At 39.8% G+C, this 72,089-nt stretch overlaps 3 protein-coding genes across 3 annotated transcripts in view; all 3 read right to left on the bottom strand.

Annotated features, from left to right (window-relative positions):
• Positions 1–153, bottom strand: part of LOC100712810 (olfactory receptor 6C75-like) — a 945-nt gene extending 792 nt beyond the window's left edge. The window contains exon 1 of the mRNA XM_013148542.2: positions 1–153. This exon is cut by the window's left edge and continues 792 nt beyond it. Within this exon, the coding sequence (XP_013003996.1) occupies positions 1–141 (141 nt within the window). The 5' untranslated portion in view covers positions 142–153.
• A 21,660-nt stretch (positions 154–21,813) lies between these two features.
• LOC100736187 (olfactory receptor 6C75-like) lies at positions 21,814–22,755 on the bottom strand. Its single transcript, XM_003466112.2, has one exon. It carries the CDS (start codon positions 22,753–22,755, stop codon positions 21,814–21,816), a length of 942 nt encoding a protein of 313 aa, XP_003466160.2.
• A 21,323-nt stretch (positions 22,756–44,078) lies between these two features.
• On the bottom strand, positions 44,079–45,628 carry LOC100735901 (olfactory receptor 6C75-like). The gene is made up of 2 exons (XM_013148541.2): positions 44,694–45,628; positions 44,079–44,364 (listed from the first exon to the last, which is right to left on the bottom strand). The coding sequence occupies exons 1-2, from the start codon at positions 45,614–45,616 to the stop codon at positions 44,079–44,081; spliced, it is 1,209 nt and encodes a 402-aa protein (XP_013003995.1). The 5' UTR covers positions 45,617–45,628.
• Positions 45,629–72,089: the final 26,461 nt, after the last annotated feature.

A 72,089-nucleotide genomic window follows, 5' to 3' on the forward strand; every position in this document is an offset into this window, starting at 1 on the left:
GGTGATGGTGATGATGAGAGCATTCCCTGCCATGGAGGCCAGGTAAGCCAGCAGGTGCACTGCAAAGAGGACCTTCCCCAGGTGCTGGACTGCAGGGAAGCCCTCCAGGGTGAACTCCTGGACAGCTGTGCTATTCTCCATTCACACAGGAATCTCCTTCCCACCCATCTCAACCTATAGGAAAGAGAGCAGAGACAGCGTGCCATTTGGGGCAGCAGATATCAAGTCATCTGGTGAACCTTGGAAGAAGGCTGTGCAGAACAACCATGCGGACAGGGCTGGGGTCAGAAGAAGTGAACACCACACCTGCCCACTCTCAATAGCAGGGCTCTCTCTGAAAAAGTGGTGACAAACCTGACTGCCTGGATTCAGGGAGAATTAAATAAGAGAAATCCTGGTGACCTATGTCAGGTAGTGTTACCTGTGCGCTCTTCAAAGTCTCTGTAAGAGCATAATTAGGACATTGTTTGTTTTGTAGTCTGTTCTGCACGTAGGCTTATTGGTACGGACCTGATTATGAAACATTTTGTTGTATTCTACAAAGTCATGCATTAATAGATGAAGCATAATGTTAAGATTAGGAGAATTTGATTGCACCAAGTTCTTTGGTCCAAATCATAATCACATCATCATTATCATTGTCACACAGTTAAGACTTTCATCACACTCAGCAATCCCTTTAATCCCCACTTTTGTACTTCTCCTGCACACTTAGTTTCGCCCCACTCCTTCTTTTACAGAAAGAGAAATAGAGGCCAAGAGAGACCAGGCCATTTTGGCCACAGAGAAAGAACATGAGGAGCTGTGATTTGAGACATGCTTCCACTGAATCTAATGTCCTACTATTTACAAATGCTGTGGGAAAGTATTTCCCATTGTGGGGACAATGTCACACTTACATGGGAGTAATCCTACACGCACCTGACTTTTGGCAGCCTTCATCATGCAGTTGATGTGAACCTCAGAGACACCTTGGGTCTTCCTGAGGATCTGTTTTAGCACAATTCTGTTCTAAGGTGGCGGGAAACTGTGTTACTCTTTGACATGACATACGATGTAGCTGTGGGATCTAGTTGGCATTCCCAAGTAAGGCCCGGTCAGGGTTGGGGAGTGACAGTTTGCACAGGCTCAGTCACCACTGCAGGAAACTGGCACCTTGACCACTTCTCACGGCATGGTCACTGAACATCTCTGCTCTCTGTCCTCTCCTTAGACTCTACCCTTAGGATGATGTGTCCCTGTCTCATTTCAGCACTGTGCCAATGGCTGGCAACATGGGTGGAGAGTCTCTCGCTAAGCTTTCCTGGGTAGGATGCTCCAACTGTGCTCCTTACTTCTGAGCTGCCGGGCCTGGTGAGGCCTGGGGGACACTTACTTTCACTTGGTGAAAGCAGAAGCGCCACTGGATTGTCAGGGTCCCAAGGGCAACATCACGTGTGTTCCATTCTCTGCAGCTGTACTGCTCTTAGGAATGATGCGCACATTTCAGCTAGGAAGAAAAGGAGAGAAATAAACTTGCATTCAGGGTCCACTGTCCCATAGCAGGTGACTTGCACATCTGTGATGGGCGCCCAGGGTCTGTCTAAAGGTTCCTATGCCCATAATGCCATTTGATCCCAAGGAATATAAGGGAATTGTCACTCACCTCCCTGACTGCAAAAGTCATGTCAGAATGTTGGCTAGCTGGCATCCCTGTCTATGAACCCCCAGAAGAGAGCCAGGGGGAAACAGCTGCTTTCCACCACCCCAACTCTGGGTTGTAGCATAACCTGGCACCATGTAGGTCTGAAAAGAGGCTGACACCATCGCCAACTCCATAAAAGCCAGAGTGACACCCCACACTGCTGTTCTTCTCTCCAGGTGACCCTAGGTCACAGCCTGGCAGGTGTGATCAATGGTCCCTTGCAGATATCCTTGCTTATCCCGGAACATCTGCTCCAGGTGTCTACTGTCAAACCAGCTCCTGCATCATGCCCTTCCCTATGGTTGGGCAGAAGTATTCCTGTCCTGTTTCATTGGCAATGAATCTCCCACTATGTGAGGCTAAGACCTCTGTGAGTTAACTACAAGTATTTGGTCTTGAGGAATATGTCCCCAGCTGGGAGCCCAGCTCCCAAAGCTCATTAAGATGGAAGGAGCTAGGGCAGAAACAAGAAGAGGACTGGGCTCTCAGGGCAGCTAATTGGGCACTGGTGGACCAGAAGAGCGGCACTGTCTTGTGTTTGTCTTTCTATCCTCGGCAGTGACATTGGCTCCCTGATGTCCATGTTGTTCTATGCCAAAATTTATCAATGTCATCATATCATTTACATTCCCAAAGGAGTTTCTAAACTCTTAATGTGAACATTGCTGCTTTGACATGAAAATCCAGGCTGAAATTTCCTGGTTCAGAAAATTCTGTGAGATCAGGGCACAGAAAGAGCTCTGTGTGTGAGGTCTCAGTCTGGAGATGTAAAGCCTGTATTTTATTTGGAGAAGGAGCCAGGTGTAGTCCTTGGCCTTCATCAAGTTTACAAGAAAACATAGGAGAACCAACCTTTCTCTTTCAACTATCACAATGACCATTTTTATTTGAACCATATTTAATTTCCATCAACATGCATTCATTGTACAGATTCACAGAGTTGAATGGGATAACTGAATCTGCACACAGAGTGTGTGCACATCCCTGGATGTTATTGGCACAATATTTTTTGCTACCTGCCCCCATCTCCTTGTAAAAAGGACACACATATTTCCTCCCTACTGGGTAAACAAAGGGAGACCCTAGTTGCTTCTGTAACTTCTCCTGCTTGCTTGGATCCTTTGTTTCTAATGTTTAATTGACATGTAAAAATTGTGTCTCTTTAAAGGGCACAGTGTGATTTTTTTTAATTTTATTTAAAAGGAAAAAGAGAAAAAACAAAACAATGCAAGTGTACAAGTAATACAGAACTACAAAAAACAGTAAGTAATCACCAGTTAATAGATTACACATTATCATCTTAGAGATAGTTGATCAAGTCACAGTATCAAAGCATACAAAGTGGACATTCAAACAGTGAGACTGCAAACAGTTGTGTTCAATGATCCAACCAAAAACTTTAATATGGTCAACTATTTAACACCCCTAAACACACTTGTAGTTGTATCCTTTAGAGCTCTTTTTTTTTCCTCTCTTTTTTTACAACAAAATTACACATTTTGAGTTGTGTTACTCCATAGTTCTTATTACTTTTTTTGGAAGAGAATAAAGTCAAATATGGCAAAACAAAGCTATCAGTCAAAACCAAGGAGAGACGTAGCACATGATGTAAAAACAGAATACAATTATCAACAATTGTTACCATATTGCCTCTTGCTTCCTTAAAAAGAATTGTCTATGACATTAGTTATAATAAAGTTGAACAAAACAGTAGACAACAAGACCAAATAAACCTAAACCTTGTAAACATTACAGGGCTTTCCAAAGAAGATAATAGTCAAACAAGAATGGGCATCATAGTGAATCTTATTGCCTTCAAAGTAGTTGCCTATACCCTCAAACTTGATACTATCATACAGAATGGAACAGAGTCTAATCAGTCAAAACAAGAGAGTGGGAGTACTACAGGAATTCAAATCAAATTAATAAGGAAATAAAAAAGTTACTGTAATATATCCTGCTAAGTTTTTTTGATGTTTTCCCCTTAATTAAAAAAAATCATAAAAATAACTAAATAATTTTTTGATGAATAAGGGAGAGATTGCGATAAAAGAGGACATAACAACATAACAATGCAGGTCAAAGCAAGACAGTCTCAGCAGCCTAGTGCTTCACCACCAAATAACCCGACTTAATATTAGTTACCATAGTGTCTTTTTCCTTGAAATATTTGAATACAACTTCACATACAATAGCATCAAACATATCAAGTCAGTGTAAAACCATTCAAATTGATGAAAGCATTGTAGGGTATTTAGAATCAGTTAACAGAAAACAAACAATGGTTTCTATATTATCTCTTTGCCTATAACAATTTTTGTTTATACTATCACATATAATAAAGTCCAGCAAGATACATCATGATAAAATCAGTGGAGACAGAAGAGCCATAGTTTGGTGGGGCTTCAAGACAAGATGATAGTAAATCAGCACTATCTATTATGATGATTTGTTTTCTTCAAAATAGTTGTTCATTTCATCACAGGCAATTATATCAAGAAGCTCAGAATAAAGCCATTCCAATTAATAAGTGAAAACTTTATAAGGCTTCAAGGTCACATAATGGGGAATCATGATTACCGCATACTTTTATATATTTGAGTCATTTCTTACATTAGGAAAATTATTCGGCATTCACACATGCGACATTGATTTATTTCACTTATGAGTATGGTCTCAAACTGCGCCCATTTATTGATAAATACCTCAATGTGATCATTCTCTATAGCTGAGTAGTACTCCGTTGTATAGAAATACCAAAACTTTTTTATCCATTCCTCAGTAGAAGAACACTTGGGTTGCTTTCCAAGATCTGGCGATTACAAATCATGCTGCTATAAACATAGGTACACATATGTCACTGTGGTATGATGCTTTCAGTTCTTCTGGGAATATGTCTAGAAGTGGAATAGCTACACCAAATGGGACTTCCAATCCCACCTTTGGGAGAAATCTCCAGAGTGACCTCCACAAAGGTTGTACCAGTCTACACTCCCACCAACAGTGTAGGAGAGTTCATTTTCCCCCACAGCCTCTCCACCATTTGTTTTTGGTTTTCTTGATCCTTGCCATTCTATCAGGAGTGAGATGGAATCTCAGTGTGGCTTTAATTTGAATTTCTGTAATGACCAATGATGATTAACATTTTTTCATGTATTTATTTGCCATTTATATTTCTTCACCTATGAAGTGCATATTCATCTCATATGCCCATTTTTGGATTGGATCTTTGAGTTTGGGAGGTCTGAATTTTTTTAATTCTTTATATGTTTTGCAAAAATCCCTTGTCTGAGGGGGAGTTCAGTAAGATCTTTTCCCAGTTTGTGGGTTTTCTTTGCACTATGCTGGAGATTTCTTTTGACATGCAGAAACTTTTTAATAAGAGGTGGTCCCAGTTATTGATTCTGGGAAGTATTTCCCCTGTGCTTTGAGTACTGTTCATGAATTCTCTACCTACCCCTATGTCTTCAAGGTTTCTACCCAATTTGTCTTCCAATAGATTTAGTGTTTCTGTTTTAATATTCAGATCTTTGACCCATTTAGATTTTAATTTAGTACATGGTGATAAGCATGGTCTAGCTTTAGTTTTCGGCAAATGGAGTGCCAGTTTATCCAACACCATTTATTAAAGAGACTGTCGTTCTTCCAGTGAACCTGCTTGGCTCCTTTATCAAAGATAAGGTGGTTGAGTGTGTTTGTAGTTGTGGTTGTATCCTCTAATGTATTCCATTGATCTTTTGCTCTGTTTTGATTCCAGTACCTTGTTGATTTTACTAAAGTTACTTTGTAGTATAACTTGAAGTCAGGCATTGTGATGCCTCCTGCCTTGCCTTTGCTGCTTAGAATTTCCTTTGGAATTCTAGTTCTCTTCTGGTTCCAGATGAATTTTAGGAGTGATTTCTCTAGATCTATAAGGTATGTTGATAGTATTTTTATTAGGATTGCATTGAATCTGTATAACAGTTTTGGGAGAATGGCCATTTTCACAATGTTTGTTCTTCCTGTCCATGAGCAAGAGATGTCTTTTCATTTTCTGAGATTATCTTCAGTTTCTTTATTCACTGCATAATAATTGTCCCTATATAGGTCTTTCACCCCTTTCATAAGAGTAATTCCTAAATATTTCATTTTTTTGCTTACTAATGTGAAGAGTGTGGCTTGTCTTATTTCTCTCTCTGTGATTTTGTTGTTAGTATATAAGAATGCTATTGATTTCTGAGTATTGATTTTGTATCCAGTTACATTACTGAATTTATTTATTATATCTAAGAGTCTTTCAATGGCATTTAGGTTGTCTTCTATGTAGAGTATTATGTCATCTGCAAACCATGATAATTTAACTTCCTATTTTCCTATCTTTACCCCTTTTATTTCTGTCTCTTGTCTAGTTGCTCTGGCTACTACTTTCAGTACTATATAAAACAGGAGTGGTGATAAGGGATATCCTTGTCTTGTGCCTGATTTTAAAGAAAAGGCTTTCAATTTTTGGCCATTTAGTATGATACTGGATGTTGGTTTGTCATAGGTGGCCTTCATTATATTGAGGTAAAGACTATCTATTCCAATTTTCTGTAAAGTTCTTATCATGAATGAATGTTGGACCTTATCGAAGGCTTTTTCTGCATCTATAGAACAGTGTGATATTTCAATACATGTATACAACTTGTCATGATTGGATATGTGGGACACACCTCACCTCAAACATTTATCATTTCCCTGTGCCAGGAATATGCAAATTCCTATGAGCTAGCTTGAAACATACAGTTGTGGGGCTGGGCATTTAGTTCAGTAGTTTAAGTGCCTGCCTGGCAAGCATGAAGTTGTGAGTTCAATCTCTGGTGGGTGAAAATAAAAGAAATACACAGTTGATTGTCCACCACAGTCGCCCTACTGATCTATGGATCTTTGGACATTATTCCTTGTGTCCGACTGCACCTGTGTACATATTAACCTTCCCTTTTGCATCTGCTTCCCTCCTACACACCTCGCCTGGGTAGCACTGTTCTACCTGTACTTCTTGAAGAGCCACATTGGTAACTTCCACAAATATGTGACAACACATAGCATTTGTGCTTGCCTTACTTCACTTGGTGTCCGGTTGTTCATGCTGCTTCAAATGACCAGATTTCATTATTAACAGCCCACTGAGTATGTATCACAGGGCAGCTATGGGCAGGGCATCTCCATATTCCTTCTAGATGTCATGGTGCAAGGGAGAGATGTGAGTGGTTAGGTGGTGACCTGTCGCACCAGAGGCTGCTTCTTCCTGGGCTGTCTAGGTAGGCTGCTGTGGTGTGAGTGGCCTATCTACCCGTGCAAAAGGGCTGCCTGTAGCTTGCCTTTGAAAGACAGGGAAAGGATCAAAGTTCCAAAGTGCAATTACTGGGGACCCAGGCATGTGGTACCTCCCTTGAGATCTGTTTTGCTTGAGTGTGCCCTCACCAAATCTGATCCTACAAGGTAAGGGGTCCTACAGAGTTGAAGAGAATTTCTCGACTATGAATGTGGTCCTCACTTTCTTACAAAGGGGCAATGCTGTGTACACCTGTGTCTTCTTCTTCTAACTGAGGCCACCTGGATTGTTGAGCACAGTCTCAATGGAAATTGGAAAAGAAGACAGAGATTTATTACAGGTCTGGAACCATGTGAGATTATAGTTAATATCCCTATAAAGGTCTTAATGTCATGGTGAAGTCTCAACCATATGGAGTGTTAAACATTTGTAACATCATTTGATGCTAGTTTCTAAGTGTGCAATACAACATACAACATGTGTGCAAGTTCCAGGATGCTGGTGAAAAGCTGAGTGGAGCATGGCTAGCATGCAGTACTTGAAGCATGAGACATTTACTTAGGATTGTGTTTACCGAGGGCTCAATTTATGGCTGGTTGATTCTAAAGCAGGAAGGTCATGGCAGCTATGGGCAGGGCATCTCATGTCGTGGGGGTTGGGAAATAGTAGCATAACAGTGCCAAAGTGGGCTGGGACTGACATAATCCTCAGGTTCACACACCTATGTCCCGAGGGTACATATGTAGAAGTGTACTTTACTAATCCATCAGTGGCTTAGAGCCATAGGTCTCCTCCTCATAGATATAATAACAGAAGAAAGCACAGAAAATACATATTTTTTCAGTTACAAAGAATACAATGATGGCCAAAGCCAATGAGTAGGTTAAGACCATGAGGTATGGCACTTTTTGGTTATTAACTAGTTTTGACTAAACTACAGTGTTCTGAGACTTGAAACTTTTTGAAATCCTTCAGCAAATGTTGATGAATTTGTTTTATCAAGAAATCTACCTCGTCAAGTTCAACCATCAGATGTATTCCGCCATCTACAGTGAGTAGCTTCAACATATGTTCAGTTATCAAAACCTTGGCATGCTTCTCACGTTTGAGGTACATTTCATCACATACAGGGGTCTGAGTTTTGGGCAAAACCCTGTTAACTCAGTTTTGAAAGTCTTTAATACACTGATTTGTATGAGCTCTAATCACAAACCTAGGGCAATTTGACTACCTCATGTGGTTTAACTACTAACATGGTGTGCGAATATCTTATCACAACCTTCCCTGCACATTTCATTTCCTGGTGTTTCCTTTTTAGGTTTTGTAGAAAGAGACATGGGGATCTTGGTTATTCTCTGCGGTGACTTCCCCTGTAAATGGCGAGAACTAGAGGACAAAATTCCCAGTTAATTACCACTGATTTGGTAACATTTCAGATGCTGGTCTTTTTTAAATGTTTGCTTCATGGCTTCTGTTTCATTGCTGCATTCAAGAGTAGATTCAGGGTGGAATTTTTTAGCCTTATCTGAGCTGATTCCAATAATGATTCATTTACCCTCTCTTTTCCACATATTAATTTGGCCTCCTTTATGCTCTTTCTCGCGTTTATTAGACTTCCTTCCTTGCCTAGGCAAGGCCTGTGCTATGCTCTGTGCTGTGCTCAACACACTATGTTCTACATCACTGATGTTATATCGCTAAATGATTGTGTGCTGAAACTGCCCCGGGTAGCTATTCTGAGTTCAAGGTTTAGGACACGCCTCCTCACCACTTTTCTGCATCAGTTCCTAACACACCAGCAAGATGATGAGGCAAGAAATTTAAATTCCCCAAGGCATTTTCACTTCACAGAAAACATTTCTAAGTTGGTCTAAACACTGGAGAAACCACTCCAAGAAAGACTAATTATCTGCTAATTTATCTTGACTGGAGTGACCTGGAAGCCAGAAGACGAACTTTCTGTGCTGAGCCCGTGTGTGCTGAGACTTGGCAGCTCTTTACAGTGTTCAGGGATGGCTGGGATTTGGGGCTCCCCTAGAGAATGCTGGCATGGCCCTAAAATTGTCTTGCCACAATTAGCTCTAATTAGCTCAGAAGCCAGTTCTGCTCGTGGCTTTCAGCAGCAGTTAGCACAAAAATAAATTAACTCTTACTTTCTTCTTTCTGCTGTCTCCAATTTTCCTACCAGCATCTCTAGCCTAATAGGCAACCCACGTCAGCCTGTCAGCCTATTACTTTCTCTATTGATTCGCTGGGGATCTACGTTATTCCTGGGTGTAAACCACTTAGTATTTACTCTACTTCATCTCCTTTACTGCTAAGCTTCAACGATGACTAACTTACATTTCAGAGACAAGAACTGAAATGAATGGCAAAGCAATAACAAATGTGGCATTACTTCTCAAAGTGTGGTCCCTGGACCAGCAGCACTCTGTCACCGGGGAACTTGCCATATATGGAAATTTCCGGGTCCCACATATAGCCTGAGAAACTCTCAGGGGCTGGGTAGCAATTTTAAGTTAAACGTCACATTGGGTGATTAGGTGCACACCCATATTGAGGACTGCTGCAAATAAGAAGTCAATAATTGCCTGAGAGTTGTTAGGCAAAGCATGGTTAGATAAGGATTGCTTGTCAAATTCTTATACTGCACTGCTTTTATTTTTCCTCTGTGCTTGGAAAAAAATTTGTCTCTCATCAGCCCCAATCAAGAAGTTAGAATGGAGTAGGCATAGAGCACATCTGCATGTGATGAGCTGACAGTACCACAGCCTGTACCCATCCTTACTGACCAAGTCCATTGGCTTGAATCTGAACCATAGATCCTGCTGGTACAAGTTTGACAGCTATTCCCAGTGATTTTTTTCTAATAGAATTATGCTTCCCTTTCCCCCTGGCGCATCCTTTTCAGGAGTGCTAAAAGCAACTGGAAAATACATATTTTAAAGACTAGATTTTGTGAAGAAGGTATCATTGTGCTCCCTGTGTGTTAGTTCTGTAATCTTCTGAGTTTTTGAATGGTCTTTAGCAATTCTTAATGCTGTAAACATTTGGGTTGAAACCAGTATGGCTTTCATTAATATAGTATATTAAAAATGAGCAGGATCACTTTGGCTTGTGATAGAAACAGTTATAAACTGCATTGTCATTTGTGATTGGACGCAGTCTGTCCTTGTTTCCTTTGTTTGCACAGTGCAGTGGTCTGGACATGGCCTGAGTGAGTCTCCCAAGGACTCCTGTGCCAGAAGCATGATATCCAGTGGGGCAGTGTTGTTCTCTAAAGGAATCTGTTTCTCCTCTTTGCCTCATTATCTCATCAATTTCTGCTCTTCCTCATCTCCAGCTACTTGATGGCTTCAGTGTAATAGGGGTCTGTATAACTCCAGCAGAGGAATAGGAATTAATCGATGCTATAGACTAAAAAGTTTCAGTTAACAGCGTGTAACGGTAATCCCTAACAAAATTGGACTTAGACCATGTAAACAAAACTACCTGCAAATGTGTTAACAGATTCTGAAAATCTCACAGTCTCATTCATGCATTAAATATATTTCCACACTTCTAAAGATGTCCTACTGCCTACACAGGCACCCTCTCAACTCCCATAAAAACAAATGCTTTATTCCAGCTAAAAGTTATTCCAAGAGTCCAACCTCCTGTCCATTATTTAACCTACTGATATTTCTCTAACAATTCTCTCTTCTCGCTGACATATTTCCTTATCTTACCCTTCCCTCCATCTGTCTCTTCCCACCCTCAACATTACAGATCCACCACAAATAGCTGTGTAATCTAGTCTGTAAGTGGTATTGAAAAAAGCATGACACTCTGAAAACAAATTTTCATATCTATGGCTGATGTATACTTGGATCTGTTAATACAGTTGTAGCCTATAAAAATTCATTTCTTATAGCTCAGTTACAGGATCCAATGTAATTACATCGAGTAGTCTTAAGTGGTAAACAAAACCTCTTTACAAATAAATCCAATAACATGCCACTGCAAAACAAAGGCTAAGCAAGTATGTCTTCATATTTTTTTAATATTTTCTTAAAGAGGCTTAATTATTTATTTATTTTTGTCTTCTTGATACAGGATTTTGCTGTACAATTCAGATTGTCATTGAACTCAGTATCTCAGATTGGACTTGATCATACAGGGATCCTACTGCCTCAGACCCCTATGTGTGGGGGTTAAAGCATATGCCATCCCACGGGCCAAAGTTTTGATTTTTTAAAATAAGGAAGACTACAGATACATAGATCAAGTGTTTACCAGCAATATACTAAAAAACAGAATGAATACACTTTAGGATAGGAGATCTTCATATTAACAACAAACTCTCTTCATTCTATTGTACCACAATCCTCAACACAGATGTACACACACACACACAAACACACACACACACACACACAAATAGGAACATGAAAAACTAAAGCAATATAATGCCTCTCAACTCTCCTACAGAAGATTCAAGGGACATCAAGGGAGAGGAAAGCAAGCACCAGGTAACTGAACTGTACAAAATTATTAAAAAGGAAAGAAACACTGCAAGTTCAAAGAGGATATAACCCAAATTATAGCAGGCTTCCAGAGAAACTCCCCAATATGATTCCAGGAAAAACACATACAAAATTGGAAGAGCTGGCCAAAATGATTCTAAATGTGAGAGACAAAATTTGTTAAACATACAGACTGAAAAGGCACCAAACAGAAAACCTGAACATTAAGGTTAATGTATAATTCATGAACAGCAGAAATGGCCAATGTGAGGACAGGTTTTCAGCAAATGAGGACAAAACAAAAATTCTTGAGTGTTTACTCAGAAATCTTAACATATAGAATAATAAAATTCATCTAACACCTATTAGATTCCACTAAAAATAATAACATAAGGCTAATTGAAGTTCAAGAGAATATAAAAAACACCATACATGAAATAAAAATCTGTATATAGAAATTATAGTAGAAAAATTTCCAAGTATGAGAAAAGAACTCAAAACTAGAGAATTTCAGGTAAATATGAAAATATGATGCTAAAAGAAGTTCCCAAAATGTATTGTACTAAAAATCTGAGATGTCTAACAAAACACAGAATCTTTAAAATTGTCAGGAACAAGAATAATATAACCTCCAGATATTAAATCCAGTAGACCTGGGCCTCTCTTGTGAGTCCCACTGTCTCTGAAGATGACATCCTAGGACCCAGGAATGCCAGCCAGCGGTACTCACTGTGCCAGGCTAGACGGGAGCCCCTGCAGCACCTCCTGCCTTCCCTACTGACCACCTGGAGGCACACAAGGACTCCAGCCTGCTGTACACACAGGCACAGGCTAGACCTGGGCTCCTCCTGTGACTCTTGCTATGTGCACCTGTGACCTCATGGGATCTGGGAACTCCAGCCAGCATTGCACATGGGGCCTGGGCTAGAACTGGGGCCCTGTCATATCCCACAGTCTTGAACACCCATCTCAGGACCTAGGAACTGCAACCTGTGACATGTTCCATCCTTGTCCCACCACTGCCACTGGAGACCCCCACCTCCTGGACCTAGTATTGATGTGGATCTTCAGGTCCCACATGTCCCCTTAGAACCTTAGACTTAGTAATTAGCCATGCAGTATTGAGGCAAGACTCAGTACGAAGTACTCAGCAGGCTTTCATCAGTGAGCTTAGTTTGCTCCTAAAATATGAATAGTTTGCAATCTTCGGTGGATAAACAGGAGCAATAAAGAAGCCCCCTCCAGAAGGAGGACATTCGTGAATTAGCAGGTGGGTTGGTGACTCCTTTCTCAACACAGAGAATATCAGGTAAGTTGACAATGGTGCCATCGAGGCCTCCCTCAACCTAGAGAAAATTAAGGGGCCCTGTGGGACACCCAGAGACACAGTAGGCTCCCAGCTGAGAAAAGCAGCTGAGATAAGGAAATCTGATGAAGCTAAACAACCTGAAGACATAATAACATCAGCAAATGGGGGTTGATTTCTATCAATACTCCTAGACCTAAAAAAACATGGAACTCATTCAACAGGCCCTGCAGGGGGAATTCAGATGACTGGCCCACCTCTTCATTGTGGGACCCAGAAATTGGACAACTATCAACCTTACAGTAAGACCTCAAGATACACACTAGTAACTGTTGAATTAGTCAGATCCAAGGATGAAATATTAACCAGAAAGGGGAAAATGGCAAAAGGAAAAAAAACAAAACGTAACCTAAAACATCTGTTGTACTAGGAGTGAGTAGAGGAGACATTGAAACAGAGAACTTCAAAAGTAACACACCAAAAATTTCTGAAAAGTTAGCAAGTGAAATAATAAAACAATTCCATGAGGTTATAGGGGTAATCAAATTAGAAGTAGTCTCTCATGTAAAGATAGTAATAATAACCTTAGTAAAGTATTGTTCAGTGTAGCTAGAGAAGAAATAGATTTAAAAAGTACAGGAGCATGGGAAACTGATTGAAACCTTGAATGAAAACTATAGAAAACAAGCAGAATTCATGAAACAAATTCAAAGACACATCAAAGAAACAAAAGATTCTATTGAAAGCTGTCAATATGGTTTAAATGAAGGTGAGGATACGATTTCAGACCTTGAAGTCAGGATCGCAATTAGAGATCATGAAAGGATAGAATTTTTAAAAATAACAAAGCATCATGAAATCACAATCCAGCAGCTTCAAGATGATGCCTAGAGAAACAGTATAACATTAACAGGCATTAGTGAAGATGCAAGAGACAATGCAAATAACATAACTAAAATATACACAGAATTAATAGCAGAAAATTTCTAAAACATGGTGGAAAATGTGATGTGCAGATAAGTGATGCATATAGAATGCCAAACAATCAAAACCAACGTAATTCTACACCCAGCCAAATAATAATGAAGATCCCAGACATACAACTGTGGGGAGTAAAGGACTGGAGGTCTGGTTGATGGCTCTGGCAGAGGAGAGGGTCTGAGCAGACTTGGACCCTGGAATGTCTTTGGGCAGACCAAGTGAGTCGCCCTTCCAAACACTGCCCTGCTCCAGCGCCACTTTCAGGACCCACTCTCAAACTTCCAGGATGCCATCGAGGCTCTGCGTCCATTCTGGTTTCCGCCCTGCCTATATAAGAGGGCAGGAGACATATTAAAAGTTGGATCAGTGCCACCAGCCTGGTGTATGGTGTGAATTATTCCTACCATAACTCCGCGCAACTTCCCACAGGCCCAGGTCCCACTCAGTGACATACAACATAAAAACAGAATATGAAAAGCTATTAGAGAAAAGACAATTCGACTTTCAAGAAAGCCCAGTTCACTCTAGACAGACTTTTCAGCACAAACGCTCAAGCCAACATGAGCTTGGACTGACGTATTTCAAGCTCTGAAAAAAAACCATGTTCAACCCAGACTGAGGTACCTAGCGAAACATTCATTTAAATTTTACAGAGGAACAAGATACTTCCGTGAGAAACAATAACTGAAAAAATTCATGTAAACCAAACCAACCCTAGAAAGAGTATTGAAAGACATACTAGATAAAATTAAAAATGACCGCAATTCCCAGAACAAAAACAGAAAAAAACCGCCAGATCGAACAGGCAATCAAACAAAGGGAAAAAGCAGAGTGTAAACAACGGGAACATAACAGGGAAAAGTAGACTCAGTACATGTCAGTTATATCCACAAGCGTAAATGGCCTCAATTCAACTGTCATAAGAAATAGGTTGGCAGAACGGATCAAGAAACATAATCCCACAATGTAAGGACTACAAGAAACACATCTGACCCAAAAGGAAACTCATGGCTTAAGAGTCAAAGGAGGAAAACAGTATTTCATGCAGCAGAAAACCAGAAAACAAAACAGGGGTAACTATTCCATCTGCAGACAATGTGCCAATCATTTTTAAAAATTTATTGTTTTTTATTTTTAAAAGACTAAGATAAAGGGGAACATAATGAAACAGGTTAGAATAGCACAATTTAAGCAACATAATGTTTCACCAAAAGACACCCCGACATAACAGTAGCTACCAAAGTGTCTCTCTCCTTGAAATATTTGAGTATACCTTCATACACTATAGTATCAAACATAACAAAATACTATAAAACCATTGAAGAGAATGAACATATTATAGGGCATTCAGAATTAACTAACAGAAAAGGAATAATGGTTACTCTATTATCTCCTTATCCATAAAAATATTTGTTTATACTATCACATGTAATAAAATCCAATAAGATATAACATGATAAAACTGATGGAGACAGAAGAACAAAAGCATGGTAGGACGTCAAAATAAGATGATATTAAATCAACTCTAGGTTTTACAATGTATTGTTTTCTTCAAAATAGGCATTCATATCATCACAGACAATAAAATCAAACAGCCCACATGAAGCCATTTCAACTAATGAATCAAAACATTATAACACTTCAAAGCAATATAATGGTGAATTATGATTACCACATACTTTTATGTATTCTTACCATTTCTTACACTAGAGAGAGTATACAGTACTTATATATGTGAGTTTCATTTATATTGCTTATGAGTATGGTCTCAAGCTGCATCCACTTATTTATAAATATCTCAATGTGATCATTCTTTATAGCTGAGTAGTACTCCATTGTATAAAAATACCACAGCTTTTATCCATTCCTCACTTGATGGACACTTATGTTGTTTCCAAGGCTAATACAAGTTGTGCTGCCATAAACATGTGTGCACATACATCACTGTGGTATGATGTTTTCAGTTCTTCTGGGAATATGCCTAGAATTGGAATAGCTGGATCAAATGGGACTTCCAAACTTAGCTTTTTGAAAAACCTCCAGACTGACCTCCACAATGGTTGCACCAGTCTACACTCCCACCAACAGTGCAGGAGAGTTCCTTTTTCCCCACAACCTCTCCAGGATCTGTTGTTGATAGTTTTCTTGATACTAGCCATTCTTTGTGGAGTGAGATGGAGTCTCAGAGTCGTTTTAATTTTCATTTCTCTAATGAGTAATAACAATGTGAACTTCAAACGCAAAATATTTAAGACATATAAAAAAGTCCCTACATACTCGTTCGTGAAAAAATTCAAGACAATGAACTAACAACTATAAATATATATGTGCCAAATACAAGGAGCACCCAACTATATAAGAGAAACACAAATGGACATGAAAAACCAAATACAGAAGAACACAAGTATAAGATAGATCAATGAGACAAAAAGTCAGTAAAGAACTGATAGAACTGAATCATACTGTGAGCAATTGGGATAAGTGGTTCTTTACGGAGTGTTCCATACAACCATATCAGAATAACATGCTTCTAAGCTGCACATGGACATTCTCCGAAATAGACCATATATTATCCCATAAAACATTCTTAAGTCAATGCAAAGGTACTGAAATATCCCACATGTACTATCTGAACATAGAGCACTGAAATTGGAAATTAATAGCAAAAGAAATTGCAAAACCTGCATAAATACATGGAAATAAACAAGTGGCTTTAAAGAACAAGTGGCTACAAATGAAACTAAACAAGAAATAAAATAAATAAAGCAATACCTACAATTCAATGAAAATGTGGAAAAAACACTGCAATCTGTGGGATGCAATGAACGCAGTCTTAAGAGATAAACATATAGTAATAAATTGTCATGTCAAGGAAGCAAAATGAGCACAAATAAACAACCTAATGCTTCACCTCAAGCTTCTAGAAAAAGAAGAGCAAGTTTAGCCCAAAGCTCATAGAAGAAAAGAAATCCTAAAGATGAGAGTAGAAATCAATACAAATGAAAGCAAAAAAAAATACAAAAAATTAATGAATCAAAAATCTGTGTTTTGGAGGAGATAAACAACATTGACAAACCTCTAGCTAACCTCTAGCTAAGAAATCTCTAGCTAAGAAACCTCTAGCTAAGAAAATGAAAGAAAAAACCCAAATTGATGCAATAAGGCCTGAAAAGAGGGAATTTAATACAGATGCCATTGGAGTTCAAAAGATCATGAATACTTACTTTGAAAATCTCCACATACATAGAGTGGAAAATGCAGAGGAAATGCACAGATTGCAAGAAACATCTGAACCATCAAAGCTCAAGCAAGATGTAGCAATTTTGAATAATCCAATATCAGCTATTGCAACTGTAAATGTAATTAAATCTTACAAACAAAAGAAGCCCACATCCAGATGGACTCACAGCAGACTTCTGCAGGAAATTGAGAGAAGATTTGATGCCAATAATCCTTTTTTTTTTTTGGTCTTTTTTCAATCCTTAAACTCCTTAATAAAACTGAAAAGGAAGACATCCTCCCTGAATCATTCCTGGAGGCAAGTATCACTCTCTTACCAAAACCAGAGAAAAACCCAAACAAAAAGGAGAACTGTAGGCCAATCTCACTAATGAACATTGATGCAAAGTTTCTCAATAAAATACTGGCAAAGAGAATGCAGAAAATAATCAAGAATAATATACATCATGACTAAGTGGAATTCATTCCAGGAATGTATGGATGGTTTAACATACACAAATCAATAAATGTAATACACCACATCAACAGAGACAAAACTGGAGACCACATGGTCATCTCAATATATGCATAAAAAACATTCAATGAAGTCCAACACATATTTAGGATAAAAAAAATTCAGAACCTCAGAATACATGCTGTCTACCTTAATCTTATAAAAGCCATCTATGAAAAACCAAAGGCAACATTATACTAAATTCACAAAAACTGAAAGCTTTCACTATAAAGTGAGGAACGAGACAAGGATGTCCACTAGTACCACTCCTATTCAATATAGTTCTGGAAACACGAGCCAGGGCAATCAGACAAGAGAGAGAAATAAAAGCAATAAACATAGGAAATGAAGTTAATTTATTACTATTTGAAGATGACATGATACTCTATATAGAAGAATAAAAACTCCATTAAAAGACTACTAGAGGTAAAAACAGATTGATCAGTGTAGCTGGGTATAAAGTCAGTGCTCAAAAATCAAAAGCATTCCTGTACACAAACAGAAAACTCCAAGACAGAGAACTTATGGACATATCGCCCTTCACAATAGCATGTAAAAAATGAAATACTTAAAAATCAACCTAACCAATAATGTGAAAGACCCATGTGCTGAAATTCATACTATGCTAAAAAAGGCAATTGCAGAGGGTAATAGAAAATGGAAGGATATTCCTTACTCTTGGTTAGTAAGAGTCAACGTTGTGAAAATGGCCATACTTCCAAAACTGTTATACAGACTTAAGGCAATCCCAACCAAAATACAACAACATACCTCATAGATCTAGAGAAAACACTCCTAAAATTCACTTGGAAACTGAAAAACCTAGACTAGCAAAGGCAATGCTGGGCAACAAAGGCAAGGCAAGAGGCATCACAATTCCTGACTTGAAACTATACTACAAAGCCACAGTGATAAAATCAGCATTGTACTGCCAAAGAAATAGACCTAGGATCAATGGAACTCATTAGAAGATATAAGCACAATGACAAAGACGCTCAGCCACTTGATATTTGACAAAGCGGCTAGACATGTTCACTGGAACGATAGCCTCTTTAATAAACGGTGGTGGAAAAATTGGCTCCCACATGGTGAAGAGTGAAACTAGATCCATGCCAATCACCATGCAAGACTAAAGTCTAAATGGATCAAAGACGTAAATATTAAAACAGAAACACTGAATCTGTGGGAACACACAGTAGGTAGATGTCTTGGAGACATAAGGGTAGGCAGAGAATTCATGAACAAAACACAACCTGCACATCATGGATCAACAACTAGGATCTCATTTTATTGAAAAGTATTTGCACTGCAAAGGAATCACCAACAAAGAGAATAGAAAACCCACAGAATGGGAAAGAATGTTAGCCAGCAACCCCTCAGACATAGGACTGATATCCAGAACATATAAACAATTGAAAAGCATCAAGCCCACCGAATTCAAAGATCCTCTCCAAAATGGGCATCTGAGGTGAACACACATTTCTAAAATGAAGATATTCACATGACAAATAAATACATGAAGAAATGTTCACCATCACTGGTCATTCGAGAAATGAAAATTAAAATAGCACTGAAATTTCATGTCACTCTGGAAAGAATAGCTGCCATCAAGAAACAACTGATAGCAAATATTGGCGAGGCTGCAGGGGAAAAAGGAACACTGCTCCACTGTTGGTGGGAGTGTAGGCTGGTGCAGCCACTGTGAAATCACTATGGAGATTCCTCAGAAGACAAGGAGTGGAAGTTGCATTCAATCCAACTGTTCCCCTCCTGAGTATTTTCCCAGAAAATCTGAAAAGGTTCATGTCAGCATTATACATGTGCAATCATGTTCATAGCAGTACAGTTTGTGATAGCTTGAAAACAACCAGAACTCCATCAAATACAGAATGGATGAAAAATATGTGGTATTTTGAAACAATGGAATGTTACTCAACCATAAAAGGATGATCTTGAGGTATTCATAGGTAAATGGAGGCAAATTGAGTCTATCTTCATAATTGAAATAAATAAGAATCATATGTAGAAATATCACATTGTGTTTGTAGTGTAAAAAATAATAAGAACTGTAGGAGTAATAAAACCCAACATGTGTAATTGCTATTGTAAAAAAGAGAGGAAAAGAAAGTGCTCTAAAGGATATAATTGCATGTAAGTTTAATTGTGTAAGATTGATAACCATATTTGTAAGTTTTTGTGGATCATTGAACAGAATTGTTTTCAGTCTCACGGTTTGAATGTCCACTTTGTATGCTTTAATTTTGTAACTTCAACAACTATTTCTAAGAATACGACATGTAATTTATCAACAGGTGTTTTTTAAATATTTTTGAAATTCTGTACTATTTCTTCCCATTTTCTGTTGTGTTTTTTTCTCATTAAATGTAATTTTAAAAAAGAAATTAAAGAATTCAGGTTAAAAATATATAGAACTGTCACCTCTATCTAGTTCCAAAGCATTTTTATCACATGAAATGAATTCACTTAACCTTCAGTCAAGTGCTGCCAGTCCCTCCATCACAGTTGCTGTCCTAGTTTATAAAAGAAGGAAAACTATTTTAGCTATTAATACATTAAAACCAATGCTCAAGGAGACACAGTCACACAGATGTTCACAGAAATAAAATTCCCAATAGTCAAAAATGGACGCTACTCAAAGGTGACCGCATAGGAAGCCTCTTGCCCCTTGAGTCTACCCACTTGCCCATCAAAATCACTTTCGCAGCCCAAAAGAAATAAACATAAAAAAGAAATCAACATAAGTACTCAAGCAAATACATGAACACCACAGTACTGTTCACAATATCAAAAGATGGAAGCTGCTCAAACCCCACGAAAGATTCTTGGATAAATAAAATGTAGTATATCTGAGGTAGATCATATTTGGCAAAAGTTGTTGTTAATAACATAGAAACAGTTAATTTTAAATCATGCATTTATTTCAAATTGTATAATTTATCCATTTACTCCCAGGCAGGTTTCCAATAATAGTCATAAAATTTAATTTAAGGAACTCCAGAAAACAGTAATGAAGCAGTTCACTGCTCAATCTGGAAAAAATCACTATCAGAGAAATTATGCTAGAAAACATCTACTTCAATGTAGAGAATAGGAAAAAAAATTCATGCAATGTATTAGGGATCTCCTTAAACACACTCAGCATATAGAAAAATATACATTCTGTTAGTTGACTGATCTATTCTTCAAATTCTGTCCCCAGAATCTCCCCAACACAGCCCTTCATGATTCCCACCTCACAGAACAATGTTGTAAAATCAAACGATCTAGATGCCTTCAACCGGCCATGTCAAACAAGCTCCTGTGCCAGGTTTCTGTCTCCAGGCCCTCATTTCCTATGCAAATCTTTAATAGTGAAATGACAGTTGCAAGAGTAACAAACTCTTCCTTTAGACAGATTACTACTTTATATTGAGCAGGTACACATTTTGTTTCTGTCAGTTATTATGCAGACCACCAGTTCATGTCAGCCTGAAAACGACCCCTGGAAGGGATCACACCCAAGCCTCTCACTCCTGTGATGTAAGAGACTCGCTCCCAGATCCATTTGGAGAGACTTTACAGGCACAGTTAGCTTTCTTTTCATTTCTGAATTGATTTAGCTCAATTTCTTTAAAATTTTCTGTGGCAAGGAAATAATGATAAATATTCAATTCCTTCTTATGAGTCTCCTTACTTTCCTATGGTCCTTCACCTTCATCTCTCAGGTTCTGTCCAGGATGGCAGACCAATGAAGTAACAGAGACTTTCATTTTCACCTGGAGACAACATATGCTTCCAAAAATATGAAGTAGAATAGTGAAAATTGTATTCGTATATCAAATATGCTACATTGAGAACAATTGTATTTAATCACTTTAAGGAATGCATTGACACCTTCTAGAATTCAACACACTGACACATTTCATCTGTGTTTGGAGCACTCTGCTATTTTCAGTTGGCATGAGCATCTTTCCCCACTACATGCTCTTACCACAAGTAATAGCATGAACTATAGACTTTTGGCATTGGAAATCAACAATGCACAGAAATCTGTGTATATAAAGCTCTTCATTGCATATGCTGAACTTTATTACTTTTCAATTGCTGAAATGTTTCAGGAAGATATTTCCATCACAATGTGAAGAAAACTATTGGAGCTTTCAGTTTGGGTTACTTTAGTGTTAGTTACTTTAGTCATTATTCTAACAGAACCTTAAAAAATGACATCATTTCAAAGTTATGCAGATGAACCTAGAAATTGAAAACAGTTGAACTCAGCAGAATGGAAGGTTCACTCCTCAATCTGTGATTCTATTTGTGAAGCTTCACCCTGGACAAAGCATCTCTCAGTGCCTGGTGTACCTGCTTGTTGCGCAGGGTGTAGATAACAGGGTTCAGTAGTGGGGTCACCACCGTGTTTACCAGAGCAGCCTCTCGGTTAGTGTCCAGCCTGCTCCTTCTCTTTGGCTTTACATAGATGAAGATGCAGCTGCCATACATCAGAGACAGGACAACAAGGTGAGAGGAGCAGGTGGAGAATGCTCTCTGCCGCTCATAGGCTGATGGGAGGCGCAAGATTGTGACCACTATGTTGCTGTAGGCGATGACCGTCATGAGGAAGGATATGAAGAGGAGACTAGAGGCAATATTGTATGCCAACCTTTCAGTAGTTGGGTTTTCGGGACAGGAGAGCCTTGCCAAGGGTCCCACATCACAGAAGAAGTGAGGGATGACATTGGGGCCACAGAAGGACAGCTGGGACAGCTTTAGGACCGGAATCACTGTAAGGAGAAATCCCAAAGAGAAACACGTAGTGACCAGCAGGACACACATCCTTATGTTCATGATGGTGGGGTAGTGCAGAGGTTTGCAGATGGCCAGGTAGCGATCCAGGGACATCACACCCATCAGGAAAACACCACTTGCACCCAAGAAAATGAAAGCAAATGCTTGTGTGAAGCAGGCAGCAAAGGAAATTGTTTGTCTTCCAGACAGAAAGATGGTCAGGAGTTTTGGGATAACCGTGGTGATGAAACCACATTCACCGAAGGAGAAAATGCTGAGGAAGAAGTACATAGGGGTGTGGAGGCGGCGGTCAGCCCAGATGATGGTGATGATGAGCGAGTTCCCCGTGACAGAGGCCAGGTAGGCCAGCAGGTGCAGCAGGAAGAGGACCTTCCCCAGGTGCTGGACTGCAGGGAAGCCTTCCAGGGTGAACTCCTGGACAGCTGTGCTGTTCCCCTCCCCCACCATCATTGCCTTTTCCATTTCTTCTGTTCTTTATCATTGATCTATATGCGAAGTATTGCTGAAAAAATACAGAATGTTATTTATTAAATGTGTAAAATATCCACAGTTTTGTTCTTTGGTTTGCCTACTATGTTTAAAAATTTTGTGTCATAAATAAGAAGGCTGCATGTAGTTACTATAATACCAACATTATTTTCATTTCCATAAAAGCATATTTCCAAATAAATAAAGATCTTCAGTTATCAAGAAAGAAAGTATTAACTGCAATAAACAAACTGTAACATGGGGTACAGCTGAGTAGTTGAGTGCTTATCTAGCATGCATTTCTGCATGATTCAATCCTAACACCACCCACACACATGCACACATAGAAACATGAGTACACATGCATGCACACACATATGAACACACACACTATGGTATGGGATTCTGTTGTGTCTCCAAAAATTATTTTATTATATCCTAAGTATTGTTTTGCATGGTTTAGACTAAAAATTTATAGCTAGAACTATTTTCTATACTGCTCATCCCGCCACAATGATTTGTAGCAGGCACAAATCAACTCTAATAAGCTTGTTAGGGAATCAGCCCAGGGCATTTTCGCATATAACCTGATGCAGGTCAGTGTGAGAGATGTGTTTTCCCATGTTAAGTGGTCAGTCCAGAGAGGTATTCTGTCTTCAAAACCTTCAGTGCATTAATTGCACGATGCCTGGCATTCAGCAGTAAGATGGACTATATTTCTTCCTCCAACAACGGTTTTCTGATATATTCTGACTCCCTAAATTGCTTAATTTAATAGAAGAAATATTCTCTTATTCCTCTTAAAGCATAAAATTAGCTTATATGAGGCTTGCCATTTTGTTCTCCTGGTGTTCTGGTTGGATCTCTGACTCTATGTATCCCTGAGCCAAGCCAAATCTTCCTGCCTTTTTTTGTGAGAGATGAGTTCAAGGTGTGACAAGTGCTTCAAATCACAATCAATGAATGTTCTAGGCAAGATGTTCTAGTCACACCAGGGGTGGGTGGTGATGTAGTGGGGTCACTCCAGGGTCACAGCTCATCACAGTCAGCTCACGGTGCCCAGAGCTCTAGTCCCTGCGCCTTCACACTTCCATGATGCACATTGGATAATGGCCCAGACAGTTGGAATGTAAGTAAGTAAACACTCACATTGGAGATGTACTTTAACTGTCAGAGTGAAAATTTTAATATGTGCATCTCGTCTACAGGTCTTTCTGCTTCAATCAACGCCATTCTCATGTCTGGAGTAAACCAAAGAGACATCACAGTGAAATCTCAGCTGTTGAAATTAGGGAAAAGAAAGCAGAGCACAAACCTCCTTTGTCCTCTGGAGAACTTGGGAGTGGGCTTACTTGGAAACCCGGGGAGCTGTCCTGCCATTCATGTGCCCCCAAGATCCCTTCCTGGTCCTGTGCCAGCAAGGGATGACTTGCTGGGAAAAACTCCAGGCAAAACAAGGGAAAGTCAATTCTGACTATCCCATTATTTACCCATAGTTTTTCTAAAATGCACTCTAGCGCTATAGACTGGCCATTGAGCGTGCTCTCGAGAGGACACGATAGTACACCAACAGGAGCAGAAACGGAGGTGGTAAAAATCTCCTTCACTCGTATTTGCCATTCAACTGTCTCTTGATACCAATCCAGATCCATCAGGGCCAGGCGACAGCACCAAGGACACCATTAGTGAAGATGTGAGAAAGCCATTGAGAGAACATTGTCCCTGTAGATCACTAGTGGTTGCTAATTCAGCACTATTGGAAAGATAAAATGATTACTATGCATAATAAGAATAATAATAAGAATTGTTATTTTGCATCATAATTATGCACTTACTATACATGAAAATATAAAATATGAGCCCCTAAATATCTGGTTATTCTCATAAAAATCTTAAAAAATGAAGGAGATACAATCACCTCAAGATTTGTAAAATACCATGTGCATGACATTTCTGAGGGGAGTTTCAGAGGTCTGGTCAGGGATGGGCAGCATCTGAGATCAATGAGGTGGACATCTGCCTCCCCATGCCAGGAAAATGTCAGAGCATTGAGAAAAATAAAGTGTCAATAAGAGACTTTGCCTCTTATTGACACTTATAACACTGTGTCCATAATGTCCAGTTTCAGTTTAAAGTCACTCATCTCACCAAGAGTTAGGCTCATCTCAACAGGAATTTTAAAAGGCAGTCAGTAAACGCTAACGTCAAGACCACAGAAATTATAACTATGTTTTTATTTTATTTTATTTTATTTTATTTAAGGAGAAAAGAAAAAAAGTGAAAGGGTACAAGTTATACAGATTTACAGAAGAAAAAAATGAACAGTAGGAAATCACTAGTTAATGGATTACATATTGCCATCTTAAAAATAATTGTTCAAGACCCAAAATTAAACCTTGTAGAGTGGACATTCCAACAATGATACTGCAAACAGTTCTGTTCAGTGATCCAATAAAACTCTGTAATATCATTTTCTATCTTATACACTTAAATATACATGCAGTTATATAGTTCAGAGCACTTTCTTTTCCTCTCTTTTGTACAATGACTATTACACATTTTGGGTTTCATTGCTCCCACGGTTTTTGTTTGCTTTTTTGAAAGAGAGTAAAACCAAATGAGACATAACGGGACAGAATCGGTCAAGTCAAAAGGGTGGACATAATAGATAATATAAAATCATAATACAAGGTGATCATCAATGGTTACCATAATGCCTCCCACTATCTCTAATAGAATTGCCTATATCATTATTTATAATACAATTGAACAAAATAGTAAAGAACAAAACCGACAAAACCAAAACATTGGAGACATTGTAGGTCTTCAAAATTAGATAAAAGTCAACGAGAATGGGCGTTATAATGAATCTCATTATCTTCTCAGCTGATGCCTAAACTTTTGAACCTGATACTATCCAGCAAAACAGAATACGGGAACATCAGTCAAAAACAAGATGGTGAGAGTAATACAGGGTTTCAAATCGAGATAATGGAAAGTCAAAGTGTGTTACTATATTATATCCTGCTATTTTTTCCCCTTTAATTAAACGGATAAAAATAAAAAAGTAAATAATGGAGTGGAGATTGAGAAAAAAGAGGGCATAACAGCAAAACAGCGCAGATCAAAACATAACCATTTAAGCAGAATAGTGTTTCACCACCAGATAATTCCGACCTAAAAGTAGTTACCATATTGACTCTTTCCTTGAAGTCCTTGAGTACAACTTCATATACTGTAGCATTAAGTATATCAAAACAATGTAAAACCATTTAAGAGAATGACAGCATTACAGAGTATTTAGAATCGACTAACAGAAAATGAACAATGGTTTCTGTATAATCTCCTTGTCTTTAAAAGGTTTTTGCTTATACTATCATACATAATAAAATCCAAAAAGATACAACCTGTTTAGACCATTGGAGACAGAAGAACAAAAGCTAGATGAGACTTCAAAACAAGATGATACTAAATCAGTATTACCTATTAAGATGTCATTTTCTCTAAAATAACTGTTCCTATCATCCAATCTTCTCTGTCTCATTTCTGTTGAGCTCTTTTTCTGTCAGTAGCTGTCAGTTTGACTTCTTCATTTTGTTCTCTGCTCCATTCGTTGTGGCCTCCCTGCCACCATTTCTGGGTTCTTTGTATTTTTCTTTTTTTAGAATATCCTGCAATACTTTCTGTAGGGTTGAATTGGTGGTGGCAAATTCCCCCAGTTGCTCTTTATCCTGAAAGTACCTTGTTTTTCCATCAATTTCCAGGGACAGTTGTGCAGGATATCTCAATCTTGGCTGGAGATTATTATCTTTCAAATTTGAATTATTTCCCCCCATGTTCTTCGTGATTTGATGGTTTGTGCAGAGAAATCTGCTGTAATTGTGATGGGTGTTCCCTTGTAAATGGTCTGTTTCTTGTCTCTGACAGCTTTTAATATTCTGTTCTTGTATTCAATTTCTGGAATTTTTATTATTATATGCCTGGGTGTTTCTCTGTTAGGGATGTAGGTAGCTGGGGTCCTGTATGCCTTGTACATCTGAGTATCTTTACCTTTTGCTAAATTAGGAAAATTCTCCTGGATTATTTCTGTGAGTAGCTTTTGTAGTTCACTTTTTTTTTTATTTAAGAGGAAAAAGAGAAAAACACAAAACAAACCAAAGCGGCATAAGGGTACACGCAATACAGAACTACAAAAACAAAACAAAACAAAACAACATAACAGTAAGAAATCACCTGCTAGTAGATTACACACTATCTTCTTGAAAATAGTTCCTCAAATCACAGTATCAAAGAACACAAGGTGGACATTCAAACAGGGAGACTGCAAACAGCTGTGTTCAATGTTCCAAAAACATTGATAAAGTCAGCTATTTAACACCCCCAAACACACTTGCTGTTATATCCGTTAGAGCTCTTTTTCTTTTTTTTTTCCCATCTCTTTTTTAAAACAAAATTTACACATCTTGGATTTTATTACTCCTTAGTGCTTATTACTTTCTTTGGGGGGGGGAAGAATACAGTCAAATATGGCAAAACAAAGCTGTCAGTCAATACCAAGGATAGACATAGCACATGGTGTAGAACAGAGTACAAGTTTATCAACAATGGTTATCAACGTTGTCCCTTGTTTCCTTAAAAAGAATTGTCTATCTCATTAGATATTATAAAGTTGGACAAAACAGTAGAGAACAAGACCAATAAAACTTAGGCATTGTAAACATTACAGGACTTCCAAAGAAGACAATAGTCAAACCAGAATGGGTATCTTAGTGAATCTTATTGTCTTCAAAGTAGTTGCCTATGTCTTCAAACTTGATACTATCATATAGAATGGAACAGAGTCTAATCAGTCAAAACAAGATCGTGGGAGTACTACAGGACTTCAAAACAAGTTAATAGGAAATCGAAAAGAGTTACTATTTATATATCCTAATTTTTTTGAATTTTTTCTTTAATTAAGACAAACATAAGAAATGACTAAATAATTTTTTTGAAACAATAAGGGGGAGATTGAGATAAAACAGGACATAACAATATAACAATAGAGGTCACAGCATGACTGTTTCAACAACCTAGTACTTCACCACCTTATAACCTGACTTAATAGTAGTTACCATAGTGTCTTTTTCCTTGAAATATTTGGATAAAACTTCATATACTCTAGCTTCAAATATTTTCATATCAAGAAGCCCAGAATAAAGCCTTTCTAATTAATGAGTGAAAACTTTATAAGGCTTCAAGGCCACCTAATGGGGAATCATGATTACCACATATTTTTATATATTTGAATCATTATTTACATTAGGGAAATTATTCGGTATTCACACATGCGAGATTGATTTATTTCACTAATGAGTATGGTCTCAAGCTGCGCCCATTTATTGATAAATATCTCAATGTGATCCTTCTTTATAGCTGAATAATACTCCATTGTATAGAAATACCACAACTTTTTTATCCATTCCTCAGTTGATGGGCACTTGGGTTGTTTCCAAGATCTGGCGATTACAAATTGTGCTGCTATAAACATAGGTACACATATATCACTGTGGTATGATGCTTTCAGTTCTTCTCGGAATATGCCTAGAAGTGGAATAGATGCAATAAATGGGATTTCCAGTCCCAACTTTTTGAGAAATCTCCAGACAGATCTCCACAAAGGCTGTACCAGTCTACACTGCCACCAGCAGTGCAGGAGAGTTCCTTTTTCCCCACAGCCTCTCCAGCATTTGTTGTCGGTTTTCTTGATCCTGGCCATTCTTTCAGGAGTGAGATGGTATCTCAGTGTGGTTTTAATTTGCATTTCTCTAATGACCAATGATGATGAGCATTTTTTCATGTATTTATTTGCCATTTGCATTTCTTCATCTGAGAATTGCATATTCATCTCAGATGCCCATTTTTGGATTGGATCTTTGAATTTCGGAGGTCTGAGTTTCTTTAATTCTTTATATGTTTTAGACAAGAGGCCCTTGTCTGAGAGAGAGTTCACTAAAATCTTTTCCCAGTTTGTGGGTTTTCTTTTCACTATGCTGGAGATTTCTTTTGACATGCAGAAACTTTTTAATAAGAAGTGGTCCCAGTTATTGATTCTGGGAAGTATTTCCCGTGCGGTTTGAGTCCTGTTCATGAATTTTTTACCTACTCCTATGTCTCCAAGGTTTCTACCTATTTTGTCTTCCAATAGATTTAGTGTTTCTATTTTAATATTCAGATCTTTGACCCATTTAGATTTTATTTTAGTACATGGTGATAGACATGGGTCTAGCTTTAGTTTTCGGCAAATGGAGAGCCAGTTTTTCCAGCACCATTTATTAAAGAGACTGTCGTTCTTCCAGTGAACCTGCTTGGCTCCTTTATCAAAAATAAGGTGGTTGAGTGTGTTCGTAGTTGTGGTTGTATCTTCTAATCTATTCCACTGATCTTCAGCTCTGTTTTGATTCCAATACCATGTTGATTTTACTACTGTTGCTTTGTAGTATAACTTCAAGTCAGGGATTGTGATGCCTCCTGCTTTGTCTTTGCTGCTTAGAATTGCCTTTGCGATTCTAGGTCTCTTCTGGTTCCAGATGAAATTTAGGAGTGATTTCTCTACATCTATAAGGTATGTTGATGGTATTTCTATTGGGATTGCATTGAATCTGTATAACAGTTTTGGGAGAATGGCCATTTTCACAATGTTTGTTCTTCCTATCCATGAGCAAGGGATGTCTTTCCATTTTCTGAGATCATCTTCAATTTCCTTATTCAGTGTATTATAATTTTCACTGTATAAGTCTTTCACTTCTTTCATAAGAGTAATTCCTAAATATTTCATTTTTTTGCTTGCTAATGTGAATAGTCCAGTTTCTGTTATTTCCCTCTCTGTAATTTTGTTGTTCATGTATAGGAATGCTATTGATTTCTGAGTATTGATTTTGTATCCAGCCACATTACTGAATTTATTTATTGTATCTAAGAGTATTTCAATGGAGTTTAGGGGGTCTTCTATGTAGAGTATCATGTCATCTGCAAACAATGATAATTTAACTTCTTCTTTTCCTATCTTTACCCCTTTTATTTCTCTTTCTTGCCTAATTGCTCTGGCTAGTACTTCCAGTACTATATTAAATAGGAGTGGTGATAAAGGACATCCTGTTCTTGTACCCGATTTTAAAGTAAAGGCTTTCAATTTTTGGCCATTTAGTATGATGCTGGCTGTTGGTTTGTCATAAATGGCCTTTATTATATTGAGGTAAAGACCATTTATTCCAATTTTCTGTAAAGTTCTTATCATGAATAAGTGTTGGACCTTATCGAAGGCTTTTTCTGCATCTATAGAGATGATCATGTGATTCTTATTTTTGGCTTTATTGATATGGTGGATTACATTTATTGATTTGCGTATGTTGAACCATCCTTGCATTCCTGGGATGAATCCCACTTGGTCATGGTGTATAATCTTCTTGATGATTTGCTGGATCCTATTTGCCAATATTTTATTGAGGATTTTTGCATCTGTGTTCATTAGGGAGATCGGTCTATAGTTCTCTTTTATAGTTGGGTCTTTCTCAGGTTTTGGTACTAGAGTAATATTTGCTTCCAGGAATGACTTGGGAAGGATTGCTTCCCTTTCAATTTCATTGAATAATTTGAGGAGTGTCGGCATTAGGTCTTCTTTATATTTCTTGTAGAATTCTGCAGTGAATCCATCTGGGCCTGGGCTCTTCTTGGTGGGCAAGGACCCAAATACATTTTCAAATTCATTAGCAGAGATTGGGTTATTCAACAGTTTTATATCCTCTTGATCTAGCTTTGGTACTTCATATGCTTCTAAGAATCTGTCTATTTGTTCTGTGTTATCAAACTTTTGAGAGTAGAGGTTTTCGAAATAGGTGTTGATGATCCTCTGTATTTCTATTGGGTCTGTAGTGATTTCTCCTTTTTCATTTCTTATTGCATGAATTTGAGCTTTTTCTTCCCTTTTTTAAATAAGGTTGGCTAGGGGCCTATCGATTTTATTTATTCTTTCAAAGAACCAACTCTTTGATTCGTTGATTCTTTGGATTGTTTTCTTAGTCTCTATTGCATTGATTTCTGCTCTGATTTTTATAATTTACTCTCTTCTTTTGGCTTGAGCTTGACTTGCTCTTCTTTTTCTAGCTGTTTGAGGAGTAGCATCAAGTTATTTATTTGTATTCGTTCTGTTTTCCTGATGTGGGTACTCAGTGCAATAAATTTTCCTCTCAGAACGGCTTTCATTGCATCCCACAGGTTCCGGTAAGTTGTATCTGAATTTTCATTTTCTTTTAGGTATTGTTTAATTTCTTCTTTAATTTCTTCTGTGACCCACTGATTACTCAAGAGTGTGTTATTTAGTTTCCATGTGTTTGCGGAATTTTTGCAGTATCCTTTGTCATTAATTTCTAATTTCAGAGCGCTATGATCCGATAATATGCAAGGGATGAATTCAACTCTTTTGCATTTGCTTAAATATGTTCTGTGAGCTAATATATGGTCTATTTTAGAAAATGATCCATGTACTGCTGAGAAGAATGTGTATTCTGATGTTGTTGGGTGGAACATTCTGTATTTGTCTATCAAACCCATTTGTTCACAGGTGTGATTCAGTTCTGTTATTTCTTTGCTCATTTTCTGTCTGGTTGATCTGTCCCTTGGTGTGAGTGGTGTATTAAGGTCTCCTGTTACAATTTTGTTACTGATAATTCGAGTTTTCATTTCTGTTAATAATTGTTTTATATAACTGGGTGCTCTGGAGTTTGGTGCGTATATATTTAAGATAGTTATCTCTTCCTCTTGGAGTTTTCCCCTTACGAGTATGTAGTGACCTTCTTTGTCCTTTATGGTCATTGTTGGTTTAAAGTTCACGTTGTCTGCACACAGAATGGCTACTCCTGCCTTTTTTTGGATTCCTGCTGCATGAAGAATTGTTTTCCATCCTTTGACTTTCAGTCTGTGAGTATCTTTCTGGGTTAGATGAGTTTCCTGTAAACAGCATATGGTTGGATTTTGTTTCTTGATTCATTCTGCTAGTCTGTTTCTTTTGATTGGTGCATTGAGACCATTTACATTAATGGTTATTACTGTTAAATGCTGGTTAATTGTAGGAATGTTATCTCTCTGCTGTTGCATCTTTATCTTTCTGTTCTGTTTAATTATTTGCTTTGCTTAGTGGTTTTTTCCTTTGTGTATCTAAACTGTCTTTCAATATTTTTTGCAGGGTTGGTTTGGTGTTCATGAAGTTCTTCAGCTGTTCTTTGTCATGGAAGTATCGAATTGCACCATCTATTTGGAATGATAGTTTTGCAGGATATATCAGTCTTGGTTGGAAATCATTTTGCTTTAGGATCTGGAATACTTCACTCCATGCTCTTCTTGACTTTATCTTTTGTGCTGAGAAGTCTGCTGTGATTCTGATAGGTTTTTCTTTATAAGTGATCTGTCTTTTCTCTCTGACAGCTTTTAATAATCTATTCTTGTGTTGGATTTCTGGGATGGTGATTATTATATGTCTGGGTGTAGTTTTATTTTGGTTATGACTGTTTGGAGTTCTATATGCTTCACTGATCCTGATGTCAGTTTCTGATCTCATGCTTGGGAAATTTTCAGCTATTGCTTCTCTAAATATGCTCCTGACATCCTTCATGTTGTCTCCCTCTCTTTCATTAATCCCTATCATTCTTATGTTATTCTTCTTTGCATCGTCTTGCAGTTGTTGAATTGTTGTTTCCTGATTCCTTGTTATTTTCAAAAGATCTTTCCTTTCCTGTTCACTAGCTGCAATCCTGTCTTCAAGGTCTGAAATTCTATCTTCACTTTCATTAAGGCGGTTTTTACAACTTTCAGTGGAGTTTTTTTATTTCCTGTATATCTCTGTGCATCTGCATTATGTATTCTGTTTGTTTCTTATATTGCTCATCTAGGGATTCTATCTTTTTGTTTAGTTCCTCCAATTTTTTATCTGTGTTTTCTTTAGATATATTTAGAATCTCTTTCATTTCTTTTATCATTTCTTCTTTTATCTGGGAGATTATTTTGAGTTTGAATTTCTTTAAAGCTTCCTGGAGTTGCTTGTCAATTTCAGTGGCTATTGTGTCCGATATATGAGGTGGATGGGATATATTTTCTTCTATATACATCGCTCCTAGGGTTTCTTGAGATGGGCTGGAGGTTTGAGGTTGTAATTTGGTCTTTCGTTTTGTCATTTTCCTATATTTCTGTGTTTCAAGTGTTATTTGAAAGCTTCCTCAGGATCTGTTGAAAATCCCCTTCTATGTTTGGAGCTACTGAGACTCTGGCACCGCGCTACCCCTAGCCATTAGGCCTACAGAACCAGTCGCCCTCCTCTGCCTGCTCAGAACTCCACAGTTCCAGACAAGCCTGGTCTCAGGGACACTGTGCGCCCACCTGCCCCTTGGAAGCTCCACAGTTCTTCAATCGCAGCCGGGTTAGGGTACTCACCACAGGCCGCAGTGCTTCAGGAACCTGTGGACCCTCCCTGGTTGCAGAGATATCCACAGTCCTCCAGACACATGGAGAGGCCAATGCAGGCACCCCAAATCTGCCCAGCTCCTCCTCTGCAGACCAATGGCCAGGCGCGGCAGCTAAACAGGCTGGGCTAGGCTGGTAGTGTGGGCCAGCCCACCTATCGGGAGCTCAGCAGGTCTCCAAGTGAAGCCTCAAACCCACCTCTCCCCTTCACTGCACCTGGAAGCCTGAGGGAACTCCAGCAGTCTGGGTGCAGATATCCAGAGTCCTCCAGACACGCAGAGAGGCCGGTGAGGGCACCCCAGATCTGCCCAGCTCCTCCTCTGCAGGCCTATGGCCAGGCGCGGCAGCTAAACAGGCTGGACTATGCTGGTAGTGTGGGCCAGCCCACCTATGGGGAGCTCAGCAGGTCTCCAAGTGAAGCCGGGAATGGGGAGGCTGATGTGGAAGCCTCAAACCCACCTCCCTCCTTCACTGCACCTGGAAGCCTGAGGGAACTCCAGCAGTCTGGGCGCAGATATCCAGAGTCCTCCAGACACGCAGAGAGGCCGGTGAGGGCACCCCAGATCTGCCCAGCTCCTCCTCTGCAGACCAATGGCCAGGCACGGGAGCTAAACGGGCTGGGCTAGGCTGGTAGTGTGGGCCAGCCCACCTATGGGGAGCTCAGCAGGTCTCCAAGTGAAGCCGGGAATGGGGAGGCTGATGTGGAAGCCTCAAACCCAGCTCTCCCCTTCACTGCACCTGGAAGCCTGAGGGAACTCCAGCAGTCTGGGCACAGATATCCAGAGTCCTCCAGACACGCAGAGAGGCCGGTGAGGGCACCCCAGATCTGCCCAGCTCCTCCTCTCTGTAGTTCACTTGTTTGTGTCCCTACTTCTTCTTTTATGTTCTTAATCCTTAAGTTATGGCTCCTCTTATCATCTTCTTGTCTTTGTATTATTGCTGTTTGTTTCTTTGTTATTTTTAAGAAGTTTTTCATTTCATTCTCCCATATTACAAGTCTGCCCTCCAGCTCAGATAATCTCTCCTTAGTTTCTTTCAAGCTGTTATGCCAGTCTTGGATAGACTTCTTAATTTCTTGATAGTCCTTTCGAACCTGCTTCACATACTCGATGCTTTCTCTGTTTTCTGCATCAAACAATTCTCCCCTCTTTTTCTGTTCTTCCATTCCACCATCTGTTTTTTCCTGGGTGGTGCTTAGCATTTCTCTAACTATTCTGCATACTTCTAGCTTCAGGTCATTGATAACTTCATTCCTGAATTGGTCTATGAGGCTCTCTATATGGTGCTTAATGTCTATTGATGCGGTGTCTGCTATTGCCTGTTTCTTAGAATTGGGGGCCGAGGAGCCTTTCTTGTTGCTTCCCTTCCCCATTTTCTCCGTTCCTTATAAAATGCAAGCTTACATAGGAGGCCCAGCTTCCCTGCCTGTCAGCCACAGCCTGATCAAATTGCGCTGGCTAGGTGTTCCCGCCCACCACTGCGCACCAGGGAGTTATGGACTAGGCAGCCTAAGCAGGAGTCACCCCTCTGGGCCACTGTCAGGCTCTGGGATCTGGGTTAGGCCAGCCTACCAAGGCCACCCGCAGCGTCACGCAGGCCAGGCACTTTTCACCAATCCCGTCCGAGAGGGGAATGTGTGGCTGGAGTTGCCACCGCGCCCTGCTCTTACAGGACTGCCCGAGCCCAGAAAGTCCTCCGCTGGAGTCAAACTGTGGTGGAGTGTCAGTTTCTCTCACTCACCTCACCACCAACCAGTGTATACCTCCCTGTCCGTCCTGTTTTCAACTCCATTCGCAGACTCCCGTTCACAGAGCTTCTGTGCGTCTCTCCTTGCCGAGCCACTGTGGAGTCAGCCAGCCGCTGAGCAGCAGGAAATCCAAACCGCGGTTTCCAATGGCACGGGATCCAGCCTCCACACCGAGACTTTTCTGTTCCTATTTTAGCGCTAGGACTGCATTCCAAGTTGGATTCTCTCACCCCAGTTTGTTCCTGAGTCAGCAGAGCATATCTCTACCGGCTCATGTCTCTTTAGTCCGCATCATTCCTGATTTCTGAGCCAAGGCTTTCAGAGAGCCTCCGGTAGTTGCTGTTAACTATCTGCCATGTTCTCCCGGAAGTCTTATAACTATGTTCCAAAGGGTTAAAAGCACTAGTCATAAAAATAGTTTAATGAGTTACACACAGGATAAAACAAGTTTTTAAAATATTTGCTAAACAAAAGGTAGTTTTAAAAGTTTCTGGCAAGAAATAAAAGATAGAAGATGAAAATAAAGATTAAAGAATCTAATGACAGGAATTTTAGAAACTCAACAATGGTTCAAAATCCAAATGGAACAGCAGAGAGTAAAATCAATGAACTGCAAAGTATAGCAAAGTACACAACCCAGTATGAGCAGTAGAAACATACCAGACTGCAAAAAGTTAAATAGAGCCTCCTGGATATTTGGAACAATAATCAAACATCTAATGTTCATTTCACTGATCTAGATAAAAGGAAGAACTGGGCAGAGATATTTCAACATCTGCCAAATGATGCAATCTATATATTCAGAAAGGTAGATAAACTCAAATTGCAATAAATTAAAAAGTCCAATCCAAGACACTTTGTCATCAGACATCTGCTAACTGAATACAAATAAAAAGTTTGAAAGTCCCAAGGGAAAAACAATGTGCGAAAATAAATCATTTAAATCCAGTTGCATTGCCCATCAGACACTGTGGAAGCCAGAAACAATCAGCACAATCATTTTTAAGTGTTAAAGAAAAGACATGTCAAAATGTGGATTTCCGGATCCAGAATCCTCCATCCAGTGGACATATCCATCGGGACTGATGGGGAAGTAAGACATTCTCAGATGAAGGAAGAGAAAACATGTGTCCCCATCACACTTAGCCTGAAAGATGAGCAAGTCCTTCAAATAGAAAGGATTTGTTATCCAGTGCAATCCCTGGAAATGCCATAAAAGAGATCCACCCATCCACACTGCAGGTGACAGGAAATCTAAAAACATGTTAAGAAACACACCTGGAAACAGGGGAAATCAAGCAGGGAAGAAACAAACAGAGAAAAGCAGACATAGCAAAGTGAAATGCAGACTTAAGCTCTAAGACACCACAAATTACATAATCACTTTGAATTGAATTCCTCTAGAGGCATCAATTGAAAACATTAATAAAGTAATTTAAAAACATAAAAACAGATTAGTAATGAGAATGAGAATGGCTAGCAAAAGGCCTCCTATTGTTAACTTAGAATCACTTCCCCCTTAGAATCCGGGATAAAGCTCAGTGAGACAGTGCCCGCCTGGCAAGCACAAGGTCCTGAGTTTGATTCCCGGTACTATAAAGCAAACCCACAACAAAACACTTGACTCAGTCAATATATTGACTTAATTCATCTGTGTCAACTCTGCAAAGTCTAGTGGCCTCTTTTTTCTTTTCAGAAATAGATGGTGATACAGAAATGCAAGGCAGTGTTTATGTCCAGAACAAAGTTGAAGGGAACACACAGCCCACCACCAAACTTGCTATAAAGTGTTAGGAAACAAGTCTGTGGTTCTCCCATAAAGATGTCTAAATCATTGAGAGACAACTTTACATCTTTACCAATAAAGTTATAAGGTAGATAACTTGGAAAATAGTTTTCAACTAATGATTGAATGGTGTATTCCATTCCATACCCCTATTCCATTCTCTTTTTAAAAATTAAATAAATTGATCAATTTTTTAAATGTAGGAACTAAATAATGAAACTTTTAGGAGAAAGAAATCTGAAGATCTGTGTGTGACCTTGGATAAAGAAACTTCTTAAATAAAACACTAACCAAGCAGTAATAAAGGGTAACAGGTACGATAAACTTCATCAAATTAAAAATAATTAGTTCAAAAGGACCTTATTTAGAAAGTGAAGAGAATTTATAATATTTGAGAAATTACTTCTAGCCCAGGACTCTAATAAGAAACTTATCAAAGTAAGAATATTCTAGGCCCTGGTGCCCCACACAGATATAATTTTCCCTCACATCCCACAGTGGTTCTTTATCCCTGTGAACAGAAGCCATCCCCATCCTGCATTCCCTCCCACCTACGTCCACCATCATGGAGTCCATGCCTGGTCATTGTTACTCAACAACTCCAAGTCCGTTTTGTGTTTTATTTCCCCTTGGCAGTAGGCAGCCGATGTGCTGATCAACTGACTGACCTGATTGTGCAAGAAGTCAAAATCCTGGGAAGAAAGTAAGCCCTGAGAGCTGGTGGCTTCAGGAAGAAATAATCCTGGACATGCCCACCAGTGGACGTGTCTATTTTAAACTACAAAATCAGTGTGGAGTTTTCTTCCTGAGTGGCTATGCCACAGCAGACAGAGTTGGAGAGGAAATCCAGTGTAGAAGCTGCCATACTGCCAAAGAGAATTTAATTGGGCTCCATTTTGGAAAGAAGGTAAAACTGAGCTGCACAAAAATTACAGAACAGTTCCACATTTGTTTTCCAGGGTTCACGTTCCACAGAGACTGGGTAAGAGATAGCTACAGGAGATAGCTATGGAGAGGCTGTAGGTAGAGGGAGTCTCCTTGAGAAGTTTAAACAGAGACTGGGAGGGACATGGATGATGGGCCTGTTGAATGTGGCTTTTAGAGGTGGCTAAATCTGAACGTGCTGGGTTTAAGTCCAACAGTCTGCATGAACTCCAGCCCACTGCTAGACAAATGAGACTGGTGGCCTCATTACTTTCTTCATCAGACTAAGCGTGCAAAGACACATGAGTCTTGCACTCTTGCCATACCCCGTGGTGCATGAACAGATGGTGTTTTGGAGTAGAGGGGTGCCTCGAACCCACAGGCCATAAATCTAGACAGAGAATATCATGACTCTTTCAGTTTTCCTCCTTTTGGGGCAATTTTTCCTTCTTAGTTTTTAATTTATTTTGGTTTTTTTTTTTTTTTTGGTCCTTTCCTGTTACTTTTACCTAATACCATTAAGTTCCTTTTACTCATCAGTAGGATCCTTTTTCTCAAGTTTGTCTCTTCCTTCTCATCTCCTACTGATTAATTTTTCAAATTCTATGTTTTTATTATCTGATTCCTCATTCCCTTTACTCTTACCAATAACCATTCAGCTTTATGAATACTTAGACAGTTAACTCTGTGATATTACTGTCTAATACTGTTCTATAGCTAGGGAAGGTTTAGTTGTTGCATTTACATGATGCTTACTGTAAGTCAATACTTGGTTTGTATTAAGTTTAGACTTATTATTATAGATCTCTTTATGGCATGGGTGTATAATACTAGCTTTTAGGGTATGCCATTGTCCAATTTATCTTTGACACGGTTACTGTTGTTGATTTTATTGTTACTGTAATGTAGCATTTTTATTGCCACTAACTGTATGCCAACATCTGATTGCTTTTGTATCATTAACCATACTGAAGCCCATTCCTAGAGAACAGGATGCCAGGTCTAGTTCTGCAGCCTCCCTCCCAAATAGAGACACTATTTGTACTTATTGCAGAGGGAAAAGCTTATAGTTAGTCATGCCCGGGGTGTATAACCGAAGAGGAGATAGCAACGAAACATGTACCTAATCTGAAATAAATTTTGCCACTGTAATAACCCTTCAGATATATCACAAAACAAACAAAATTCAATAAAACATGAGATGACAAAACAAAATACTTTGGTACTTCAATTCATGAATACAATACCTTGCATGTTCTGGCTGTTTTTGTGTTTGTGTAAGAGAGATGCCCCAGGTGTGTTTGTCACATGATGCAGAATTCATAAACAAAAACAAAATTCTGCCATATTCTTCTGTTTGCAGACCAAATCATTCACACACAAAATTGTTTGTAAACCAATGTCCCACTGTGCCTTTGAAAACCAACAACTTCCCCAAAGTTTCACTATGGGGCACCAAAGGGAAGGAAATCAAAAGCCACATGGCAGAATTACTCAAAACAATAACAGAGAATTTAAAAAAGATAAATAAAGTGTTTGGTGAAATTATAACTAATTAGAGAATAGATATAATAACAAAATGATCAGCAAGATTAGAAAAGACACTAATAAAAAGTCAACTGTGTTAAAAAAATATAAAATATGAAAGAGTTTAGTAAAGAGCAAGAGTCTGTGAAAAGTTACCAGACAGAAATTCAAAAGATTAAAAATTCTTTTGAAAATATGAGAGTGAAGTATCAGAAGTAGAAGACAGGGCTGCTGTTAGAGATTGATTATTCAGATATACCCTAAAAACAATGAAAGAACACAAGAAATAGATCCAACATCTGATGGATGATGTAAAGAAGAGTAACGTAAAATTTATCAAAATTGATGAAAAATCATAAGACAGCACAAATGGCCTAAAAAGTCTGCCTACATCAATAGTACAAGAAAATGTTCCAAATATAGGGAAAAAATTTAACATACAAAACGATGAGTCATCTAGAAACCCAAATAACCATTAATAAAGGGCTTCATGATACATCATAGTAAAAAATCTCAGTCCAATAAAATGACCAAAGCTTAAAAGCAAAAATTTATTCATGAAGGTGCATTCATGAAATGACAGAAGACTTTTCAACACAAACGTGAAAAACCAAAAGAGCCTGGAGTAAAGCATTTGAAGGCCCTAAAGTAAACAACTTCCAGCCCAGACTGATGTACTGTGCAAGGCCATCAAAATTGCCATGGAAAATAAGATATGTCCCTGACACCTTAAGAAATTCATGACCACCAAGCCAGTACTCCACAAATCTCAGGATGTCTTAGGACAATGAATCAAAAATGCTAACAAGAAAAACACATGAGATTAAATGAATAGTTAAGGAGAAGAGGAGGAAAAGAAGAAATGATGAATGGAGAAATAATGCGACAACATGAATAAGTCAGTGCTTCTCAGTAACAGCTCTCAGTGTCAGTAGCCTCAGTTCCACAATGAAAAGACCTACATTATAAGAATCCAGCAAGAAAGAACGTCTAAAAATATGCTGTATAAAATAACACATTTTAACAAACATATGAGCTCATAGCCTGAATATCAAAGGATGGAAAACAGCATACCAATACTGACATCACTCCAAAGAGTAAAACTAGAAACTCGATTTCACCTGGCTATTTCCTTTCTAGATATCTCCTCCAAATAGTTAAAGATGCAATATCACCATGATCCATGCATTCCCATGATGACAGTGGCATAATTCATGATAGCTAAATCCTGGAAGTGACCTGTGTGTTCATCAGCAGGTGAATGTGATTCAGCCTATCATGGTTTCCTGATAGACACAGTCCAGAGTCTTGTGCACAGTGAGCCTTACAAGTGTACACACTATGGGAAATAGAAACAGTTGTACTTATACTTATTTATGTTAGTTGGGAAGCTGTGCTCAGCGTCCCAGCAGTGATAGAAAGACAGCAAGAGCAGGGAAAGAAGTGGTCAGAAAGTAGAAAAAAGGTAATTCAGGTTTACATTGTAAAAGCTTTGCACCCATTTCGAGTCCCTCTCATTAAGTTTCTGTGGATATGATTGACATAAGTGATTGGCAGGGTGCTGGTCACTCCAGGGTATCCAGTACACACGCACATTTCACTCTGTTTTATGCATGATGTTCACACCCTATATACGGAGTGTTAACGAATTTTGATTTCAATCAGGAAAATGAAAAATAGCAAATATTGGTGGGAATTAGATAATCTTAACCATTTCTACAGTGCTAGACAGGTATGGTGTAGGTACTTTGCAACACTCTTTCATGATACTGAAGACAGTTAACATGCCACTAACAGCTGCTCAACTCCTAGGTTTAGTTCCAAGATAAGTGAAAACCCGTAGGCACCTGGATACCTGTTCGTGGATCCTGATATCAGCACTGTGAATGATGTTCAGTGTGGAAGCAGCCTGAGTGTCACCAAATGCAGGAAAGGATAAACCAAGAAGGTACGGCTATGCAGTGCAACATTATCACAAAAGGAAAAAGGGAACTGTGCCTGCTGCCACTGCAGCACACTTTGAAAACATTTTGTTAGTGTGGGAGAACCCAACAACACTGATCATGTATAATATAATTCTTTTATATGGACAGAGATCCATAGACAGAAAACTGATGAGCGGTTGGTAGCACATGGAAGAAAAAAAAACTTGTACGGGTTACTTAGCGAATGCAGAGTGTACTGGAGTGAAAAAATATTCTGGCAAGCAGAGATAGGCGGCTGCACATCACCTAATGTGCTAAATGGCACTGATATATATATATATATATATATATATATATATATATATATATATACATACACACACACACACACACAAACACTTAAAATGGTTAAGTATGATTCTGGAGATTCTCACCTGCATAAAAGTTACCGAATAATTTCATAAGCAACAAATTTTATTAACCACTTAATATATGTTGGAAGTTGCACCACCATGTAGATGCTCTGAGTAAAAAGACAATGAATAAAACATACCACTGAAGGAAAAATGAGATGGTACACAGAAGTGAGTGGTGGTGAGGGTGAGCTTTAAAATTTTTATTTTAGCAAATGTAGCCAAGTACAAAAGGCCATATATTGTATGAAGATGTTTATGTGAAATATCCAGACGAAGCAAACCGGTGATGACAGGAAATGGTTAGTGGCTGTCAGGGGCTGCAAAAAGGGGACAATAAGGCAGGACTGTCCATGGGTTTCAGCTCTCTGTTCTGGTTGATTAAAATATTCTGGAGATAGTGGGGATTGTTGCCCAACTTTGTGGGTATATCCAAAACCACGGGGTTATACATTCAGTTTTTAAGCAATGAGTTTCTACATTTTTTTGTCTGTGTGTTATATTTTATTTTTAACACCTGATACCTGTACGTATTTATGAAGCATGGTGTGATGCGTGGATACCTGCATGTTATATGGTAAAATGAAGGTGACTGGCACATTCATCTCCCAAATTTAGTTTCTTTATGGTGAAATAGAGTTTTTACTTCTAGCTTTTTCAAAACACAGAATACATTCTATTTGCAGTAAGATTTGGATCTGTTGTCTACTGTGGCTTTGTATCTGTTGACCAGATTGTGGTCCTATTGTGGACCTATTGTGCCCCCTGCCTTCTCTTGCCTCTGCTAATCATGATTGCGCTCTCCACTTCCGTGAGGTCAAAGCTTTAGGAAATTACATATGAGAGAGACCATGTGGCACCTGTCCCTCTTCATTGGACTTATTATGCTTCATATCATGTTCTCGAGGTGCAACCATATTGTTTCATGTGACTAATATTTCACCACTTTCAATGTTGGAGTGATCTGTCTGTCAATCATCTGCCTACGTATTATCTATCTATCAATTTATCTATCTATCATCTATCTATCTATCTATCTATCACATTTTTTCCTGATGATGGGAACAGCTTGATTCTAAATCTTCACCACGTATTACAGATCAGCTGAGTTAAGTGCTTTGGAAGTTGACTGATTAGTTGGTGACAGGACCAGGCTTAGAACTCAGTACTTGTCCAGGGCAAACTGATGCAGTCTCCACCATTGATTCCTTTGTATCCAATTACCATGGTCATTTGTTCCAGTAGTCATCTCTGTCTCTCTGTCTGTCTCTGTCTCTGTCGGTCTGTCTGTCTCTCTCTCTCTCTCTCTCTCTCTCTCTCTCTCTCTCTCTCTCACACACACACACACACACAATCTGAGAAGCAATCTCTTTGCCCATTTCCTCCTTGACCTTGAGAAGATCTTCATACAATGTCACAGCCAGGTACTGGAAATCCAATCATGACACATACCTGACCTTTAGACACCTTGGTTACATTTTCCTTGTCAATAAGTTGAAATCTGAACTTTGTAATATGATGCTCAAGCCCTGGTATGATACAATCATGATGCAGAGAGCATTTTATAAAATTTTGTGATTGCGTTAATAAGAAAACAATATAAAACTAGTGGCAATCTTTTTAAAGGCATTTCCTATGGATATAAAATAGAAACAGGACTCAAAGAACACAAAGGTTAAGGACTGAATAATATAATGTTAGTGTAAGGAAGATAACTTAATAGTTGACAACATAAATCCACCAGCAAAAATGACTAATTTGCTTAAATTGTGTTGTTTTATCAAAGTAACTCTATAGCATAATTTCAGTATGGGATTGTGATGCCCCTGACTTTCCATTGTTTCCCAAAACTGCCTTTTCTGTTCTACTACCTGATGAATTTTAGGATTGTTTTCTCTAATTATGTGAGATATGCTGTGGAATTCTGAATGGAATTGCATTAAATCTATTTAACAACAGTGGAAATATAGCCTTTATCACACTATTGGTTCTTCCTTTCCAAGAACAAATAATATCATCCATTTTCTGATATTTTCCTCAAGGTCCTTTTTCAGAGTACTGCAATTTTCAATGCAGAGTTCTTTAACAATCTTGGTTAGACTGATTCCTAGATATTTCATTTTATTACATGCTATTGTACAGAGAAGTGTCACCCTAATTTCTCTTTCATTTAATGAGTTATTAATGTACATGTAGAGGAAGGCTAATTTAAATGTTGGTTTCAGGGGAAATAACTGAGTAGTTCACAACATACCTCCACCATGAAAAATGCTTACTTTGCTTAACTTATTTTTATTAGCAATACAGTGGGTAAGAGAATAACTTAGACTCTATCATCTCTGCTCCTTAGAAGTGGGAATAAACCCTGCTCTTCCCAGTTGCACTCACACGTTCAGTAGTAACAGATTTAGGAAAGGAACTGATGCTAAGGGTGCATGCTTTGGAAGGCTCCAAGGGAAAGACAGGATTTGAATATATAAGAGTATTGCTCAGATTTCAGAGGCAATGGTCATGTCCTCTCCTTGGAAGGTTGGTAAGGGCCCCAGAGAGCTTTGGTCCTTTGCAGCATGGATGTCAGGCACATAACTGTAGCAAGCTAAGTGACTTAGCTGCAACACAGAACACGTGTGATGTAATTTGTATGTCCAGATGCCACAACCACTGTTCCCCGGGGCATGAGGGTAGCCCCAAGCCACAATGCAACTTGTAGCTTCAGAGTTATTTGGGTAGCATCTGGCATGCATAGTTCGTACTTCCATGGACCTATGTCTATGGCTAGAGCAAAGTGAAACGGAAAGAAATGTAAATATAGTTAAGCAATTCCACAAAATTTATATCAAATGGATGAATAAACACTTACCCAAGGATTTTGCAATTGAAATCTGGAGTCAAGTGTGTAGTGTTGAAGGAGAAGGCAGATAGTCACACAGAGTGCAGTGTAGCCACAGGAAAGAAGACATTGCCATTTTCCCGGGATATGACCTGGAGGCCAAGGGAGCGCTGCTCAGATTGCTTGCAGTGATATGATTTGGGCATTTATTAAAATGGGGACAAATGGCTTTGTGACACCTCAACTCCAATGCCGTGTCATTTATTATGTTGACATTTTCATTCTGCACATTGTCTCTCTCAGTGCCTGGTGCACCTGCTTGTTGCGTAGGGTGTAGATGACGGGGTTCAGCAGTGGGGTCACCACCGTGTTTACCAGAGCAGCCTCTCGGTTGGAGTCCAGCCTGCTGGTTTGCTTTGGCTTCACATAGATGAAAATGCAGCTGCTGTACATCAGAGAGAGGACAATGAGGTGAGAGGAACAGGTGGAGAAGGCTTTCTTCCGCTCATGGGCTGAAGGCAGTCGCAGGATTGTCACCACTATGTTGCTGTAGGCGATGATGGTTACCAGGAGGGATGCAACCAGGATGAGCAGAGCTAAGCCAAAGGCCAGCATTTCAGTAGATCTGGTGTTTGAACAAGAGAGATGGATGAGAGAGCCGAGGTCACAGAAGAAGTGAGGGATGACATTGGGGCCACAGAAGGACAACCGGGAAACCTTCACTATGAACCCTGTGATGAGTGCAAAGCCCACTGCAAGGGAGGCGGTGATGAGGAGGGAGCAGGTCCTGAGGTTCATGATGGTGGGGTAGCGCAGAGGCATGCAGATGGCCATGTAGCGGTCCACTGACATCACCGCGATGAGGAAGAAGCCTGTGGCTCCCACAGAGACAAAGACAAAGGCTTGTATGAGACAGGCTGCAAAGGAAATCCTTTGCCTGCCTGAAAGGAAGATGGCCAGCAACTTGGGAATGACAGCACTAGTGAAGCAGCACTCAAGAAAGGAGAAGGTGCTGAGGAGGAAGTACATGGGCGTCTGGAGGCGAAGAGCAACACAGGTGATGGTGATGATGAGAGCATTCCCTGCCATGGAGGCCAGGTAGGCCAGCAGGTGCACTGCGAAGAGGACCTTCCCCAGGTGCTGGACTGCTGGGAAGCCCTCCAGGGTGAACTCCCAGACAGTTGTGCTATTCTCCATTTGCACAGGAATCTCCTTCCCACCCGTCTCAACCTATAAGAAAGAGAGCACAGACAGCAGGCCGTTTGTGGGGAGCACAGATCAAGTCATCTCGTGGCCTGACAAGAAGGCTGCGCAGAACAACCTTGCCGACAGGGCTGGGGTCAGAGGATGTCAGCCCCACTCCAGCACACTCCCAATAGTGGGGCTGTCACTGGAAACATGGTGACGCTCTGTGAACTCCACAGCACCTCCTGTAAAGTGAAGAGGATGAGAGTACCTGCATGCTTAGCTTTGGTGAGAATTAAAGAGAAAGCCTGACGTCCAACGTCAGGTAGTATTACCTGTGCACTCATCAGTGTGGATTTGTAAGATCATCATGAGCACAATGTTTGTTTTCTAGTCTGTTCTGTAGTTAGTCTTATTGATATTTGCCTAATTACAAAACATTTCTTTGTGTTCTATAAAGTCATGTATTAATAAAACAAATGTAACATCACGATTAGGAGAATTTGCTGCAAAAAATTTCTTTTGCCCAAATCATAATCACATCATCATCATCCTCATGTGTTGAAGCCTTTACTCACACTGAGTGAATGCTTTGCTCACCCACTTTTGTATTTCTACTGCTTGTGTAGCTTGCCCCCACTGCTTCTTCTACAGAAAGAGAACTAGAGGCTCAGAGAGTCCAGACCACTTAGGCCATAGAACAAGAACACAAAGAGCTGTGATTTGAGCCATGCTTATCCTGAATCTAAAGCCCTACTGTTCACAAATGACCTGGAAAGTATTTCCCACTGTGGGGACAATGTCACACACTTCCACAGGAGCTATGCTGCATGCCTCCGACTTTTGCCAGCCTTCGTCATGTAGTTGATGTGAACCTCAGAGATATTTGGGTCTTCTTGAGGATCTACTTTAGCCCAACTGTGTTAAGAAGCAGCCAAGGTGGCTGGAAACTTTGTGTTACTCGTTGATATGACATATGATGTGGCTGTGAGATCTACTTGGAATTCCTAGTAAGGCCCGCTCTGGGATGGGGAGTGACAGTTTGCACAGGCGTAGGCATTTGGCAAAGGCATTGCAGGAACCTGGCACCCTGCCCTCTTTTCATGCCATGGTCACTGAACCTCTCTTCTATCTGTCCTCTCCGTAGACTCCTACTCTTAGGAGAAGGTGTCGCTGTCTCATCTCAGCACTGTGCCAATGGCTGGCAATGTGGGTGGAGAGTCTCTTGCTCAGCTTGCCTGGGTAGGGTTCTCCAACTGTGCTGCTTATTTTGAGCTTCAGGGCCTGTTGAGCCTGGGTGACACTTACTTTAACTTGGTGACAGCAGGAAGGCCATTGGGTTGTCAGTGTTCTAAGGGCAGGATCACATGGGTCCCCTGCTCTGCAGCTGTGCTCTTCTGAAGAAGCCTGAGCTTGTTTTGGCTGGGAAGAAAAGGAGAAAAAGAAGCTTGCATTCAGAGCTCGCTGTCCCAGAGCAACTGACATGAATCTCTGTACTGAGCACCCAGGCTCTGTCCAAAGGTTTCTATGCACAGAATGCCATTTGGTCACAAGGAACATAAGGAAATTGTCACTCAGCTCCAAGACTGCTCAGGTCACCTCAGAATGTTGATTAGAGGGCATCCCTGACTATAAACCCCCAGAAAAGAGCAACGACAAAACAGCTCCTTTCCACCACCTCAACTCTGGGCTGTAGCATAACCTAGCAACATGTAGGTTCCAAAAAGAGGCCAACACCACCCCCACTGTACAAAAGCCCAGAGTGACATACCACACCGCTGTTCTGCTCTACAGGTGCCCCAAGGTCAGAGCCTGGGAGGTGTGGGTCAACGGTTGCTTGCGGAAACCCTCACCCATCCTGATCCACCTGCTCAAGGTGTCGACTGTCAAAAGAGCTCCTCCATCGTGTTCTTCCCTCTCCATGTCCTTCCCTCTCCTTGGGCAGAAATGTTCCTGTCCCATTTCATCAGCACTGAGTCTCCCACCATGTGAGGCTAAGACCTCAGTGAGTTCCCTACAAGTATTTGGTCGTGAGGAGTATGTCTCCAGCTGAGAGCACAGCTCCCAAAGCTCATTAGGAGTGGAAGGAGCTAGGGCAGAAACCAGGGGAGGACTGGTCTCTCAGGGCAGCTAACTGGGCAATTGTCAGATCAGAAGTGTGGCCCTGTTCTGTGTTTGTCTTCCTATCCTCGGGAGTGACATCGGCTCCCTGATGTCCAGGTCATTCTCTGCCAAAATTTATCAATGTCATCATATCAGTTACGTTCCCAAAGGAGTTTCTAAAATCTTAATGTGAACATTGCTGCCTTGACATAAAAATGCAGGCTGAAATTTCCTGCTTGAGGAAATTTTGCGAGGTCAGAGCATAGAAAGAGCTCTGTGTGTGAGGTTCAAGTCTGGAAATGCAAAGCATGCATTTCCTTTGAAGAAGGAATGAGGTCCAGTCCTTGGCTTTTGTCAGGTTTACAGGAAAGACATAGCAGAACCCATCTTTCTCTTTCTACTACCACGGTGACCAGTTTCATTTGACTCATATTTAATTTCCATCAACATGAATTCATTGGACAGATTCACAGAGTTGAATGGGATAATTTACCCTGTACGAAGAGCATGTGCTCATCACTGGATATTGTTGGCAGAATATTTTTTGCTACCTGCCCCCATCTCCTTGGAAAAAGGACACACATAATTTCTCCCTTTTGGGAAACAAGGGAAGCCAAGACAGTTCTGTAACTTCTCCTGCCTGCTTGACTCCTTTGCTTCTAATATTTAATTCACATGTGATAACTGCATCTTTAAGGGGCACAGTGGGATATTTCAATACATGTATACAACTTATTATGCTCAAGCCAGTGTATGTTGGATATATATCACCTCAAACATTTATCATTTCCCTGTGCTGGGAATGTCCACAATCCTGTCAGCTGATGGGGGCCTGGTGATTTAGCTCAGCAGTGTAAGTGCCTGCCTGGCAAGCATGAGGTTGTGAATTCGATCCCCGGTGGGTGAAAATAAAAGAAATACACAGTTGATTGTCCATGACAGTGGCCCTACTGAACTATAGATTTTTGGACATTATTCCTTGTATCCAACTGCACCTGTGTACACATTAACCTTCATTTTTCCATCTACTTCCCTCCTCCACACCCTTCCTAGCCTTGGGTAACACTGTTCTTCCTTGTACTTCTAGAAGAGCCACTGCTAACTTCCACATACAATGACAACACATAGTATTTGTGCTTGAGTTATTTCACTTAGTGTCCAGTTATTCATGTTGCTTCAAATGACCAGATTGCATTCTTTTTATTTTGTAGTAATAGTCCACCGAGCATGTATCACAAGGCAACTAATGGCAGGGCATCTCCGATTCCTTCTAGACATCATGGTGGAAGGGAGAGATGTGAGTGGCTGTATGATGATCTGTGGTCCTGGAGGCTACTTCTCCTCTGGAATGCTGTGGTGTTAGTGGCCTATTTTCCCATGCAAAAGGACCTGTGGCTTCCCTTTGAAACACTGGGACCAGGTCCAGAGTTCCAAAGTGTAATTACCAGTAACCCCGGCATGTGGTACCTGCCTGGAGATCTGTTCTGCCCTCACTAATGCTGATCCTACAAGGTACAAAACTCCTACAAAGTCGAAGAGAATTTTTCGCAGAGAAAATGGTCCTCACTTCTTAGAAAGGGGCAGAATTGTATCCACCTGCATCTTCAGCTTCCAACCCAGGCCACCTTGGACCTGTTGAGAACAGTCTCAGTGGTAATTGGCGAAGATGAAAAAGATGTATTACAGCTCTGGAACCAAGTAAGATTATGGTTAATCATCTCTATACAGGTATTAATGTCAAGGCAAAGGCTCATCCATATGGAGTTTTAAACATTTGTAATGTCATTTGATGCTAGTTTCTAGCATGTTCATGCAGAACAACATACATCCTCTGTGCAAGTTCCAGGATGGTGGTGGCAAGGTGAGTGGAAGTTGGGCTAGCATATGGTCTGACAGGGAGATTTAGGAGGGGGCACTCAGGTAGAAGTGGGATTGTATTAGTCAAATTTCCCTTTCCTGGGACAAAAACACCTGACATGCAGTACTTAAACAATGACACATTTACCTTGGCCTGCGGTTTCAGAGGGTTCAGTTTCTGGGTGGCTGGCTGTAAAACAGGAACATCATGGCAGAAGGGCTTGGAGGAATAATGCACCTCACTTCATGGTGGCTGGGAAGTAGAGTGGGGTAACAGTGCCAAAGGAGGCAGGGAGTGATGTGGACCTCACGTTCACACAATATGACCCACCTGTACATACCTAGAAGGATACTTTACTGATCTGTCAAGGTCCAGGCTTATATCCATGAATCTCCTGCTCATAGATATCATAACAGAAGAAAGCACAGGAAATATATGTATATTTTAGTTACAGAGAGCAGCAGGATGGCCAAAGCCTAGCAATAGGTTAAGATCATGAGGCCTGGTGTTTTTGGTTACTAACTAGTTTTGATTACGATACAATATTCTGGGCTTGAAATCTTTTGAAATCCTTTGACAAGTGTTGATCTTCTTATTATATGAAGAAGTCTACCTGGTTGAGTTTAGCCATCTGATGTATTCCATCATCTGCAATGAGTGGCTTCAATGTCAACTCAGCTATCAAAACCTTGGCATGCTTCTCACATTTGTGTCACATTTCATAACTCGCAGGTGGCCTGAGTTCAGACCAAAACTAGTTAACTCAGTTTTGAAAATCTTTAATACAATGATTTGTACCAGCTCCAATCATGAGCAGTTGCATCACAAACCTAGTGCTATTTAATTATTTAATGTGGTTTAACTATTATTGTGAAGTGTGAAAGTCTTATCACAAACTACCTTGCACATTTCATTTCCTGGAGGTTCCCCTTTTAGGTTCTGTAGCCACAGACATGGAGGTCTTGATTATTCTCTGCTGTGACTGCACCTGTAAAACACAAAAACTAGAGGACAAAATTCACAGTTAAATACCACTAATTTGATAGCATTTCAGTTTCTGATCTTTTTAAAATAGTTGCTTCATGGGTTCTCCTTCATTTCTGCATTGAAGTGCAGATTCAGGGTAGAATGTTTCCTCCTTACTTGGAACTGGTTCTCACAAATATTCATTTATTCTCTTATTTTCACACAATTTGAACTGATTTTTGGCTCTTTCTGGTGTTTATTTAGCTTCCTTCTTCCCTAAGCAAGGTCTATGCTATGCTCCAGAGTGTACTCCACATACTATATTCTCCATCACTGATGTTATTTTGGTAAATTATTGTGTATTGAAACTGCCTTGGAGGAGAAGGGAACTGGACTGCCAGGGGGTGAGTTCCTGCTCATGATCCTGAGCCCCCGGCAGAGTTTAAGATCATTGCTCCGAGTGGTAAAACTGAGCCCGGCTTACAGCTATACTAGACTTGGCTCTGCAGGTTTTGGGCCTGCCTGGGCCATGCCCAGTGACCTTCTTTCAATCCAAGGAACTGGGCTGTCAGAGAAGGGAACTGGGCTCCTGGCATTGGTGAGTTCCTGCTCACCATCCAAGCCCTGGGAGAGCTTCAGATCATCGCTCCCAGTGGCCAAGGATGTGCCCAGCTTCTAGTCACACTGGACTGGGCTCTGAACGTTTCAGGCCTGCCTGGGCCATGCCCAATAACCTTCTTTCAATCGGAGGAACTGGGCTGTCACAGGGAGTTAGTTCCTGCACACCATCCCAAGCCCCAGGAGAGTTTAAGAGCATCACTCCCAGTGGTCAAGGAGGGACGAGCTTCTAGTCACATTAGACTAGGCTTGGCCGGATTGGTGGCCCAACTAGATTACACCCAATGAACTTCTTCAGGGCAGTTGAGAGCACATGAAGTCAGTTCTGGCACATTGGTCTTTGCCTAGGCTTTGGACCATCATCCACAGTGCTTAAGTGCCTGCTCAGCCTCCTGGAACAGTGGGTGTGGCATGCGAAGTCCTGTGGGACAGACTGGACCATGCTCAGCAACCTCCATGCAGTCCCAGGAGCCGAGGGCATAGGAGACGATTTCCAACATGCCCAAGAGAAGTCTTGGACCAACACTTGAAACATGGAAATGTAGGAAAAATAACAAAATGAAAGACCAAAATGCAACCTCAAGCCTCCAGCTCATCCCAAGAGACCTTAGGAGCCATGTACATAGAAGAAAATAAATGTCATACACCTCAAATATTGGACATAATAGCAACTGAAATAAAGAAGCAACTCCGGGAAGCTTTAAAAGAATTCAAACTAGAAATAATCTTCCAGGTAAAAGAAGAAATGATAAAAGTATTAAAGATGCTGAACACATCTAAAAAAGACACAGTTAAAAAATTAGAGCCACAAAGCAAAAAGAGGTAATCCCTGGATGAACAATATAAGAAACGAACAGAATACATGAAGCAGGTGCAAAGAAATACACAGGAAATCAAAAATTCCAGTGAAAGTTGTCAAAACCACCTCAACCAAAGTGAAGATAGAATTTCAGACCTCAAAGACAAGATTGCAGCTAGTGAACAGGAAAGGAAAGATCTTTTAAAAATAGCAAATAATCAGGAAATAACAATTCAACACCTGCAAGATGATGCAAAGCAGAACAACATAAGATTGATAGGGATAAAAGAAACAGAAGGGGACAACATAAAGGATATCAAGAGGATATTTAGAGAAGTAATAGCTGAAAATTTCCCAAACATGAGATTGGAAACTGATATCAAGATCAGTGAAGCATATACAACTCGAATTAGCCATAACCAAAATAAATCTACACCTAGATATTTAATAATGACCATTCCAGAAATTGAACAAAGGAATAAAATATTAAAAGTTGTCAGAGAGAAAATACAGATCTCCTATAAAGGAAAACCTATCAGAATCACAGCAGACTTCTCAGCACAAACAACAAAGTCAAGAAGAGCATGGAGTGAAGAATTTCAAATCCTAAAAGAAAATGATTTCCAAACTAGGCTGATGTACCCTGCAAAACTGTCCTTCAAAATCGATGGAGAAATAAGATACTTCCATGAAAAAAAACAGCTGAAAAAGTTCATGATCACCAAGCCAACCCTGCAAAGAATACTAAAAGACAGCCTAGATACATTTAGGGAAAAAGCACTAAACAAAGCAGACAATTAAACAGAGTGGGAAGATAAAGATGCAACAGCAGAAAGATTACATGTCAACAACAAACCAATATATAACAACCCTAACCATTAATGTAAATGGTCTCAATGCACCAATTAAAAGAAACAGACTGACAGAATGGATCAAGAAACAAAATCCAACCATATGCTGTCTACAAGAAACCCATCTAACCCAAAAGGATACTCACAGACTAAAAGTCAAAGGATGGAAAACAATACTTCATATAACAGGAACCCAAAAAAAGCAGAGGTAGCTATTCTGTTTGCAGAAACCTGAATTTCAAGCCAATAATGATCAGAAGGGATAAAGAAGGTCACTACATATTGCTTAGGGGAAAACTTCAAGAGGAAGAGATAACTATCTTAAAGATATATACACCAAACTCCAGAGCACCCAGTTATATAAAACAAGTACTAACAGAAATGAAAAATGAAATTAGCAGTAACACAATTCTAACAGGAGATCTTAACAAAACCCTTGACACCAATGGACAGATCAACCAGACAGAAAGTCAGCAAAGAAATAAAAGAACTGAATCACACTTGTGAACAACTGGACTTACTAGACATATACAGAGTATACCACCCAACAACAACAGAATATACATTCTTCTCAGCAGTACATGGGTCATTCTCTAAAATAAATGATATATTAATTCACAGAACATATTTAAATAAATGCAAAAGGGTAGAAATTATCCCTTGAATGCTATCGGACCATAGCACTATGAAATTAGAAATTAATGATAAAAGATACTGCAAAAATCCCACAAACACAAGGAAACTGAATGACACACTCTTAAGTAATCAGTGGGTCACAGAGGAAATTAAAGAAGAAATTAAACAATACCAACAAACAAATGAAAACACAAATAAAACTTACCAGAATCTTTGAGATGCAATGAAAGCTGTCCTCAGAGAAAAATTTATTGCACTGAGATTCCACATTAGGAAAACAGAACGAATACTAATAAATAACCAGGTGTTACACCTCAATCATCTAGAAAAAGAGCAAGTCAAGCCCAAAGCCAAAAGAAGAGAAGAAATTATAAAAATTAGAGCAGAAATCAATGCAATAGAGACCAAAAAAAAGGTCCATAAAATCAATGAATCAAAGAGCTGTTTCTTTGAAAGAATAAATAAAATTGACAAGCCCTTAGCCAACCTTATTTTAAAAAGGGAAGAAAAAGCTCAAATTCATGCAATAAGGAATGAAAGAGGCAAAATTACTACAGACCCTAGAGAAATACAGAAGATCAACACCTATTTTGAAAACCTATACTCTCAAAGGTTTGATAACACAGAGGAAATAGACAGATTCCTAGAAGCATATGAAGCACCTAAGCTAGGTCAGGAAGATTAAAACTACTGAATAACCCAATTTCTATTAATAAAATTGAAAATGTAAATACAAAAGAGAGGAAAAGAAAGTGCTCTAAATGATATAACTGCATGTATATTTAAGTGTATAAGATAGAAAATGATATCACTGAGTTTTATTGGATCATTGAATAGAACTGTTTGCAGTATCATTGTTGGAATGTCCACTTTACAAGCTTTAATTTTGTGACTTGAACAATTATTTCTAAGGTGACAATATGTAATCCATTAACTAGTGATTTCCTACTGTTTATTTTTTCTGTAAATCTGCATAACTTGTACCCTTTCTCTGTTTTTTTTTTCTCCTTAAATAAAATTAAAAAAAAAATCTTTACCTACAAAGCAGAGCCCAGGCTCAGAAGGATTCACTGCAGAATTCTACAAGAAATATAGGGGCGGCTGGCTTGTCTGCCGGCCAGTCAAGGCCGCGGGTGAGCGTGGCGGGCTGGGGTTCAACCCGGGAGCACGGTGCATGAGGCGTGTTCCCCGGTCTGCAGCCGAACACCGGCTTCCTTCTCTCCCTTCCCCTGTGCTCCCGCCTGGGTTCTGGGGGCGGGGGTGGAGGGAAGGGCGAAGGAGGAAGCAGTGAAGGCGGGGTGAAGGGCAGAGGGGTCCCTGCACACAGCGAGGCGCGCTGCCTCTCTCTCTCTCTCTCTCTCTCTCTCTCTCTCTCTCTCCCCCCCCCCCGCCGGGTGCCTCTGCTCGGGGCGCGCTGGGCTCTGGCTGCTCGCCCTATGCAGGCGGACTACTGGCCGCCGCGATTGCCGGCCGGGTGGTGCTGAGAGCCGGGCGCTGCCCGCAGTGTCCTCGAGTCCGGCTCGCTGCCCCCGCCCGGGCCACACTCCCCCTCTCCCGCTTCCACTCGTGGCCCCAACCCCTCCTCCACGCCCTCCTCTTCCTCCTTGGCCTCCTCCTCCGTGCCTCTGTTCCTCCTGTTCTTATCCTGCTCCTGCTGCTAGAGGACACCAGAGCCCAGCAAGTCTATCTACTCATACTAGACTTGAGGACACAGACAGCTATCCCAAAACAATAGGATATACTACGCTCTTCTGGGCGGATCCGGAGTCCCTGCAGAAGCCCGTTCCTTTGTCTGAAGGACTGAATACTTCTGCAAGCAGGGAGGCATCGCAGCTTCCTGAGGCACCTCAGCCTGTGGTGAGTGCCCAGCACAGTCTGCCAAAATCTCAGACTGTTCCGGACCCCCCAGGCTTCTGGGTGCAGAGAAGTGGAACAGTGGGTTAGAGGCCACTACAGCTGCCTCCCCATCCCCCCCGGCTACACTTGGAAGTCTGCTGAGCTCCTGACGGATGGGCGGGCCTACACTAACCCCCAAGCCCAGCCGCGCCTAGCCATCTGCCTGCAGAGGAGGAGCTGGGCGGATCTGGAGTGCCTGCAGAAGTCCCTTCCTTTGCCTAGAGGACTGTGGATATCTCTGCAAGCAGGGAGGGATCACAGGCTCCTGAGGCACTGTGGCCTGTGGAGAGCACCCTAACCCGGCTGCAATTGAAGAGCTGTGGATCTTCCAAGGGGCAGGTGGGCGCACAGTGTCCCTGAGGCCCAGCTTGTCTGGAACTGCGGAGTTCTGAGCAGGCAGAGGAGGGACATTGGTTCTGCAGGCCCAATGGCTTGGGGTAGTGCGGTGTCAGAGTCTCAGTAGCTCCAAGCATAGAAGGGGATTTTCAACAGATCCTGAGGAAGCTTTCAAATAACACTTGAAACACAGAAATATACAAAATGACAAAACGAAAGACCAAATAACAACCTCAAACCTCCAGCCCATCTCAGGAAACCCTAGGAGCAATGTATATAGAAGAAAATATATCCCATCCACCTCATATATCGGACATAATAGCTACTGAAGTTGACAAACAACTCCAGGAAGCTTTAAAGAAATTCAAACTCGAAATAATCTCCCAGATAAAAGAAGAAATGATAAAAGAAATGAAAGAGATTCTAAATATATCTAAAGAAAACACACATAAAAAATTGGAGGAACTAAACAAAAAGATAGAATCCCTAGACGAGCAATATAAGAAACAAACAGAATACATAATGCAGATGCACAGAGATATACAGGAAATAAAAAACTCCACTGAAAGTTGTAAAAACCGCCTTAATGAAAGTGAAGATAGAATTTCAGACCTTGAAGACATGATTGCAGCTAGTGAACAGGAAAGGAAAGATCTTTTGAAAATAACAAGGAATCAGGAAACAACAATTCAACAACTGCAAGACGATGCAAAGAAGAATAACGTAAGAATGATAGGGATTAATGAAAGAGAGGGAGACAACATAAAGGATGTCAAGCGGATATTTAGAGAAGTAATAGCTGAAAATTTCCCAAGCATGAGATCAGAAACTGAAATCAAGATCAGTGAAGCATATAGAACTCCAAACACTCATAACCAAAATAAAACTACACCCAGACATATAATAATCACCATCCCAGAAATCCAACACAAGAATAGATTACTAAAAGCTGTCAGAGAGAAAAGACAGATCACTTATAAAGGAAAACCTATCAGAATCACAGCAGACTTCTCAGCACAAATGATAAAGTCAAGAAGAGCATGGAGTGAAATATTCCAGATCCTAAAGCAAAATGATTTCCAACCAAGACTGATATATCCTGCAAAACTATCATTCAAAATAGATGGTGCAATACGATACTTCCATGACAAAGAACAGCTGAAGAACTTCATGAACACCAAACCGACCCTGCAAAAAATATTGAAAGACAGTTTAGATACACAAAGGAAAAAACCACTAAGCAAAGCAAATAATTAAACAGAACAGAAAGATAAAGATGCAACAGCAGAGAGATAACATTCCTACAATTAACCAGCATTTAACAGTAATAACCATTAATGTAAATGGTCTCAATGCACCAATCAAAAGAAACAGACTAGCAGAATGGATCAAGAAACAAAATCCAACCATATGCTGTTTACAGGAAACCCATCTAACCCAGAAGGATACTCACAGACTGAAAGTCAAAGGATGGAAAACAATTCTTCATGCAGCAGGAATCCAGAAAAAGGCAGGAGTAGCCATTCTGTTTGCAGACAACGTGAACTTTAAACCAACAATGACCATAAAGGACAAAGAAGGTCACTACATACTTGTAAGGGGAAAACTCCAAGAGGAAGAGATAACTATCTTAAATATATACGCACCAAACTCCAGAGCACCAAGTTATATAAAACAATTATTAACAGAAATGAAAACTCAAATTATCAGTAACACAATTGTAACAGGAGACCTTAATACGCCATTGACACCAAGGGACAGATCAACCAGACAGAAAATGAGCAAAGAAATAACAGAACTGAATCAGACCTGTGAACAAATGGGTTTGATAGACATATACAGGATGTTCCACCCAACAACATCAGAATACACATTCTTCTCAGCAGTACATGGATCATTTTCTAAAATAGACCATATATTAGCTCACAGAACATATTTAAACAAGTGCAAAAGAGCTGAAATCATCCCTTGCATGTTATCGGATCATAGCGCTCTGAAATTAGAAATTAATGATAAAAGATACTGCAAAAATCCCACAAACACATGGAAACTGAATAACACACTCTTGAGTAATCAGTGGGTCACAGAAGAAATTAAAGAAGAAATCAAACAATACCTAAAAGAAAATGAAAATACAGATACAACTTACCGGAACCTGTGGGATGCAATGAAAGCCGTCCTGAGAGGAAAATTTATTGCACTGAGTTCCCACATCAGGAAAACAGAACGAATACAAATAAATAACTTGATGCTACACCTCAAACAGCTAGAAAAAGAAGAGCAAGTCAAGCCCAAAGCCAAAAGAAGAGAGGAAATTATAAAAATCAGAGCAGAAATCAATGCAATAGAGACTAAGAAAACAATCCAAAGAATCAACAAATCAAAGAGTTGGTTCTTTGAAAGAATAAATAAAATCGATAAGCCCCTAGCCAGCCTTATTAAAAAAAGGAAAGAAAAAGCTCAAATTCATGCAATAAGAAATGAAAAAGGAGAAATCACTACAGACCCAATAGAAATACAGAAGATCATCAACACCTACTTCGAAAACCTCTACTCTCAAAAGTTTGATAACACAGAAGAAATAGACAGATTCTTAGAAGCATATGAAGTGCCAAAGCTAGATCAAGAGGATGTAAAACTGTTGAATAACCCAATCTCTGTTACTGATATTGAAAATGTAATTAAGTCCTTACCCACCAAGAAGAGCCCAGGCCCAGATGGATTCACTGCAGAATTCTACAAGAAATACAAAGAAGACCTAATGCCGACACTCCTCAAACTGTTCAATGAAATTGAAAGGGAAGCAATCCTTCCTAAGTCGTTCCTGGAAGCAAATATTACTCTAGTACCAAAACCTGAGAAAGACCCAACTAAAAAAGAGAACTATAGACCGATCTCCCTAATGAACACAGATGCAAAAATCCTCAATAAAATATTGGCAAATAGGATCCAGCAAATCATCAAGAAGATTATACACCATGACCAAGTGGGATTCATCCCAGGAATGCAAGGATGGTTCAACATACGCAAATCAATAAATGTAATCCACCATATCAATAAAGCCAAAAATAAGAATCACATGATCATTTCTATAGATGCAGAAAAAGCCTTCGATAAGGTCCAACATTTATTCATGATAAAAACTCTACAGAAAATTGGAATAGATGGTCTTTACCTCAATATAATAAAGACCATTTATGACAAACCAACAGCCAGCATCATTCTAAATGGCCAAAAATTGAAAGCCTTTACTTTAAAATCGGGCACAAGACAAGGATGTCTTTATCACCACTCCTATTTAATGTAGTACTGGAAGTACTAGCCAGAGCAATTAGGCAAGAAAGAGAAATAAAAGGGGTAAAGATAGGAAAAGAAGAAGTTAAGTTATCATTGTTTGCAGATGACATGATACTCTACATAGAAAACCCCCTAAACTCCATTGAAATACTCTTAGATACAATAAATAAATTCAGTAATGTGGCTGGATACAAAATCAATACTCAGAAATCAATAGCATTCCTATACACGAACAACAAAATTACAGAGAGGGAAATAAGAGAAACTGGACTATTCACATTAGCAAGCAAAAAAATGAAATATTTAGGAATTACTCTTACGAAAGAAGTGAAAGACTTATACAGTGAAAACTATAATACACTGAAAAAGGAAATTGAAGATGATCTCAGAAAATGGAAAGACATCCCTTGCTCATGGATAGGAAGAACAAACATTGTGAAGATGGCCATTCTCCCAAAACTCTTATACAGATTCAATGCAATCCCAATAGAAATACCATCAACATACCTTATAGATCTAGAGAAATCACTCCTAAATTTCATCTGGAACCAGAAGAGACCTAGAATCGCAAAGGCAATTCTAAGCAGCAAAGGCAAAGCAGGAGGCATCACAATCCCTGACTTGAAATTATACTACAAAGCAACAGTAGTAAAATCAACATGGTATTGGAATCAAAACAGAGGCGAAGATCAATGGAATAGATTAGAAGATACAACCACAACTACAAACACACTCAACCACCTTATCTTTGATAAAGGAGCCAAGCAGGTTCACTGGAAGAACGACAGTCTCTTTAATAAATGGTGCTGAAAAACTGGCTCTCCATTTGCCGAAAACTAAAGCTAGACCCATGTCTATCACCATGTACTAAATTAAAATCTAAATGGGTCAAAGATCTGAATATTAAAACAGAAACACTAAATCTATTGGAAGACAAAGTGGGTAGAAACCTTGGAGACATAGGAGTAGGTAGAGAATTCATGAACAGGACTCAAACCGCACGGGAAACACTTCCCAGAATCAATAACTGGGACCACATCTTATTAAAAAGTTTCTGCATGTCAAAAGAAATCTCCAGCATAGTGAAAAGAAAACCCACAAACTGGGAAAAGATTTTAGTGAACTCTCTCTCAGACAAGGGACTCTTGTCTAAAACATATAAAGAATTAAAAAAACTCAGACCTCCAAAATTCAAAGATCCAATCCAAAAATGGGCATCTGAGATGAATACGCAATTCTCAGATGAAGAAATGCAAATGGCAAATAAATATATGAAAACATGCTCATCATCATTGGTCATCAGAGAAATGCAAATTAAAACCGCACTGAGATTCCATCTCACTCCTGAAAGAATGGCCAGGATCAAGAAAACCAACAACAACAAATGCTGGAGAGGATGTGGGGAAAAAGGAACTCTCCTGCACTGTTGGTGGGAGTGTAGACTGGTACAGCCTTTGTGGAGGTCTGTCTGGAGGTTTCTCAAAAAGTTGGGATTGGAAATCCCATTTATTCCAGCTATTCCACTTCTAGGCATATTCCCAGAAGAACTGAAAGCATCATACCACAGTGATTTATGTGCACCTATGTTTATAGCAGCACAATTTGTAATCGCCAGATCTTGGAAACAACCCAAGTGTCCATCAACTGAGGAATGGATAAAAAAGTTGTGGTATTTCTATACAATGGAATATTATTCAGCTATAAAGAAGGATCACATTGAGATATTTATCAATAAATGGGCGCAGCTTGAGACCATACTCATAAGTGAAATAAATCAATCTTGCATGTATGAATACCGAATAGTTTCCCTAATGTAAGTAATGATTCAAATATATGAAAATATGTGGCAATCATGATTCCCCATTATGTGGCCTTGAAGCCTTATAAAATTTTCACTTATTAATTAGAAAGGCTTTATTCCGGGCTTCTTGATATGGAAATATTTGAAGCTATAGTATATGAAGTTTTATCCAAATATCTCAAGGAAAAAGACAGACACTATGGTAACTATTATTCTTTAAAAAAATTATTTAGTTATTTCTTATGTTTATTTCAATTAAGGGAAAAATTTAAAAAATTAGGATATATAATAGTAACTCTTTTCGATTTCCTATTAACTTGTTTTGAAGTCCTGTAATGCTCCCACGATCTTGTTTTGACTGATTAGACTCTGTTCCATTCTGTGGGATAGTATCAGGTCCGAGGGTATAGGCAACTACTTTGAAGGCAGTAAGATTCACTAAGATGCCCATTCTGGTTTGACTATTGTCTCCTTTGGAAGTCCTGTAATGTTTACAGTGTCTAAGTTTTATTGGTCTTGTTCTCTACTGTTTTGTCCAACTTTATAATATCTAATGAGATAGACAAATCTTTTTAAGGAAACAAGAGACAACGTTGATAACTATTGTTAATAACCGTATACTCTGTTCTACATCATGTGCTAAGTCTATCCTTGGTTTTCACTGACAGCTTTGTTCTGCCATATTTGACTTTATTCCCCCCCCCAAAAAAGTAATAAGAACTAAGGAGTAATAAAATCTAAAATGTGTAAATTTTGTTGTAAAAAGAGAGGAAGGGGAAAAAAGAGCTCTAACGGATATAACAGCCAGTGTGTATAGGGATGTTGAATAGCTGACTATATTAATGTTTTTGGATCATTGAACACAGCTGTTTGTAGTCTCTCTGTTTGAATGTCTACTTTGTATTCTTTGATACTGTGATTTGAGCAACTATTTCCAAGATGATAATATGTAATCTATTAACAGGTGATTTCTTACTGTTATGCTTTTTTTTGTAGTTCTGTATTATATGTAACCTTACACTGCTTTGTTTTGTTTTGTGTTTTTCTCTTTTTCCTCTTAAATAAAAAAAAAAAGAAATACAAAGAAGACCTAATGCCAACACTCCTCAAACTCTTCAATCAAATTGAAAGGGAAGCAATCCTTCCTAAATTGTTCCTAGAAGTAAACATTACTCTAGTACCAAAAACCAGAGAAGGACCCAACTGAAAAAGATAACTACAAACCAATCTCCCTAATGAACACAGATGCAAAAATCCTCAATAAAATATTGGCAAATAGGATGCAGCAAATCATCAAGAAGACAATACACCCCAACCAAGTGGGATTCATCTCAGGCATGCAGGGATGGTTCAACATATGTAAATCAATAAATGTAATCCACCATATCAATAAAACCAAAAGCAAGAATCACATGATCATTTCTATAGATGTAGAAAAAGCCTTTGGTAAGGTCTAACATTCATTCATGATAAGAACCCTGCAGAAAACTGGAATAGATGGCCTTTACCTCAATATAATAAAGGCCATCTATGACAAACCAACAGCCAGCATCATATTAAATGGCCAAAAATTGAAGGCTTTTACTTTACAATCAGGCACAAGACAAGGACTTCCCTTATCACTGCTCCTATTTAATATAGTACTGGAAATACTGGCCAGAGCAATTAGACAAGAGAGAGAAGTAAAAGGGATAAATATAGGAAAAGAAGAAGTTAAATGATCATTATTTGCAGATGACATGATACTCTATATAGAAGATCCCCAAAACTACATTAAAAGACTCCTAGATATAATAAATAAATTCAGTAATGTAGCTGGATACAGAATCAATACTCAAAAATAATAGCATTCCTATATACTAACAACAAAGTCACAGAGAGAGAAATAAGAGAGGCCACACCCTTCCCACTAGCAGCCAAAACAATGAAATATTTAGGAATTACTCTTATGAAAGAAGTAAAAGACCTATACAAGGAAAATTATAACACACTGAAAGATGAAATTGAAGATGATCTGAGAAAATGGAAAGACATCCCTTGCTCATGGATAGGAAAAATAAATATTGTAAAAATGGCCATTCTCCCAAAACTTTTATACAGATTCAATGCAATCCTGATAAAAATACCATCAACATACCTCATAGAACTTGAGAAATCACTAATTCATCTGGAGCGAGAAGAGACCTAGAATAGCAAGGACAGTTCTAAGCAGCAAAGGCAAGACAGGAGGTATCACAATCCCTGACTTGAAGTTATACCAAAAGGCAACTGTAGTAAAATCAACATGGTATTGGAACCAAAACAGAACTGAAGATCAGTGAAATAGATTAGAAGATACAACCACAACTACAAACACACTCAACCACCTTATCTTTGATAAAAGGGCCAAACATGTTTACTGGAAGAAGGACAGACTCTTTAATAAATGGTATTGGAAAAATTGGCTTCCCATATGCCAAAAACTAAAACTAGACCCATGCCTATCACCATGTATTAAAATAAAATTTAAATGGATCAAAGATCTAAATATTAAAACAGAAAAACTAAATCTATTGGAAAACCAATTGGGTAAAAACCTTGAAGACATAGGAGTAGGTAAAGAATTCATGAACAGGACTCAAACTGCACAGGAAATACTTCCCAGAGTCAATAACTGGGTTCGCCTCTTACTAAAAAGTTTCTGCACATCAAAAGAAATCGCCAGCATAGTGAAAAGAAAACCCACAAACTGGGAAAACATCTTATTGAACTGCCCCTCAGACAAAGGACTTCTGTCTAAAACATATGAAGAATTTTTTAAAAATCAGATCCCCAAAATTCAAAGACCCAATCCAAAAATGGGCATCTGAGGTAAATAAACAATTTTCAGATGAAGAAATACAAATAGCAAATAGATACATGAAAAAATGTTCCCCATCACTAGTCATTAGGGAAATGCAAATTAAAACCACACTGAGATTTCATCGTGAAAGAATGGCGAAGATCAAGAAAACCAACAACAACAAATGCTGGAGAGGCTGTGGGGAAAAAGTAACTCTCCTGCACTGTTGATGGGAGTGTGAACTAGTGCAACCATTGTGGAGGTCAGTCTGGAGACTTCTCAGAAAGCTGGGACTGGAAGCACCATTTGACCCAGCTATTCCACTTCTAGGCATATTCCCAGAAGAACTGAAAGCATCATACCACAGTGATTTATGTGCACCCATGTTTATAGCAGCACAATTTGTAATAGCCAGATCTTGGAAACCTAAGTGTCCATCAACTGAGGAATGGATAAAAAAATTGTGATATTTTTATACAATGGAGTACTACCCAGCTATAAAGAATTATCACATTGAGATATTTATAAATAAATGGAAGCAGCCTGAGACCATACTCATAAGTGAAATAAATCAAACTCACATGTATAAATACCGAATAGTATCCCTAGTGCAAGAAATGATAAGAATACAAAAAAGTATGTTGTAATCATGATTCCCAGTCATATTGGTTTGAATCCATATAATGTTATCACTCACTAATTGCAGTGGTTTTAACCTGGGTTGTTCAATTTTAGTATCGGTGATAGTACGAATAGCTATTCTGAAGAAAACAACATGTCATAAAAGCTAGTGTTGATTTAATATTATCTTGTTTTTAAGTCCCATCAAGCTGTTGTACATCTGTTTCCACTAGTTTTAACATGTGGTATCTTACTATATTTTACTATATGCGATAGCATAAGCAAAATTTTTTTATAGGCAAAGGGATAATATGGAAACAGTTGTTCATTTTCTGTTAACTGGTTCTAAATACCCTGTAACTTCTTCATTCTCTTGAATAGCTTCAGACTGTCTTGATATGCTTGATGCTGTAGTAAATGAAGTTTATACTCAAATAATTCAAGGAAGGAGGCACTATGGTGACTACTATTACATTAGATTATCTGAGGGTGAAACACAGTGATGCTTAAATTGTTCGGTTCTTGTTGGGAGCCGTGGCACTGTCAAGTCATCAGACGCGGTGATTGCGAGGCCTGTGGGAAAGTACAAAAGCCTGGGCTAGATTACCCCTCTCATCGAGCCCGCCTGTGTGGCACCTGTTTCTTATCACCCCACTAAGTTCCCGCCTCACAGGGTAGTCTGCCTAGCTATTAATCCTATATATAGCCAGTGCCTCCACCCCCGGGAGAGAGAGAGAAGCACAAAAGGAGCCGCGGGGAGCGGACCGGTAGAGGCTTCGGGGCAGACTGAAGCACAAAAGGAGCCGCGGGGAGCGGACCGGTAGAGGCTTCGGGGCAGACTGTATAAGGAGAGAATAAAGAAAAGCCTGACCACCGCCAGACCTTGTCGTGTGTCTTTCCTGCCGGCCGGGAGCGGACATCGACATTTGGAGGCCCGCACGGGGATTGATCAACCCCGAGACACGGCGGTGGACTGCATTCTCCTACACAGTGCTGCAGCTGCAGGACAGGTGAGTAGAGGATAAGCCTGGGCCCTGGGTGGCGCGCACCTACAGGGTTTGTAGACTCCTCTCAACCTCACGCGTAAGTGGCGGGTTTCTTGGGCCTCACGCGGTGAGTATGAAACATAACACCAGAACTTAAGGTAATAAAAGAGTGTAAAACATAAACATAGAAGTAAAAATAACAGAAGATATATTAAAAATGGGAAACATGCCAAGTAAAGATACACAGCCTTGGTGTTGGTCCTTCGGAGACTCCTAAAGCCCAAGGACCTCAAGGTGGGGCGTAAGACTTTAGAAAATTTCCTTGCAGAGATTGACAGCTTTGCTCCCTGGTTTCTGCCTACAGGGCATGTAAACCTGCCCTCCTGGGAAAAGTTGGGCAGAGACCTTTCCCTAGCAGAGCGGGAGGGTAGAGCTTCAGTCTCTGCTCGTCCATTGTGGGAAATGATACACACGTGCCTAAAGAGTGAGGGTATTTACGGGGGGAGCTCTCAAGAACTTGTAGAAGTACGCGAGGTGTTTGAACAGGCACAGTGAGGAAGCTCCCGAGAAGGGTCCGTCAAGGAGGGCAGAGATACAAAAGAGGAAGCCGAGGCGCGGTTTGTGTCTTTCCGCAGGAATCGGGACGAGAACCAATGTGGGTCCCAGAGAGGTTGACGCGACAAGTCCCTCGACTGAAGATCAGGCCTGTTCCACCAGAGGCCAACCGCAGACCCAACAACAAGATGAGCCCTAAAAGAACTGCAGGACAATCCCTTTTTGGGGGCCTGGAACGGCTTGCTCCCCTATGTGCTACCCTTGTATACGCATGGCTCGCTTGCATGGCCTACGACCGCGTTTAAAAGTGACAGGCTTCCCACATTCTCCTCCCTAGACAACAACATGTAGCAGGGTGGGTGAGTCAATGACGGGTAAGAGCGTGCCTCCCCAGCACGACTCAACCTAAGCCAGGCCCTACCCCGTTCCGCTCGAAAGCCGCTGGATTGTTAGATAAATTTCTCTCCGAGGGGATTCGTGGAGAGAAATGAGTGCATGCCTATGTGCAACCAGGTTCCGTCCGGTTCATTCCTGGCCCTAGAAAAAAGGACGAGGGCCTCAGGGCCTTGGTGGACCCTGGGACGGCCGACCAGGGTCTACGCTAAGGGCCTACGGTGGGCCTCAGTTCGGGGCATAGGCCTCTGCACTCTATCCAGGACGGGCTGCGATGCGCGTAGCCATCATTTAAAATAAAATAGGGGGAGATGTTGGGAGCCGTGGCACTGTCAAGTCATCAGACGCGGTGATTGCGAGGCCTGTGGGAAAGTACAAAAGCCTGGGCTAGATTACCCCTCTCATCGAGCCCGCCTGTGTGGCACCTGTTTCTTATCACCCCACTAAGTTCCCGCCTCACAGGGTAGTCTGCCTAGCTATTAATCCTATATATAGCCAGTGCCTCCACCCCCGGGAGAGAGAGAGAAGCACAAAAGGAGCCGCGGGGAGCGGACCGGTAGAGGCTTCGGGGCAGACTGAAGCACAAAAGGAGCCGCGGGGAGCGGACCGGTAGAGGCTTCGGGGCAGACTGTATAAGGAGAGAATAAAGAAAAGCCTGACCACCGCCAGACCTTGTCGTGTGTCTTTCCTGCCGGCCGGGAGCGGACATCGACAGGTTCTGACCTGTGTTGTTCTAATACAATGTCTTCTTTTATCTCAATCTCCATCCTTTCTTAAATTAATCTATTTTTTTACATTTTTACAATTAAGGGAAAATTAAATTAAAATATAGTGTGATATATTATAGTAACTATTTGTTTTCCTATTAACCTGATACGAACCTCAGTATTGCTCTCCCCATTTTGTTCTGTCAGATTTTACCATATTCTATTTTGTTTCATAGTATCAAATTTGAGGGTATAGGCAACCACTTTTTTTAAGCTTAAATTTTTTTTTAATTTTTAACTTTTTGTCAGTACCAGGGATCGAACTCACGACTGCCTGCTTAATAAGGCAGGTGCTTATGTTGCTGAACTAAATCCCCAGCCCCTAGGCAACCACTTGGAAGGCAATAAGATTCACTATGATGCCCATCATGGTTTGACTATTATCTTCTTTTGAAATCCTGTAAGGTTTCCAGTGTAGGTTTTATTGGTCTTGTTCTGCACTGTTTTGATCAGTTCTATTATACCTGATGATATAGGCAACTCTTTTTAAAAATAGCAAGAGGCACAATGGTACCCATTTTTGATCACCTGATTTTCTACTTTTGCATCATGTACTATGCCCATCCTTCTGTTCTGACTCTGTTTTGTTTAGTCACGTTAGGTTTTATTCTCTTCAAAAAAGTAATAAGAACTGTGGAAGTAAAAAAAAAGTGTAATTGTTATTAAAAAGAGAGGAAAGGAAGGTGGTCTAAGGGATATAACTGCATGTATGTTTGAGTGTGTAGGATGGAAATCCATATTATTAAGCTTTTGGATTATTGAACAGCACTGTCTGCAATCTCACTGTATGAATGTACACTTTATATGCTTTAATTTTATAATTGGGACAACTGTTTCTAAGATGACAATATGTAACCTGTTAACTAGTGATATCTTACTGTATTTTTTCTTGAAATCCTGTATTATTTCTACACTTTTACTGCTTTATTTTTATTTCCTTTCTTTTTTCTCTTTAAATAAAAAAAAGAAAATGTAATTAAGTCCTTACCTACAAAGCAGAGCCCAGGCCCAGATGAATTCACTGCAGAATTCTACAAGAAGTACAAAGAAGACCTAATGCCAACACTCCTCAAACTCTTCAATCAAATTGAAAGGGAAGCAATCCTTTCTAAGTCATTCCTGGAAGCAAATGTTACTCTAGTACCAAAACCTGAGAAAGACTCAACTAAAAAAAACAGAACTATAGACCAATCTCCCTAATGAACATAGATGCAAAAATCCTCAATAAAATATTGGCAAATAGGATGCAGCAAATCATCAAGATTGTACACCATGACCAAGTGGGATTAATCCCAGGCATGCAGGGATGGTTCAACATATGTAAATCAATAAATGTAATCCACCATATCAATAAAGCCAAAGGTAAGAATCACATGATCATGTCCATAGATGCAGAAAAAGCTTTTGATAAGGTTAAACACTCATTCATGCAAAGAACCTTACAGAGAATTGGAATAGATGGTCTTTTTCTCAATATGATAAAGGCCATCTATGACAAACCAACAGCCAGCATCATATTAAATGGCCAAAAACTGAAAGCCTTTACCTTAAAATCAGGCACAAGATAAGGATGTCCCTTATCACCACTCCTATTTAATGAGGTACTGGAAATACTAGCCAGAGCAATTAGACAAGAAAGAGAAATAAAAGGGGTAAACATAGGAAAAGAGGAAGTAAAACTATCATTATTTATAGATAATATGATATTCCACTTAGAAGACCCCCAAGGCAGAGGAGGAGCTGGGCAGATCTGGGGTGCCCTCACTGGCCTCTCTGCGTGCCTGGAGGACTCTGGATTTCTGCGTCCAGACTGCTGGAGTTCCCTCAGGCTTCCAGGTGCAGTGAAGGAGAGAGGTGGGTTTAAGGCTTCCACATCAGCCTCCCCATTCCCGGCTTCATTTGGAGACCTGCTGAGCTCCCAATAGGTGGGCTGGCCCACACTACCAGCCTAGCCCAGCCTATTTAGCTGCCGCGCCTGGCCACAGGTCTGCAGAGGAGGAGCTGGGCAGATCTGGGGTGCCCTCACTGGCCTCTCTGCGTGTCTGGAGGACTCTGGATTTCTGCGCCCAGACTGCTGGAGTTCCCTCAGGCTTCCAGGTGCAGTGAAGGTGAGAGGTGGGTTTGAGGCTTCCACATCAGCCTCCCCATTCCAGGTTTCATTTGGAGACCTGCTGAGCTCCCGATAGGTGGGCTGGCCCACACAACCAGCCTAGCCCAGCCGGTTTAGCAGCCGCGCCTGGCCACAGGTCTGCAGAGGAGGAGCTGGGCAGATCTGGGGTGCCCTCACTGGCCTCTCTGCGTGTCTGGAGGACTCTGGATTTCTGCGCCCAGACTGCTGGAGTTCCCTCAGACTTCCAGGTGCAGTGAAGGAGAGAGGTGGGTTTAAGGCTTCCACATCAGGCTCCCCATTCCCGGCTTCATTTGGAGACCTGCTGAGCTCCCAATAGGTGGGCTGGCCCACACTACCAGCCTAGCCCAGCCTGTTTAGCTGCCGCGCCTGGCCACAGGTCTGCAGAGGAGGAGCTGGGCAGATCTGGGGTGCCCTCACTGGCCTCTCTGCGTGTCTGGAGGACTGTGGATATCTCTGCAACCAGGGAGGGTCCACAGGTTCCTGAAGCACTGCGGCCTGTGGTGAGTACCCTAACCCGGCTGCGATTGAAGAACTGTGGAGCTTCCAAGGGGCAGGTGGGCGCACAGTGTCCCTGAGGCCCAGCTTGTCTGGAACTGCGGAGTTCTGAGCAGGCAGAGGAGGGCCACTGGTTCTGTAGGCCTAATGGCTTGGAGTAGCGCGGCGCCACAGTCCCAGTAGCTCCAAACATAGAAGGGGATTTTCAACAGATCCTGAGGAAGCTTTCAAGTAACACTTGAAACACAGAAATATAGGAAAATGACAAAACGAAAGACCAAATTACAACCTCAAACCTCCAGCCCATCTCAAGAAACCCTAGGAGCGATGTATATAAAAGAAAATATATCCCATCCACCTCATATATCAGACACAATAGCCACTGAAATTGACAAGCAACTCCAGGAAGCTTTAAAGAAATTCAAACTCGAAATAATCTCCCAGATAAAAGAAGAAATGATAAAAGAAATGAAAGAGATTCTAAATATATCTAAAGAAAACACATAAAAAATTGGAGGCACTAAACAAAATGATAGAATCCCTAGACGAGCAATATAAGAAACAAACAGAATACATAATGCAGATGCACAGAGATATACAGGAAATAAAAAACTCCACTGAAAGTTGTAAAAACCGCCTTAATGAAAGTGAAGATAGAATTTCAGACCTTGAAGACAGGATTGCAGCTAGTGAACAGGAAAGGAAAGATCTTTTGAAAATAACAAGGAACCAGGAAACAACAATTCAACAACTGCAAGACGATGCAAAGAAGAATAACATAAGAATGATAGGGATTAATGAAAGAGAGGGAGACAACATGAAGGATGTCAGGAGGATATTTAGAGAAGTAATAGCTGAAAATTTCCCAAGCATCAGATCAGAAACTGACATCAGGATCAGTGAAGCATATAGAACTCCAAACAGTCATAACCAAAATAAAACTACACCCAGACATATAATAATCACCATCCCAGAAATCCAACACAAGAATAGATTATTAAAAGCTGTCAGAGAGAAAAGACAAATCACTTATAAAGGAAAACCTATCAGAATCACAGCAGACTTCTCAGCACAAACGATAAAGTCAAGAAGAGCATGGAGTGAAGTATTCCAGATCCTAAAGCAAAATGATTTCCAACCAAGACTGATATATCCTGCAAAACTATCATTCAAAATAGATGGTGCAATACGATACTTCCATAACAAAGAACAGCTGAAGAACTTCATGAACACCAAACCGACCCTGCAAAAAATATTGAAAGACAGTTTAGATACACAAAGGAAAAAACCACTAAGCAAAGCAAATAATTAAACAGAACCGAAAGATAAAGATGCAACAGCAGAGAGATAACATTCCTACAATTAACCAGCATTTAACAGTAATAACCATTAATGTAAATGGTCTCAATGCACCAATCAAAAGAAACAGACTAGCAGAATAGATCAAAAAACAAAATCCAACCATATGCTGTTTACAGGAAACGCATCTAACCCAGAAAGATTACTCACAGACTGAAAGTCAAAGGATGGAAAACAATTCTTCATGCAGCAGGAATCCAAAAAAAGGCAGGAGTAGCCGTTCTGTTTGCAGACAATGTGAACTTTAAACCAACAATGACCATAAAGGACAAAGAAGGTCACTACATACTCGTAAGGGGAAAACTCCAAGAGGAAGAGATAACTATCTTAAATATATACGCACCAAACTCCAGAGCACCCAGTCATATAAAACAATTATTAATAGAAATGAAAACTCAAATTATCAGTAACACAATTGTAACAGGAGACCTTAATACACCACTGACACCAAGGGACAGATCAACCAGACAGAAAATGAGCAAAGAAATAACAGAACTGAATCACACCTGTGAACAAATGGGTTTGATAGACATATACAGAATGTTCCACCCAACAACATCAGAATACACATTCTTCTCAGCAGTACATGGATCATTTTCTAAAATAGACCATATATTAGCTCACAGAACATATTTAAGCAAATGCAAAAGAGTTGAATTCATCCCTTGCATATTATCGGATCATAGAGCTCTGAAATTAGAAATTAATGACAAAGGATACTGCAAAAATTCCGCAAACACATGGAAACTAAATAACACACTCTTGAGTAATCAGTGGGTCACAGAAGAAATTAAAGAAGAAATTAAACAATACCTAAAAGAAAATGAAAATGCAGATACAACTTACCAGAATCTGTGGGATGCAATGAAAGCCGTTCTGAGAGGAAAATTTATTGCACTGAGTTCCCACATCAGGAAAACAGAACGAATACAAGTAAATAACTTGATGCTACACCTCAAACAGCTAGAAAAAGAAGAGCAAGTCAAGCCCAAAGCCAAAAGAAGAGAGGAAATTATAAGAATCAGAGCAGAAATCAATGCAATAGAGACTAAGAAAACAATCCAAAGAATCAACGAATCAAAGAGTTGGTTCTTTGAAAGAATAAATAAAATCGATAAGCCCCTAGCCAACCTTATTTTAAAAAGGAAAGAAAAAGCTCAAATTCATGCAATAAGAAATGAAAAAGGAGAAATCAC

This window comes from Cavia porcellus, unplaced genomic scaffold (genome assembly GCF_034190915.1).
Source record: "Cavia porcellus strain 051 isolate PalLab524CR breed Dunkin Hartley unplaced genomic scaffold, mCavPor4.1 scaffold_23, whole genome shotgun sequence".
NCBI classification, from domain to species: domain Eukaryota; kingdom Metazoa; phylum Chordata; class Mammalia; order Rodentia; family Caviidae; genus Cavia; species Cavia porcellus.

Excerpts from the sequence above, each read along its gene's own strand:
- LOC100736187 (XM_003466112.2), bottom strand. The coding sequence starts at position 22,755 with ATGGTGGGGGAGGGGAACAGCACAGCTGTCCAGGAGTTCACCCTGGAA.
- LOC100735901 (XM_013148541.2), bottom strand. The coding sequence starts at position 45,616 with ATGGAGAATAGCACAACTGTCTGGGAGTTCACCCTGGAGGGCTTCCCA. Across the intron at positions 44,365-44,693 it reads ACAATGTGCAGAATGAAAAT|CCATAGACATAGGTCCATGG; the intron begins GTCAACATAATA and ends ACTTTGCTCTAG.